The sequence below is a fragment of the Mustela nivalis genome, assembly GCF_964662115.1.
Source record: "Mustela nivalis genome assembly, chromosome: 15".
In the NCBI taxonomy this organism is placed as follows: domain Eukaryota; kingdom Metazoa; phylum Chordata; class Mammalia; order Carnivora; family Mustelidae; genus Mustela; species Mustela nivalis.
In genome coordinates this window covers 63,068,790-63,140,878 of record NC_139034.1, presented here as the reverse complement: position 1 = coordinate 63,140,878, position 72,089 = coordinate 63,068,790, and the positions used below count along the sequence as shown (strand labels likewise).

General features: G+C 34.1%; 2 pseudogenes across 2 annotated transcripts; both read right to left on the bottom strand.

Moving 5' to 3' along the window:
* Positions 1 to 26,048: 26,048 nt before the first annotated feature.
* Positions 26,049 to 27,371, bottom strand: LOC309849257 (eukaryotic translation initiation factor 4E pseudogene; annotated as a pseudogene). Its single transcript has one exon. The product of its transcript is annotated as a eukaryotic translation initiation factor 4E pseudogene (transcript).
* Positions 27,372 to 31,894: 4,523 nt separating this feature from the next.
* LOC309849208 (small ribosomal subunit protein eS6 pseudogene) lies at positions 31,895 to 38,056 on the bottom strand (annotated as a pseudogene). The gene is made up of 2 exons: positions 38,027 to 38,056; positions 31,895 to 32,580 (listed from the first exon to the last, which is right to left on the bottom strand). The product of its transcript is annotated as a small ribosomal subunit protein eS6 pseudogene (transcript).
* Positions 38,057 to 72,089: the final 34,033 nt, after the last annotated feature.

The window sequence follows — 72,089 nt, the reverse complement described above, 5'->3', positions numbered from 1 at the left end:
AGAATTCCTTATCATTTATGCTTCTTTTAGCTAACCCTGAATTGTTGAGACCAACCAACATTAAATTTTAGTCTTATTCGTTTCCAATTCTAAAAACTTTTCAGGCAGTATCATCTACTCCCTTTTCTTTTCAATTATCATCCAAATTATGTGTCTTCTGATTCTTTGTCTACCTCACAGCCATTTAATCCCATTTAATAAGTAGATATCCAAAATATCCAAAATAAATTTTCTCTTTGGGAATTTTTGTGTTTTTTTTAGTACAGTAGACTTTGTACAAGTCATTGTCACCCATGCATTACCCCAAATATACATAAACATGAGTTATTCCTAATCTCTCTCTCCTTCTCTCTTTACCTACTACATTTACCAATTGCCACACTATTCATCTCATAATTAGATTTTCAAATATGTTAATTTTTTATATCATAAACAAAATCTGTTTAGTAGTGTGTACTGTCTTCACTTCACTAGAACACTGCAACAGCCTCTAAATTCTTTTACTTTCTATTGGTATTTTCTTTATTAAAACAAATTTTAAGTTCTCCAGACAGAGCTACATATCACACTACATTCCTTTGAATCATTCCATTGCTTCCTTTTGAATTTAGAGGAGAACCCAGAATCCTTGTTTTTAACTCTGTCATATTTTCCTTCATAGTCTCCCATCTTTGACTATTACATAGTACTCCCATCTTTGAGTACTACAGTACTCTTACATTCTTTTGGCTTTTGAAAGATTTTCTAGCAGATGTTTTAATGTAGCATGTTCTTCCTTAGGTTCTAGGCTTTTGACATGTCATTTCTTCTTTGTGGAACCACTCCCCTACTTGTTACATCTGACTAACTCATACTCATTTCAAGTTTCAATATGAGTAAACCTTCCTTGGAGAGGATTTTTCTACAGTCTTTCTTTTTTAAATATTTTATTTATTTATTTGAAAAAGAGAGAGAGAGAGACCATGAGCAGGGGGAGTGACAGAGGGAGAAGCAGACTCCTGACTGAGCATGGAACCCAATGCCAGGTTCCATCCCAGGACACTAGGATCATGACCTGACCCAAAGGCAGATTCTTAATCAACTGAGCCACCCATGCATCACTTCCCTCAGTCTTGTTGATCCCCTGTAGACATACACTTCACATGTGAGTATGTCATCTTTATATTAAGCAAATATATTTTAACTCCTGATTTAAGCTTCTTTAATTAAGTGTGAACTATATGAGATCAGAAATCATGTCTGCCTGTTAACAGCCAAAAGGCCTGGTAGATAAGTTGAAATTTTGTTACAATTTGTGCAATCAATAAAAATAACTATGTAGGGGCGCCTGGGTGGCTCAGTGGGTTAAGCCGCTGCCTTCGGCTCAGGTCATGATCTCAGGGTCCTGGGATCGAGTCCCACATCGGGCTCTCTGCTCAGCAGGGAGCCTGCTTCCTCCTCTCTCTCTGCCTGCCTCTATGCCTACTTGTGATCTCTCTCTGTCAAATAAATAAATAAAATCTTTAAATAAAATAAAATATATAACTATGTATATTTAAGCACTTCTTGAAATATTATAAAATAGTTTTAGAAGTAGAGACATTTTTTAAGTAATAATAAATAATCATTTATTACTATCAATTTAGTGATATATATCTATCTTAATATATTTATATTAAGATCAAAGATCAGTCTCCTGATACAAGAAACCTTGTCAGTTTCATTCTTAAGCAGTAATAGAATGGTTTCTGTTTTTCATGTAATCAGTTTAAAGTACCATTAAATAAATCATCCCTTTCCTAAAGAGTTGATGGTCACAGAGGATATGGAAGTGTGTGTATGTCTGGTGTGTTTTAGCAGATGAATTTAGAGTCACAGAGCGCCTGTAAACTAACAGTACTCTTAAAACCAAATACACCCATTAATTAATTAATTAATTAATTAAATTTTTAAAAAGATTTTATTTATTTATTTGACAGAAAGAGATCACAAGTAGGCAGAGAGGAAAGAAGGGGGGGGGATTCAGGCTCCCTGCTGAGCAGAGAGCCCAAAGCGGGACTCGATCCTAGGACCCTGAGATCATGACCTGAGCTGAAGGCAGAGGCTTAACTCAATGAGCCACCCAGGCGCCCCACCCATTAATTTATTAAATGACTAATATCTAGTTTTAAGAGCTTATTACTGTATCCAGTGTTGTTTTGTGCATTTTAGATCTCCTAGTCACTCCTCTATATCCTGTGAGATGGTTACTAAGGTTTCCTATATTTTTATATTTTTCGTTTTTTATTTTATCATTGAGAAAACTGGAGTGTGGAGATGGAATATTAACCTTCCCATGGTTACATATAATAAATGGCATCTGGGCGCCTGGGTGGCTCAGTGGGTTAAGCTGCTGCCTTCGGCTCAGGTCATGATCTCAGGGTCCTGGGATCGAGTCCCGCATCGGGCTCCCTGCTCAGCAGGGAGCCTGCTTCCCTCTATCTCTCTCTCTCTCTGCCTGCCTCTCCATCTACTTGTGATCTCTCTCTGTCAAATAAATAAATAAAATCTTTAAAAAAAAATAAATAAATGGCATCTTTCAGGGATGGCAATAAATCTGTTGAATATTAAATCCCATGTTTTTAATTTGTTTATTTACTTTTATGATGCAAAGCAGCATTTTCAATATAAAGATTTTCAAGAGGAGGAAAATTTCTATTCTCTTAGGAAAAGCCAAGGTTTTAAAACTTATAACAGTCATTATAGGTGACGAATCATTGTAAAATTTGGCTAAATTGGACACTATTTCAAGTTTTAATACTGATAGCTGTTTCCCTATAGCAATTAAGGGCCAGAAGAATATGGATCTTTAAACACTGTAAATTCTTGAATACACTGAAAAACATGTCGTGAGAACCTCTTATTGAGATCTCAGAACAAGGAGATAATTATGATATAAAATTCTGATATCTAATAAATAGCTAATAAATAGGCACTAACAATATCAGTTAAATGACATTTAATGTGTATAATATCTCTGTAGGTAGCAGAACTTACTCTCTTCAAATTAGAGAAATGACTTGTACAACATTTAAGCAATGTAATCAAGATCACACATATGATAATATTTCTCAGATTTGATCCTGAGGGTGAAATACTCCAAAATTTAGTTCTTTTTCTTTACACTGGGCATCTTCACACAAAATTGATACAGATAATCACAAAAAAATTATTTTACCATCTAGCCTAAACGATATCAAGGAAATAACAAATCTAAGTAAATAGCAATTATGGTTGTCAGTAATTAATTATGTGACCTCTAGCAATTTATTTTTTTTTAATTTTTTTATTTTTTTTTTAGATTTTATTTATTTATTTGACAGAGAGAAATCACAAGTAGATGGAGAGGCAGGCAGAGAGAGAGAGAGAGGGAAGCAGGCTCCCTGCTGAGCAGAGAGCCCGATGCGGGCCTCGATCCCAGGACCCTGAGATCATGACCTGAGCCGAAGGCAGCGGCTTAACCCACTGAGCCACCCAGGCGCCCTAGCAATTTATTTTTTAGTCGCAATTTCCACATCTGAGAAAGGAGGAGTCTGGACTCTATTGGAAGTTCTCTTCTTGCTTGAATGCTCTAGTTTATAAGCCATCTATATCATTATGAGTGATTAATGACAATGGATATTTAGCTTATATACGATTGAAGAATAAATCCCACTTCCAGTTAAGGAACAATCCTTCTGTATATGTTTCTACTGCTGTCTATTCCTTGATTATCTTTATTTTTCTGATTTCATTATTTTCTGCTTTGCTCTCTTGTGCTACCAACTGCTGACAACTGCAGTGTCACTATCTTATTTTTTGACCTCCAGTTAGAAATCATTTCCCTCAAAACCCATTGTAATCTTTATATGGTAAGAACTTGACATTTTAATTTATTTAAATGTTGAATTCACTGTGTGTTGATAGAGGTCCAAAAGAACCTCTGTTAGAGCAATCAATCAACAAGTGAATGATGTTGCTGAGAGACCCACCATTCAATAAATTATAGCCATTTGTATTCCCTACATCTTTCATGGAGTTCAATATAGTTATTTTACTTAGAGAAACTATCTGTTAGTTTTATAACATTCATGGAGCTTAAAAGACTTTAAAGTAAGCATAGTCTTCACAGAGAATTGGTAAAATATATTTAATGACAGAAGAAAAATAATTTTACTTATCTTAATATACAACTAATTATTAACTACATCATATACATGACCAATCATTATTATTTTTTATGAAATGAATTAAAGTTAGATTGCATGGCACACACTTTTTATTTTAAAATCTCTATATTCAAACTCTACCTATATCTCACTATATAAACATAAAACTTTTAACTATTATTTACTGAAATAAAATAAAATCTTTCATTTTTGTTTACTTAATCATTTACAAGTTTGAATGAAAAGTAAAAACAGAATACATCTAAGCTTTGATTATAGATATTGAAAGCAGACATTTTTCTTTGTGTTTTCCTTACTTTCAATATGAACATGTAAGGTTCTTGTGAAATATCTGCACTGATTAAGAATGATAAAAATAAATGATTTAGTATTGCTTGTAAAAATTAGTGCTTTTCCTTTCTCCTCATTAATGGTATATGATGATGTGAGAGAACTTTATTTTATAAGCCTACCACAGTTTTACCTTTAAAAAAATCATAACTAAATTTCTTGGAGCTTTGTTTCTATGGAAATTTGCCTCTTTTGAAAATTCTGTCATACAACTATGTATCACATTTCATACAAAAATGGAAGAAGCTTAGTAATATTTTGTAGTATCAAGCACAAATAAGCTGAACACATTCTCACTCTAAACATCCAGTATTGGATAGACATGTGCATGCTACTTTCTGTAACCACCTTTTATTCTCAAATGTTACAAATGTACATTTGTAGAACACCCAAGAGTATTTCCAGTATTTTCTTAGATGCTAGTTTGTTTGTTTTTTTTTTTAAACAGCAACTAAATATAGAAAATATAATTAATTTGGCATATAAACATACAGATAAAGAGTAGATTAGTAATATCTTAGTCTTTGAATCCATTCTTTTTTACTGTGATAGATTAACTTCATTCAGAGGGGTCCTTATTTATGTTTAGCTTTAAGGTATTAGGAATAGACTCTTCTTTGGCTCATGTGTGCATGTTTGCGTGTGTGTGTGTGTGTGTGTGTGTGTGTGTGTGTGTGTGTGTGTATGTGTGTTTTAAAAAATGAAAAAGCATTCTTCTATCAATCCCTAATGCCATTAAAGAGATATAACATTCAGCCATCAGAGTCAACAGATCAGTCACTATAACAACATCTGGAATACAGTGTTAAAAATTCACTCATATGCACAATAAAACCTTTTTCTGGACTTTAATTTCAAGTAAGAGAAGTAGGAAAACATGGAAAAAGTTGTTAAACACAAAGAAAAGAACCTCATATATTATATAAAGGTAATATGTGGTATAGTGAAAAAATTAATCAAAAAGTGATATGGGGAGTATTGGGAGATAATTTTAAAAGGATTATCAGGAAGATCTCACTGGTTTTTAAGTATAGCCTGATAGCAGTGAAGACGAATATCATAGAAATCTTTAGCCAAAACATCAATACCAGAAAAAGGAAAGAACCAAGACAAAGAACCCCGGAAAGTTCAAGAAACAGCACAGCACGATTACATGAAGCAGAATAGATTGGGTAAGAAAAAGGGTGAAAAACTAAGATGAGATGGGGTGTTATGGCTGTTATGTAAGTCATTTCGGTATTTATTCTGAATGTACTGAATTGGGAAGCAGAGCAAGCATGGTCTGAAAAATTTTCAAATTATGTATCTTGAGGGCACCTGGGTGTCTCAGTAGGTTAAAAACGTCTACCTTCAGCTCAGGTCATAATTCCAGGATCCTGGGTTGGAATCCTACATCAGGCTCCCTGTTCTGCAGGGTCTTGCTTCTCCCTCTGCCTCTCTCTGTCTCTGTCTCTCTGTTTCTCATGCATAAATAAATTTTTAAAAATCTTTAAAAATTATGTATCTCAAAATAGGAATCAAGAATATTATGATGAAGATCAATAAGAAAGTCATTATATGTCAGGTGGTGGACAATTAACTGAGTCATAGTGATTTGGGTGGAGGGGGAAGTCAGAAGAGATCAGAGAAGGGTTAGAGTCTGGGTCATGAGAGATGGACACAAAGTCTTGGCAGCATCCAAAAACAGATATCATGGGCATAATATCATTTTGGCACAACCATAATGGGCTTTAGAGGGAGCGGGGAATAAACCAAGTGCTTGCAAATAAAAACTGAAATTAGTCCCTGAGTTATTGTGAAAGCAGTTTACAGTGATTCACACGTGAGCTGCCTAAAATACAACTTTGTTTATTCCAAATATCTTAGAACCTAATTTCAATTTGTTTTATTTTTAATAAAGAGAAGGTAGTAAACACTACTATTTAAAAGATCGTTTGATCCCTTTCAAAGCTCTTTATTGTTGATGTTAAGTCCCAGAAAAAAAGTTTAATAGACTCAAAATCTTATTTTGAAGGTAAGCTTATTTCAGAAATTTAGTACATTTGTTATTTCATCTCATTGTATTAAGATTATTTTGAAGTCATTCAAAAGTGGAATAAAGTAAATCATTTGTTGATTTTCACTGATTATAAATGATGTATTTACTCTTACGGATAAAAATTATCAACTTTCATTCTGATTAATATTTCTAAAGCTATTTATTTTATGTGGAAGTACTAAATAAATCATTCACAAAGGTGTTCCTGTTAAGTAAAAGCCTAGAAACCAAATAAATTTGCATAATATCTAATCTGTAGTAAAACAAATTGCTAAGAATTAGGATGCAAGCTCAAATAAATTATATACTGTGTTAAATATTACAATTAAAGAATCACTCAAGAAGTGATCCATTGGTTAAATTGTATGCACTTATAATAAGATAACACTTGACATTAAAACTCATGTATTACTGATTCCTAACTCTCTTAGAATTTATAAAAACATTATGATGAAGCTTAAACTTTTCTTATTTAAATATAAGCTCTCAAGTTAGTGTAATAATAATTCTAGAACTGATAAATATTTGAGGTTTTTTTTGCAATATTAAGTCATTAGTACAATGATTAACTATTCTGTCAATCATACTAGTAGTGATAGTGTGTCTATTTTGATTTTCTTTTTTAGGATTTTATACTTGGCTTTGGCCATTTCCTAAAGGCTATGTGATGTAAAAGTAAAAGGTAAGTCTCATTACCAAGAAATACTAATTTTCTTTGAAAAAATTGATGGTATTTTGATAGGGATTGCATTAAGTGTGTAGATTGCTTTAGGTAGCATAGACATTTTCACTGTATTTGTTCTTCCAATTCATGAGCATGGAATGTTTTTCTATTTCTTTGTGTCTTCCTCCATTTCTCTCATGAGTACTTTATAGTTTTCTGATTACAGATTCTTTGCCTCTTTGGTTAGGTTTATTCCTAGGTATGTTATGGTTTTGGGTGCAATTGTAAATGGGATTAACTCCTTAATCTCTCTTTCTTCTGCTTTGCTGTTGGTATATAGAAATGCAACTGAATTCTGAGCATTGATTTTATATCCTGACACTTTACTGAATTCCTGTATGAGTTCTAGCAGTTTTGGAGTGGAGTCTTTTGGGTTTTCCACATAAAGTATCATATCATATGCAAAGAATGAGGTTTGACTTCTTTGCTGATTTTTATGTTTTATTTATTTTTATGTCTGATTGCTGAGGCTAGGACTTCTAGTACTATGTTGAATAGCAGTGGTAATGGTGGCAGCAGCCCTGCAGTGTTCCTGACCAGAAAAAATGAAATAATCCTGAAATTTTATATGGAATCAGAAAAGACCCCAAATAGCCAGAGGAATGTTCAAAAAGAAAACCAATGTTGGGGGCGTCACAATTCCAGACTTCAAGCTCTATTATAAAGCTGTAATCATCAGGACAGTATGGTATTGGCACAAAAACAGACACATAGATCAGTGGAACAGAATAGAGAGCCCAGAAATGGACCCTCAACTCTATGGTCAACTAATCTTCGACAAAGCAGGAAAGAATGTCCAATGGAAAAAAGACAGTCTCGGGCGCCTGGGTGGCTCAGTGGGTTAAGCCACTACCTTCAGCTCAGGTCATGATCTCAGGGTCCTGGGGTCGAGTCCCACATCAGGCTCTCTGCTCAGCAGGGGGCCTGCTTCCCTTTCTCTCTCTCTGCCTGCCTCTCTGCCTGCTTGTGGTCTCTCTCTGTCAAATAAATAAATAAAATCTTTAAAAAAAAAAAAAAAGAAAAAAAGAAAAAAGACAGTCTCTTCAACAAAGGGTATTGGGAAAATTGGACAGGCACATGCAGAAGAACAAAACTGGACCATTTCGTTACACTACACTCAAAAATAGAAATTTCTTATTTTTTATTTCAATTTCAAAATACAATTAAGGAGAGATAAAAAGCTTCCAGGAAAAACAAAAACAGAAAGAATTTGCAAACTCCAAACCAGCTCTATAGGAAATATTGAAAGGGGTCCTTTAAGCAAAGATAGACCCTAAAAGTAGTAGATCAGAAGGAACAGAGTCAATATACAGTAAAAGTTGACTTTCAGGCAATACAATGGCACTAAATTCATAACTCTCAATAGTTACCCTGAATATTAATGGGCTAAATGCCCCAATCAAAATACACAGTGTATCAGAATGGATAAAAAAACAAAACCCATCAATATGCTGCCTACAAGAAACTCATTTTAGACCCGAAAACACCTCCAGATTTAAAGTGAGGGGGTGGAAAACAATTTACCATACTAATGGACTCAGAAGAAAGCTGGGGTGGCAGTCCTTCCATCAGATCAATTAGATTTTAAGCCAAAGACTATAATAAGAGATGAGGAAGGACACTATATCATACTCAAAGGGTCTATCCAACAAGAAGATCTAACAATTTTAAATATCTATGTCCCTAACATGGGAGCAGCCAACTATATAAACCAATTAATAACAAAATCAATGAAACACATCACCAATAATACAAAAATAGTAGGGGACTTTAAACCCCCCTCACTGAAATGGAAAGATCATCCAAGCAAAAGATCAACAAGGAAATAAAGACCTTAAATGACACACTGGACCAGATGAACATCACAGATATATTCAGAACATTCAATCCCAAAGCAACAGAATACACAATCTAGTGCACATGGAACATTCTCCAGAATAGATCACTTCCTGGGTCATAAATCAGGTCCAATTGGTATCAAAAGATTGGGATCATTCCCTGCATATTTTAGGCCACAATGCCCTGAAGTATTCACAAGAGGAAGTTTGGAAAGAACCCAAATACATGGAGACTAAAGAGCATCCTAAAGAATGAATGGGTTAATCAGGAGCTCTGTGATGCTCAGACACCCCTGAACCTTCTGTGACCCTGAAGGACCTGAGACCACTCTGTCCCCACATGGGCTTCCAGCTTAACCTCTGGAGCAACGTCCCTCAGTGGGGCTTTTAAAAGTTCTAAAAGAACTTTTAAAAAGTTCTGATTTTGTGCTCCATTGCTCTGCCACTTGCTGGGAGCTGTCTATCTTTCCGTCGCAGTCTATCTTTCCGTCGCTTTGGATTCGCTTGTCTGCAGGTCCTACCTTTCAGAAAGTGGTCAATTTTGTGTTTCTAGAATTGCTGCTCTTCTTCTCTTTGATCTCCTGTTGGAATTGTTGGGGTTTGGAATGGTTTGATAAGCTATCTAGCTGATCTCCTGCTACCTGATGTCATCTCAGCCCGCTACTTCTCAGCCATCTTGATTCCTCCCCTCTCTTCTCCTTCTTTTTAAATACTTTACTCCTTCTCTGAATTTTAAGCAATACTAAAAAGTTGAAAATAACTGAAATATTCAATGATAAAATGATTTGGAGTAGTTTATATACCTAACAATAGGTAATAGGTTGATTAAATTAGAGTTAGTTATAAAACAGTATCTAAATTGTAATGTTAGGGACGCCTGGGTGGCTCAGTTGGTTAAGCAGCTGCCTTCGGCTCAGGTTATGATCCCAGCATCCTGGGATCGAGTCCCACATCGGGCTCCTTGCTCGGCAGGGAGCCTGCTTCTCCCTCTGCCTCTGCCTGCCACTCTATCTGCCTGTGCTCACTCTCTCTGTCAAATAAATAAATAAAATCTTTAAAATAAATAAATAAATAAATAAATAAATAAATAAATAAATAAATAAATTGTAATGTTGTTGGGACCCCTGGGTGGCTCAGTGGGTCAAGCCTCTGCCTTCAGCTCAGGTCTTGATCTCAGTGTCCTGGGATCAAGCCCTGCATCAGGCTTTCTGCTCAGTGGTCAGCCTGCTACCTCCTTTCTCTCTGCCTGTTCCTCCACCTACTTGAGATCTCTGTCAAATAAAATTTTAATAAAATAAAATAAAATAAATTGTAATGTTATTTTTTAAAAAGATAACAATAATATATTATCTTTTTAAAAAGATAACAATAATATGTTGGAGGTATAGCCATTGAGCTATACCTCCAACAATAATATGTCTGAATGAGAGACACAACTGTGATTAATAGCAAGAACTTCATGGGCTTCCCTTTAAACACTGGCCTTTTTCTCACTAATTAACTTCAATCAAATTATTAAACTTTTTGTACCACAGTTTCCATTTGTAAAATTGGTGGAATGATGAATAATAATATATCTAAGCTTTAGAACATCACCTGTCCTAAAAATTTAGTAAGCACTAAGAATTTGCTATCATATGTAACAGTAAATATAAGCAAACATTTAGGCATAGAAAGAACTTTGAAGGGTTGCATGGGTGGCTCAGTCAGTTAAGTGTCTGCCTTTGGCTCAGGTCATGACCCCAGAGTCCTGGGATCAAGCCCCACATCTGACTCCTTGGTCAATGGGAGCCTCCTCTCCCTCTCCCTCTTCCATCTGCCTTCTACTTCTCCTGCTTATGCTCTCTCCCTCTCTCTGTCAAAAATAAATAAAATCTTTTTTAAAAAAAAGATTAATGTGGTATTCCCTAAATGAGTGGGATTTATGCCATCTTGCTTATTCCTTTAAAGTATTTAGAATAACAAATTTTTTATAACCAGAAAAGTAATGAAGTTCAGGAATAAGTCATTGATTATATACTAATAAGAATATGTGATATATATAGATAGATAAATAACACATGCACACACACACACACACACACACACACATAATGTAATATCACTTGGCTATAAAAGCAGAATGAAATCTGGCCATTTATAATGACATGGATGTACCAGAGAGATAATGTTAAGCAAAATAAGTCTATCAGAGAAAGACAAATACCATATGACTTCACTCATATGTGGAATTTAAAAAACAAAACAAATGAGCATGGGGGAGAAAAGAGGGAGAGAGAGAGAGAGAGACCAAGAAACAGACTCTTTACTATAGAGAACAAATTATCACCAGAGAGGAAGTGAGTGGGAGGATGGATGAAATAATTGATGAGTACATTTGTGATGAGCATCAGGTATTGTATGCAAGTATTGAATCACTATATTATACACCTGAAACTAACATTACACTGTATTTTATAACAGGCATTTAAATAAAAATGTGAAAATAAAAAAATTAAAGAATTTTATATATTTAATACACATATATATTAAACTTTATATTTTATATAACAATTAAATGTTTACTATTATTTAGTTTAAACTATGACACTTAAAGCTAAGTACAATAATACAAAAATAGCAAAAGTACTTAATTTTCACAACATAAAGTAAATGAGCACATTTCTAATACCATTCATTCTAAGACAGAATAATGTTATTTTTTATTGTCTATCAAACTAATTTCATATGGTTTACATGACTCTATTTAAGGTTTACTCATCGATATTTTAGAAATTTTCTTAAAACAATTTTTTCTTTATAATGTGCAAAATTAATAGTAAATCAATTGGAGAAACAAGGAAAAAACTATGAAAGGTCTCTTTATGTCAAGAAACTTAACAGCAGGGGCACCTGGGTGGCTCAGTGGGTTAAGTCTCTGCCTTCAGCTCAGGTCATGGTCTCAGGGTCCTGGGATCAAGCCCCACATCATGCTTTCTGCTCAGCCAGGAGCCTGCTTCACCCTCTCCTTCTGCCTGCCTCTCTGCCTACTTGTGATTTCTCTCTCTGTGTCAAATAAATAAATAAAATCTTTAAGAAAAGAGAAAAAAGAAGGAAACTTATAGCTTACCTTTATGTGTAATTAGACAATAGTATATTAGTCACCACAAAGAAGAGGAAAATGATAATATAGCCATAGTAAATTAATTAACATTTATTGAATTCATAAGTTATAATAACATATCTGTGGTTAAATTGATAGATGTGTACTGACAAAGAGGCTGGAGTTACATGGGAAATAAAGGGAATTTATTTGACTGTTTTATAGCTACAAGTTCATAGAAAGCAATCAGACTTTTTTCCCTCTCCATCATTCTCTCTTTATATTCCTAGCTTTGTAAGTTTCTAGGATAATAAAAATTAATTTGCACTGGATTGCTTACAATTAATCCACTCCAAAAGAATTGTCTATAAATTTTATGCCTGTCTTCTTTAAGAGAAAGTAACAAATAGAATTTTTCTACTTTGAAACACATCACTATATCTCCGTTTCAAGAATGCTTCAGTCTGCAATTACTTTATTCATTTCTTCATTCCTTCATAAAATGTCTTGTGCTTGATTATTCACTTGATTTTCAGACCCAGTATTTTTCTTAAAAAAAAATCACAAAAGCATATGACATTATCCACACTTTGAATAGCTCAGAGGTAGTTACCTAATTATAGTAATATTAGCAGGAGGAGTGTAGGGAGAGAAAACTCAAACTTTTGCAGCACCTACTATATGACAGGCATTCTGTTCAGATTTACAAATACTCTTTTATATATCTTTCATAAGTAAGTGATGGGTTACTATTCTAAATGTATAAATGTGGAAACTAAAAGAATAAAGGATAATAACCTTCCTCAAATCACAGATCTAGTAAGTTGCCACTCTGAGTTTTGATAGCACATTCACTTAATAGCAAAAATGAGCAAACTAAGAAAAACACCATGGTCACAGTATTTAATACATTCCTATTCTATTTTCTTTTTTTTTTTATTTATTTGAGCTTATGTAGAATAATTGACAAGTACTCTTTTAACCCATACATGATCTTTAACATCTTTTTCTAAGGAGCTTTGTAATTATTAGTGATAACCTTTAATGTGATAACTGATTAATGTATTATTTATATTTTTATCTACATATTACTAATTTTATGTAATCTGAGTCAGTATATTGTGAGATATTTCATCTTTCTTGTGCCTACTTACATTAACTAGAGTATAGGAATATATTCAGGGGGGAAAAAACAACAACAACAACAACACATGTTGAAAGTAATCCTAAGAAAGTAATAGGTGATTTAAAATGAGAAAATGTTAGCTTTTAAACAGCTTCTGTACCTATTTTAACATCATCAGCTCTATTATGAAGCTTAATAGAGCTTAATGATACAATACATTCAGTTGAGAAAGGAGGCATCAATTTTGAATTCATGAAGAAAGGTATTTAAATATGAATTTGTATCTAGTATCTTTAAATGAAAGTCTTCTGTAAGGGATGTTTCTTGGAAAACAACTAGGACTCATGGACTAGTGCTTTTGTAATCCTTCACCAGGTCATTTTTCAGTGGTACTGATCATGGGATGAGAGGCAGGGAAGTCAAGTCTTCTTTCAACTATCTGTTATCAATTCTATTTGAGAGGTAAGAATTTGAACCCCATGACAGAGAGAATATTACAGACGCTGGCATCTTCTATAACTAATCTTTCTGTCACCTTATTTTTAAAGTCCCTTAAAAGCAGAATAAAAGTTTTGTTTTTAATGAAATTCTCCTGTGAACAATTTCTATCATTTTTAGTTTGTATAAAATCCCATTATTTGACTTTTATTTTAAAGAATCTTTTGCCTGGCTATAGACTTCAAGCTGTTAAGTTTGTCATTGTTGTAGTTTTCCAACACTTTAGAGGTATAATTTCATTTTTCTCTTGATTTCTGTCATTTCTGCTATTAATCTAGTTGTCAGTGTTATTTTTCCTCTAATTAACTATTCCTTCAATTTTATCAGTGTTCTGGTATCATTTTCTTCATATTTTTTGTTCAGAATTCACTGAGCTTTAAAAATTAATGTTTTATTGTTTTCAATATTTTCAAGATATTTTCACATATTATTTTTTGTAATAATGCTTTTAAGTCATTCTCAGTTTCCTCAATCCTTAGGATTCCCATTATATTCACATTAAACTTTTGTTAACACTGTATTTCAAATAACTAGTCATTTTCTGCTCTTTAATTCTCTTATCTCTCTATACTTCAGTTTTAATATATCCTAATGACTGTCTTTAGTTTCACTAATCCTTTCTTCTATTATGACAAATCTGTTGTTAAATGAATACATTACTTTTTTTAAAAAATTACTTTTTTTAAAACTATAGTCAAGCTAATTAACTATCTTCTCACATATTTACCAATTTTTGTGTGTGAGGAAGAGCACCTGAAATCTACTCTATTATTAAATTTTTGGTATTCAGTACAGTACTATTAAATATGGTCTTCATGCTTTATGTCAGATCTATAAACATTCATTTTATATAATTGCAACTTTGTACTCTTTAATGAACATCTCCCCAGATCCCCTACCTCCTGTCACCTGATAACCACCATTATTACTTTTAGTTGTATTTTCTAGTCTAATTTTTCTGTTTGACTCTTTCATGTACATTTTCATTATCTTATGAGCTTCTCAATTCACTGTTGTTCCTTGAACATGTTTTTCAGTTTTTTTTTTTTTTAAGATTTTATTTATTTATTTGACAGACAGAGATCACAAGCAGGCAGAGAGGCAGGCTGAGAGAGATGGGGAAGCAAGCTCCCTGCTGAGCAGACAGCCCGACATGGGGCTCGATCCCAGGACCCTGGGATCACGACCTGAGCAGAAGGCAGAGGCTTTAACCCACTGAGCCACCCAGGTGCCCCTGTTTTTCAGTTTTTTGAAAGACTCTTTGATATATGCAATATTTACATGACCTTGGTTATTTTCATATATTGCTACTTTTTCCTTTTTTTTTTTTTTTGGTTATTCCTTTCTTTTTTTTTCCATCATTGGTCCTCTCTCTTGGCATCATAGTGTTTTCTTTTTAATTCAATTAGCCATCAGATTAGTTTCATACATCATTAGTTTCAGATGTAATATTTAGTAATTTATCTGTTGCTTATAATACCCAGTGCTCAGCACATCATGTGCCCTCCTTAATGCCCATCACCCAATTACCCCATTTCCCCATCTACCTCCCCTCCAGCAACCCTCAGATGGTTTCCTATAGTTAAGAGTCTCATGATTTTTCCTCCTGTTCTGATGACTTCTCATTCAGTTTTCCCTTTCTTCCCCTATGATCATCTACACTGTTTCCACTACACATTCCATATGTGAGTGAAACAGTATGATAATTGCCTTTCTCTGCTTGACTTATTTCACTCAACATAATACCTTCCAGCCAATCCATATAGATGCAAATGGTAAGTATTCCTCCTTTCTGATGGCTGAATAATATTCCATTGTATATGTATATACCACATCTTCTTTATCCATTCATCTGTTGATGGACCTCTCTGCTCTTTCCATGGTTTGCTGTTGTGGACATTGATGCTATGAACGTTGGGGTGCAGGTGCCCCTTTGGATGACTACATTTGTATCTTTGGAGTAAATGTGTAGTAGTGAAATTGCTGGGTCATAAGGTAGCTCTATTTTTCACTTCTTGAGGAATTTTTATACTGTTTTCCAAAGTGGCTATACCAACTGGCATTCCCACCAACAGTGTGAGACAGTTCCCCTTTCTCTGTATCCTCACCAACATTTCTTGTTTCCTGTCTTGCTAATTTCAGCTATTCTAACTGGTGTAAGTTGGTATCTCATTGTGGTTTTGATTTGTATTTCCCTGATGTCAACTGATATGGAAAATTTTTTCATTTGTCTCTTGGCCATTTGTATGCATTATTTGGAGAAATGTCTGTTCTTGTCTTCTGCCCATTTCCTAACTAGATTATTTGTGTTTTGGGTGTTGAGTTTGGAAAGATCTTTATAGATCTTGGATACTCCCTCTTTATCTGTTATGTCATTTGCAAAAATATTCTCCCATTCCATAGGTTGCTTTTAGTTTTGTTGACTATTTCCTTTGCTGTGCAGAAGTGTTTGTCTTGATGAAGCGCCAATAGTTCATTTTTGCTTTTGTTCCCTTGCTTCTGGAGACTTGTCTAGCAAGAAGTTGCTGCAGCTGAGGTTGAAGAAGTTGCTGCCTCTGTTCTCCTCTAGGATTTTGATAGACTCCTATCTGAAATTTAGGTCTTTCATCCATTTTGAGTTTATCTTTGTGTATGGTATAAAAAAATAATCCAGTTTCATTCTTCTACATGTGACTATATAATTTTTCCAACACTATTTATTGAAGAGACTCTCTCTCTCTTTTTTTTTTCCCCATTAGAAATCCTTTCCAGTTTTGTCGAAGATTAGTTGACCATAGCACAGGGGGTCCATTTCTTCATTCTCTATTCTATTTTATTGATCTATGTGTTTGTTTTTATACCAGTGCCATTCTTCTTGATGATTACAGCTTTGTAATATAGCTTGAAGTCTACTGTTGTGATGCTACCAGCTTTGGTTTTCTTTTTCAACCTTCCTCTATTTGATGTCTTTTCTAGTTCCATACAAATATTAGGATTATTTGTTCCAGCTTTGTGAAAAATGTTGATGTCATTTTTAAATGGATTGCATTGAATGTGTAGATTGCTCTGGGTAGCATAGACATTTTCATAATATTTATTATTTCAATACATGAACATGGAGTGTTTTTCCATTTCTAATCCATTTCTTCCTCAATTTTTTCCATAAGTGTTCTGTAGTTTTTGGAGTATAGATCCTTTATATCTTTGATTAGGTTTATTCCTAGGTATCTTATGGTTTTTGGAGCAATTGTAAATGGTATTGATTCTTAGATTTCTCGTTCCTCTGCCTCATTGTTAGTGTATAGAAATGCAACTGATTTGTGGCCATCGATTTTATATCCTGCTACTTTCCTGAATTCTTGTATGAGTTCTAGCAATTTGGGAGTGGAATCTTTTGGGTTTTCCACATAAAGTATCATGTCATCTGTGAATATGAGTTTGACTTCTCTGCCAATTTGAATGCCTTTTATTTCTTTTTGTTGTTTGATTGCTGAGGCTAGGACTTCTAGTACTATGTTGAACAGCAGTGTTGAGAGTGGGGATAACTTTTATCTTTCTGATTTTAGGAGAAAAGATCTCAGGATTTCCCCATTGAGAATGTTACTTGCTGTGGGCTTTTCAAAGATTACTTTTATGATATTGAGGTATGTTCCCTCTATCCCTACACTGTGGAGAGGTTTAATCAAGAGAGTATGCTGTTATTTTCAACCTTAAAAAAAAAAGAGAGAGAGAGAGTATGCTGTATTTTGCCAATGGTTTTCTGAATCAATTGAGAGGATCATATGGCTCTTGTCCTTCCTTTTATTAATGTGATGTATCCCATTGATTGATTTGCAGATGTTGAACTTCCCTTGTATCCCAGAAATAAATCCCACTTGGTTATGGTGAATAACCCTTTTAACGTACTGTTGGATCCTATTAGCCAATATCTTGGTGAGAATTTTGGCATCCAGTTCATCAGCGATATTGGTCTGTAGTACTTTTTTGAGGGAGTCTTTGTCTGACTTTGGGAATAAGGTAAATACTGGCCTCATAGAACAAGTTTCCAAGTTTTCCTTCTGTTTCTGTTTTTTGAAAGAGCTTCAGAAGATTAGGTCTTAGTTCTTCTTTAAATGTTGGGTAGAATTCCCCTAGGAACCCATTTGGCCTTAGAGTCTTGTTTATTGTGAGGTTTTTGATTGCTTCGTCAATTTCCTTTCTGGTTATGGGTCTGTTCAGGTTTTCTATTTCTTCTGGTTTCAGCTTGGTAGTTTATAAGGTACCAGGAATGCATCCATTTCTTCCAGATTGCTTAATTTGTTGGTATATAGTTGCTCATAATATGTTCTTAAAATTGTTTGTATATCTTTGGTGTTGGTCATGACCTCTTCTCTTTCACTCATGATTTTATTAATTTGGGTCCTCTCTCTCTCTGATAAGTCTGGCAAGGGATTTATTGATCTTATTATTCTTTCAAAGAACCAGCTTCAAATTTCATTGATCTGTTCTACTATTCTTTTGGTTTCTATTCCACTGATTTTCTCTCTATTCTTTATTATTTCTCATCTTAGGCTTGATTTAGGCTTTATTTGCTGTTCTTTCTCCAGCTCCTTTAGAGGTAAGGTTAGCTTGTGTATATGAGACTGCTAATTTTTTGAGAAAGGCTTGTATGTGCTATGCAATTCCCTCTTAGGACTGCCATTACTGTATCCAGAAGGTTTTGAACAGTTGTGTTTTCATTTGTTTCCATGAAAATCTTAAACTTTTCTTTATTTTCCTGGTTGACCCATTCATTCTTTAACAGATGCCCATTTACCTCCAAGTGCTTGAGTTCCTTCCAAATTTCCTCTTGTAATTGAGTTCACATTTCAAAGCATTGTGGCCTGAAAATATGCAGGGATTAATCCCAGTCTTTTGGTACTGGTTGAGACATGACTTTCCTGTCCTTAACCCCTTATCAAGGCATCGGGACTTTACAGGAGACACAAGTCAGGGCCTGGTTTGATCCACGACTCCAAACATGCTGTGACCTCCAACACCCTCCTCATCCCTTATTAAGTCTTATTATATATATAATATATAACATAATATATCATATAATATATCATATATATTACATTTCTTATTATATGCACTTCAGTTTAAAGTCTAATTTGTCTAGTATGAGGATTGTTACCCCAGCTCTTTTTTTGATGTCCATTGGTATGATAAATGATTACATCCCCTCACTTTCAATCTGGAGTTGTCTTTAGATCTTCTTGTGGTCTTTTGTAGACAGCATAGGTCTTGCTTTTTTATACTATCTGATACTTATGTCTCTTGACTGGGGCATTTAGCCCATTTACTATTGAATGATACAAATTTAGTGTCATTGTATTACCTATAAAGTCCCTGTCTCTGTAGATTGTCTCTGTTTCTTTCTGGGCTGTTCTACTTTTGGGTTCTCTTTTGCTTACAGGATCCCCTCTAGTATTTCTTGCAGGGCTGGTTTAGTGATCATAAATTCTTTTAGTTTCTATTTGTCTGCAAGCTCCTTATCTCTCCTTTCATTCTGAGTGACAGCTTTGCTGAATAAAGTATTCTTGGCTGCATATTTTCTCATTTAGTACCCTGAATATATCATGCCAGACATTTTTTTTTTCTTAAATCTCAGGCTTAATTCATAGGTGTTCAGAATGATTTGATAGTTATCGAGCTAAATTTCAGGGACCAGATGAAATGACATCCCCTATTCTTCCACCATCTTGCCTCCATCCATCCTAGTGAACTTTGATTGGCTGTTGTATTATTTGTATAAAAAGTTATTAATTCTCAGGCTTTAGTAGGATGATAGGATAATGGAAAATAATCACGAGATTTAACAAAAGTTTTATGCTCTGTTAAGTATGATTTGTGTTGGCCAATTTATTTTTTCTGCCTCTAGAAGTTTCTTTTCTTCTAGAGGTCAGCCCTTTCAGCTTCTCATTGGAAAGAAAGTTTCTGGAATTACCAGCAGTCTTGGAATCTGCCACCTATGAACTCTAAATTCTGCCTCCTCAGAACAGCAAGACTGCTGAAATCTGTGCTCAAGGTTTATTCTCTAAGATGTTGTTTTGACTATTTTTTCCACCTTATTTTCTTAGGTTTGTCTTATACCTCCCTAGTATAGGAGACAAGTCCTGAAATGAAATTTCACTTGAAATTTTAGTCACACTTCTGGAGGCCCCTTCAAGTCCTAATTGTCTTGGGAACTCGCAATTCCAACTTTTTTTTTTTTCAAACTCCTATCAGATTGTTGCAGGTCTTAGTTACCCCTTCTCATTTATCTATATTCTCTATTCTCTAAACTACACATCAGCAAAAGCCTTGATTAAAAATGTGAAGTAGGATGTGGAAGTCATTGTGGTACTCCAATGTTTTCTCTGGGTTCTTAGACCCTTAAGTCATAAGTGGCTTAGATTTTCTCTGAGACTCTCAGTTATTTCATATATTTAATCCAGATCTTAATCTGGATTAATCATTTGGGGTGGATTGCTCATCTAATATTAGCTCTTTTTTCATGGCTGAAAACATAATTTTCTTGAATCCAAATTTTTGTCACCTGAAACCTTTGAGGCTGCTGAAATATCTTCTTACCTCCTCAGAGTCACAGGGCAATTTATTTGCCTTCAGCCTAACCTGTAGCTGGGCAACATCATCTAACCCAAAGCCTATTTTATAATATGGTGTTGAAAATATCGTGTAATTTATTGACTCCTATACTGTAAATCAAAACCAGCATGGCTGTATGCGTACAAAATGATTGTAAGTGTGTGGGTTTTTACCCTCATATGGCTGACTGGGAGCTGTGGTTGTCTGCTGCTGCTTAGCATCATGAGAGAATATTTACCACATATTTCTAGCCCAGGAAAAGAGCAAAATTCAAAATCCAAAGTACAGTCTCCACCAAATGTGCATCACTTTTCAAGGATTGTAAATAAAAAAATTCATAAGTCAACTATTGTTAAAAATAATATAGTTAAAAATTAATATAGTTAAATAATATAGTTAAAAATTTTTAACTATTGTTAAAAATCAGGCATCATATGTGTGTGTATGAGTTATTAATATTTGATCCAGCACACGTCAGTTTTTCTCAGAAGGAAGTTTGTCAAATATGAGGTAGTTCTCCATAGGTAGAAACAGAACTCACTACAGCCACTTTTGAATAAGCACTGCAGATTTGCATCTTGAATTTCAACTAAATAATAGTGTTCATCTCTCAAGCTTACAAGATAAAATTATTTTGACACATAATGAACAGAATAAATGGTATTGGAGACTTTTTATTTCATACCACCAGCATTACAGAAACTTGGTTACAATTTGTCATCTACAATATCCTTTCAACAAATTAAGTACATCCTTCTTTCAGTTAGAAGTCATCTTTTTTTCATGAAAACACGTGGATAACAAATAATTCTAATTTAACAAATTATAAGCATATTATGCAATATCAGAATTCTGTAATAGTATTACTTTGACACATTTTTCATTAAAGGAAATATTTTTTATTTTCTATGTAAAGTATGATTAGGAAACATGCAAATATATTTTGTATCTTGGCCTCAAATGAAATAGAATTACAACACTGTTAAGGAGGAATTGAAATATGTTTATTTTCGTCCCAGATGTACAGTTGAAAATTATAAGAAGAAAATATATATGTTTGTGTTTCGGAAGAGATACACTCTGGTACTTCCATAATTGTCAAGCTCTTCTTAAAGAACTCTAAGGGGAAATTATGATTCTCATTCATATTGCCGAGATTTTATCACAGATTTTGTTTACATCTGTTAATATGCAGCTAGTGGTATTTAGCATTGAAGTTGCAGATCAGGAATGTAGAATTTCAGGGCTGGATCATTACCTTCACTGTTTTCAGATTTTAAGATTTACCTTGTACTGGTAGATCAGTGTGACCTTACCTTAACAAGTTCCTGAACCCTCTTCCACAATAGGTGTGTTTCCATTCTTTAAAATTATTTTTTAAAAACACAGTTACTGTTTATTGGCTACATATAATGTTCAGGACTTCTTTAAAGGCCTTCAAATCTGCTAACACACTTTCTCCTCAAAATAGCTCTAGAAAGTATTATTACCCTTTTTAGAGTTTTGTAGAGATTGAGCCACTGACAGTAAGGTTTGGGTCATATAGCTCATAAGTGATTAATCCATGATTCAAAATCAGACAGTCTGGCTTGAGGCCAGGGTCTTAACTAGGACATTTAAAAGCCTACTTAGATTATTTACTGAATTGTCTATTTAAACTATGTGTGAAATTGGCTATTTGCTTTGCTAGATGATAAACATCTCTGTTTTATGGTATACTAATTTAGATCCCTCAATGACAAGCAACAGAAGTGTACCCTATTAACAGAAGAAATTAGTGAATTTATTGAATGGATATATAATACCTCAAATAATTTAAGTGTGATTTGAAGAACACTATGTCAGAAATGGCAATAACTAGGGCATCAGTAGAATCTAATTAACAAGTATTAGTGGAGAATTTCTTTAGAGTATGCAGAGCTATCTATTTCCTGTTCTGTGTGGTTGTTCAACATTCAAATTTCAGTGAGAACTCACATGACTGAACTGTTTTGGGTTAAAAAGGAGCAGGAAGAAAGTTAATTGTACTAGCAAGATTGTGTCTGTGAGAAAAGTCTTATTTCCAAAGCAGTTTTGTGATGCTATTTCCAGAAAGATGAGTAATGGATACTGGGAAGGCAAAAGTACCTAGGATTCAATTCATAAAGCAAATGCTTCACCACAGAATATAAAGAACCATTTGATGATAGTTGTATGCTATACATAAGAAATTATCATCTAAAGTTATTCACTTGTTAGGCTAACCAGAGTGTGTTTCCCTTATTAGATAATTATTTCTTTTAATATACACAATTTAAAGTTGTATTTTTAATATTTTTATATCTTTTATAATCAGTAAACTATAGTAATAAAAATGACAACCATTAAAAATGTCTTCATTTGGGACGCCTGGGTGGCTCAGTTGGTTGAACAGCTGCCTTCGGCTCAGGTCATGATCCCAGCGTCCTGGGATCGAGTCCCACATCAGGCTCCTTGCTCCGCAGGGAGCCTGCTTCTCCCTCTGACTCTGCCTTCCACTCTGCCTGCCTATGCTCGCTCTCGCTCGCTCTCTCTCTGACAAATAAATAAATAAAAAATCTTAAAAAAAAAAATGTCTTCATTTACTGTTTATCTAACATTTTCACGGTGCCTGGGTGGCTCAGTCAGTTAAGCTCCTGACTCTCGGTTTTGGCTCAGATAGCAATCTTGTGGTCATGGGACTGAGTCCTGTATTGGGCTCTGCGCTAAGCTCAGAGTCTGCTTTATATTCTCTCTCTCTCTCTCCTTCTTGTGCTCTCTCTTTTTTCCAAATAAATAAATTAAATATTTTTAAAAAACAAAATTAGCAATATTTTCATTAGTCATATTACTTATGTTAGACACTGAAGTGAGATAATTTCTAAAAAGACACAGAAGACATTGTATTCTATTAAGAGCTTTTTAAAATATTTTTAATAATTTGTAACAGTTTGCAGTATGTTTTATAATTTCATGACTTGAAATTATAAAACAAAACAATTGATAGTTTGAGAAAAATTGATTTCCATGCAAGTGAAAAATTGTTTACTAATTATTTTAAAATTATATCAATTCACTGTACTCAAAAATAATGAGATTATGGGAATTTGAAATTTATATAAAACTCCCATGAGTAGCACATATTACTGCAATTTCAATTATTTTATGCATTATAATTGTGTAATTTATCATTCTATACAGGAAATTTTTGAGTCTGAAAGTGAGTGCTATTAATATTTACTCTTGGGTCACAGATCCTTTAGTGGCCCTAAAGAAGGTAAGATTTTTATAAGTCACAGGAAGAGATTTAAGATAGAGGACTGTGAAAGGCTAAATATCTGAAATTAAAGAGAACATTGGCATAGTCCAAGAATAGAGAACATTATCAAGGCTAAAAATAGTGATAGTAATAAAATTAGTCTTGGAGAATATAAAGAACCTAATGTAAGAAGCTAGTATATGAATCTGGAAGACTTAGATAGTTCTTCTGTCTCATTATCCATTTAGGAACTGTCATCGTTGTTAATATTCTTCATTTCGTTCTGTGTGTATCAGTCCACTAAGTAAAATTTCATAACCCTTTTGCATTGGACAGCTATATGTTTTTGATGCATATGATTTATATCAATTTAATATCTGTGTTGTCTATTAATGTTATATAATAGTCAGGAATCAGTGAGAAGCTAATTGGACCAAAATGTATCCTTGGTAGCAAGATTTTGAGACACCTTGATGAAAAAGTTTTAGAGTGTCTATACCTAAGTGTTAAGCAAAGATACTATTTACATATATGTTCTTCCCAGTACCTCTTCTCACAGCTTGCAATGGCTAAGGCTAGTTAGTTGTTAAGTCAGTATGAGAAAGGAAAACCCTGAAAGGTGTTTCATGAAAGGAGACAGTGACAACTCGAATTCATTTAAAAAAAAAACAATAATAAGTTCTCTTTAGAATTGAGTCCCTGAGATTAGTAAAGTTTCCTAGGAATCCAGTAGTCAGAGTAAAGGAGTAACAGGGGCTGCAGAGGAAAAGAAGCATGACTTAAAATAAAAATAATACTTTGGCATATATTTGAAAATTTAAATTTAAGATAAATCATAAAGAATCTTGTTCCACATTCAAAGAATTTTTTATGATTTTCTTTTTTTTTTTTTTTTATAAACCTATATTTTTATCCCCAGGGGTACAGGTCTGTGAATCACCAGGTTTACACACTTCACAGCACTCACCAAAGCACATACCCTCCCCAATGTCCATAATCCCACCCTCTTCTCCCAAAACCCCTCCCCCCAGCAACCCTCAGTTTGTTTTGTGAGATTAAGAGTCACTTATGGTTTGTCTCCCTCCCAATCCCATCTTGTTTCATTTATTCTTCTCCTACCCACTTAAGCCTCCATGTTGCATCACCACTTCCTCACATCAGGGAGATCATATGATAGTTGTCTTTCTCTGCTTGACTTACTTCGCTAAGCATGATTCGCTCTAGTTCCATCCTACCTAAAGATACAAATGTAGTGATCCAAAGAATTTTTTAAAATATCAGGAGACACCTGTCCATCTCTTGGAGCTTCAGTAGAATATTGACAGGATGAAAATCATACTTAAAAAATATTACTTTGGTAGCAGTATAATGGGCATATTGAATGGGGAAGCAGGGAGTTGAAGCCAGAATGAAGAATTAGAGGCTCATTCATAGATCGAATCATTTTAAACTGTTGTCTCTGAGTATGCAAAATGTTCAAATACTGGCACTTTCATATGATTAAACCTAATTGTATTTCTAGATGTAATGCAATACGGTAATAAAGTGATGTTTTGGAGACAGTAGAATAATAGAGATAGATGTAAAAAAAAATTGTCAATTTCAGGAATCTTGTTTCAGTAAACTAACAACATGACTCTAACTTCTTTTTGGAGCTTTCTAGGACATCTTTGAAGATAGTTTTGTTTACTGAGTACTAAGATAAGCCCAATATGCTCCTAGTATCTTTTGTAGAGGAGTTCATGGAATTATTATAATAACCTTAAGAGATAGGTATAATTGTCATACTCATTCAATAAGTTAGGAAACAGATGCACTGAGAATATTTCCAACTTGTCCAAGGTAACACAGTTAGTAAGAATAAAATGCAGGACCAGCATTTGAATCCCAGGTGAATCTATAGTTCATACTTTGAATAGCTAAAATATACTGTTTGTATTAAATTTCCAAAACATCTTTTCCACATACAGCACTAATTGCATGTCTATTTACAAGTAAAAACAATAATTAAAAATAGGACTTATATTCAATAAAATTGAAAAGTAGATGAAATCTGATTTTTTTTTAAAAGACAATTCACTGTACACATTTTATTTACAGTTTTGTACACTGTCTTAATATGAATGGGACCGCTTTTCTACTTGAGCCATTTTTTAACCAAAGCAAAATAACCTAAGTAATACAAAGTGTTAAAATACAGCATAAAGATACAAAAACAGACATACTAATTCTAATTAGGAATGTAATTATGATGTTACATTTTTTATAATCCACAATTATGTTTAGGAAATCACACAAACATAGATCACTGATTTGAATGAAATGCATAAATTTGTAGCAAAGCTTTGTAGTTACAAAAAAACAAAAAAATTACCAAAGAATGCACAAAATTAATGTTTATTCCACCTTTGTGTCATATTCCTGGATCCTTCACCAATGTTACATGAGGAAAAAAACAAAAGCAAAACAAATGAAAAACTGAAATCAGAATCACTAATGTTATCAAGTAGGGAAACAAATAAATTAAAATCTAGCAGCCATCAGCAAGAGTACAGCAAAGACAATGCTGTAAAAAGAAACAAAGAAAATTGCTAGAAAACTGTATGCATCATACTCTTTCAAACCAGCAAAATATGCTCCTGCATACAATGGAACATAAACAAAATTTTTTTCCTGTAAGGTATAGAAATGCAAGTTCTTTTTTGAATATTGTGGATAGGTAAAATGTGTTTGTAATGGTAATTCTACTAAGCTATTACAGAGTGGGCCAGGAACACACTTATGGATTCTGGGGATGATATGTACTGTAATTCTTTGATTGGGATAGTGGACACTCTAGCCAAAATTAAAAAAAAAAAAATATATGAACACAGAAGTACAAGACAAAGGCGAATGAGACTTCTCTTATATCTTAGCAACATTTAGATGGAAATCAAATTTAAATGCAGTCCACTCTGCTTTTGAAGAGGCTTTGGTTCAGCTCCCAAATCTCGATTGCTTGACGCAGTCTCCTATGAGAATACTCAGAAGGTGTCTTCTTAAACAACAAACCTATTTTTAGTGGTGGAGCCGCTCTTAGTAGCTGTGTCTGCATGGGACTGATAACCAATCACTATCTTTGGAGGAAGTCCTAACCTTTCCTTGTATACCCTCCCTATATGTGTAACAGCCTCTCTGTTTTCACATTCAGTAGTCCATATTGCTATCTTATCACCTTTAGCTCTAACATTAACAACAGCTCCACATACATCATCACTGTAGTCATCAAAAGATTCTCCAATAAGGCACAGCAGTGTCTCTAGCCAAAAGTGATCCAGGTCACTTCGTCTCTGCTGCTTGTTCAATGTAATTAGCCATCGTCCTCCTCGTTTGTTTTTCTCATCTTCCCACATAGGCTCAATACCATCCTTAAAAAGTGAGTAGTCACAGCCAGGCATTAAATTACTAGACAACTGGATGTGGTTGTACAGAGCCCAAAAGTCTTCAACAGTATCAAACTTAGAGATCAGCCGAAGGTTTGCTTGCCAAGTTTTGCTTTTATCATTTTTAAAAAACCAGAGTGCCCATCTGTTCTGTAAAGGATGTTTAATATAGTGTTCTGGGTTAGCAACCTCCTGATTAGATTCTGTTTTCTCTTCTTCTGTAGGCGGGGGATTAGGAGTAGGGGTGGTTTCCGGTTCCACAGTCGCCATCTTAGATCGATCTGCTGAAATCTGATTTTTATTCCTAGAAATTATTCTCAGCAAATATTATTCAAGATCACTAAATCTTATTAAAGTCTGTACCACATTCTTTCTCATTTCAGACTCTATCACTGTGATAAACACATAAATTAATTAAAGCTATATTTTTAATGTTCATAATGGCTTCCTTTGTTTCTTTATGGTGAATATTTGCTTTATAACTTGGCTTTGCTGGCCTAAATCTAAAGAAGTAATCAATTTAGAAACTTGAGAAAACATATCCACATGTCACATTGGAACAAAATTCACAAATCTTACAATAAAGATGACTGATATGTCCTTGTAAATTCTGCCCCCTAATATTGAACTTTCTCGATTGTAAAACAAGTCTTTGTAAGTATATAATAATAAAATTTGAGGGATAACAAAAGGAAAGAAAAAAATAGGGAAAAACATAAACAAAGTTTTCAGTTATTATAGAATTTAGCCATTCTAATGTCTTATGAAACAAATTAATAAAAATCAGGTATAATATATATGTGAAACAAATTTATAGCTAGAAAATTCATAAACATTTTTTAACTTGAAAACAAATTTCAAAAGTTAATCTTTAATCAGATATAGAAACAACAGGGTCTGTAAGAACATCAAGAAAAAAATTTCTCCTAGTAAAAACAGTATTACCACTTCTTTTTGAATGATTAAATTCATGTTTCAAAAGCTCCAGTTTATATGGATAATGTAAACATTTGAGACACACACACACACGAAATGACCTGCTAAACATCCTAACATCATGTTACTCTGTTCATTTTCTCTGTGTCCTGTGTTCATCTGCCTCTTATTTTCTCTTTAGTTATAGAATTTTCTTCTGTTCATTTAATTGTGCATCCATATACTGCTTCTTATGAATTTGTGCATTTTCTTAATTTAGCTTTTAGTTTTTTCCAATGTACCATGCCTCTGTAGCTTCCTTCAAATTATAGAAATTTGTCTCATAGTGGTTATATCTTTCATGTCCTTAGCTGAAGAAATAATATTTTGCAAGTCTCAGTGTTAGGGGGGAAAGAAAAGGAAATGAGATAATTTTTATTTACTTAGCTCCAAGCAATGATTAAATTAGATAAACTGAGAAGAAAGTCCCTATAACTTTAATAATTAATATCTTTCTTTAAACTGTGGAATGTATAATGTAATCATATATCCATAATAGAAAATTCAGTATTTCTTTACTGCTTTAGAATTTGTAAGACTGGGTGCTTGGGTGGGTCAGTTAGTTAAATTTCTGTCTTAGGTCTGCTCAGGTCATGGGACCCTGGGTCCTGGGATGGAGTCCAGCATGGGACTCCCTGCTGGGTGGGGAGCCTGCTTCTCCCTCTGCCTCTGCCCCTTCCCCCTGCTCATGTGCACTCTCTCTTTCTTTCTCACTTAACTCTCTCACTTGCTTTCAAATAAATAAGTAAATAATCTTAAAAAAAAAAAAAAAAGAATTTGTAAGGCTTTCACATGCAATTTTTCCTAACAGAGAAATGTGGACCACTCCTCTTCACCCAATGCTCCTTCCATTATTTTGCCTGTTACTTTCAAACAAGTGTCCATTGTCTAATGTATTGATTCTAATCTATTATATCCATTTACTTTTTTATATTATTCATTTGGTCTCTCTCTACCCCAACCCTGCCAAATGATTTAAGATTTTTGAGAACAAGTATGTTGTTTTGTTTAATGGTATGTCTGCAACATCCAGAAAATTGAATGGCACATAGCTGGAAATTAAAAAAATAATGGCTGAATACATATAAAATAAAATTATCCCAATCTTGATTTTATAAATGAATAAAAAATTAAGGATATAGATTTCTTCTAATGATACAGAGCTATTAGTATAGCAATAGTATTTGAACTCATTTCTCCTGCTTTTAAATCCAAAATCCTATCAATAAATATAATTGTCCATCTGTTGATAGTTTCCCATTTAAAGGCTTAAGATGTGTTTTTCAATGTGAAAGGAATGTCTAGTTAATGAAAACATTCAAAGGAAAAAGGGAAATGATTCTAAGGTGTATTTTCTGGGTTATTTTGTTTGTTTTACTTCTAGAGCAGATTCCATAGTAACTGAGAGCTCAAGAGTCATCTAAATAAATCATCCTAAATTAAAGTATATAGCATTTAAATACTGAAAAAGAGAAACCCTTGAAACTTTTTGAAGTGACAAGTGGAACATCATTTCCAGCAATAGGTTTCCTGTAAGTGCAAAGCCTTTCTGTTTTATAACTGCTAAATTGCAACAGAGGCTCTTATAATATAAAACTCAAATAGGAAAGTATTTGAGACAATGAACTGTAGTTTTAGTAGGAAACTTAGAGTGAATTGGATGTATTTTAAACACTTATAAACAATGAAAAGGGAGAATTATAGATGTAGTGCAATTTGCTGTGCAAAGTTTAAACAATATGACTAAATTATATGCAAAATGAGCATATTTTGAAAGGAAATAACAAATGCTGTTCTGAATGAGAGTACCCTGTTCATATTTTGGGAAAAATCTCTATAGTTTTTTAATAAAGTAGATCCTTTACCACCTGCTAAGTTAAACATTGCCATATTATTTTACTATAGATAGAAAAAATTTAAAAAGCAAAGCTAATATTCAACATCTTTTTTGAATATTTTCCATACTAATTTTAATTAAAATGTTTGTAATTACTACTATTGTGAACTATAGTTTAAAAATTACTTCTAAGTTTAGATCATACATTACCCATAAGAATGTGTGTTTTATATTATTATGAGTCTATGAATAAATAGAAATGTATTTTAGTCAAAATTCCAAATCTTGGATAGTAGAGAATATTAAAATATCATGATCAAATTTATTTTCTAAAACCACATTTTCATATTTCTTGGAATAATATTATGATGATTTCAAGTGATAATTATATAGTTGCATTAAAAGAAAAAAATTTTTTTTTGTTTTTTAATTACCTTAAAAAGACTTTTACTATTCTCAAGTTTAGCTGGCTGAACAAAATAAGTTATTTTGTGGATTAATCAGTAGAAAATGTGAAGTTTTAAACCACCTCTTTCTTGTGTTGTTTTTCCTATAGTTATAAAACTTAGAAAGTTGAAACATATTTTGTCTGGTGATAGATGTAGGAATGGAGGGAGCAGGGATATCATAAGAGGCAGAGATAATATTTTTGCCATTTGCAATTACATGCAAAGGGAAAAACAAATATTATTTTTATAATTTTTGTCAAACCATGCCTGGTTCTTTTTGTTCAGATAAAACCTAAAATATCAGCCTAAAATATGATTTTACTGGAGTGCATCTTCAGGACACAGCCACTTTTTTCTTCTATGTCATGTGTTTTAGGAAATAATAATAGCTAATATTTATTGAATGGTTACTATGTCTAAGGTATTTTCTTAAGCATTTCATATAGTTGAAAGAATTTAAACCACATAAGAACCATATTCAATGGAAATGATTTATTTCCCCAAGTTTCTCATGAGGGTAATAAATACCCTTCTCTTGATCACACTGATTGCATGGCAGAATGAAGTTAAGAATAATGTCAGGAATTTCAAAACCAAATGGTTAATGAACACCTACCCCAAGATATCTTGAAGCATTAAGATGAATATTTCTATTGTCAATGCTCTTTTGTAACTGCTCTTTAATATTTTATATGAATATAAATTTATTTCAAAATGTGGATTTCTCTGAGAAGCTTCAAACATTTTTTTAGTATTCTACTTTGATGCCAGCAATTTAATCATGATATCACATTTTGAAACATTATTATTATTTCTGGCACATTTAAAAATTATTTTCTATTTTATTCATTACTTTACTTACCAAATAACACCGGACTACATTGTCCTTGTACAAATTTAAACATTGAAAATAAGATTAATGTCCCCCTTGAACAGGTTCCCAAGCTCAAATAAACAGTTTTACATTTTTTATTTCAATGTTTTTCTTTCTTCCGATTCTCAAATTTTTATAGGCTTTATGAAAATATATATTAGTATTTATTTGTTCATATGTATGTTTATATATGATGGTGTACTCTAAATGTATCTAGAATTTAATTGTCCTATTTGTTGTTTTGCAACATTATAATAAATCATTTCTATCCCTTATATTTTGGTATAGTTTTTCATTGCTATGTCGTATTCAGTCGTATACAGTTTACTTTTTCAATCCCCAGCTGCCTCTTTTCTTTTTTATTTCCTCTGCCACAAACAACACTGCAGTGTTTTCTTATGCATCCATGCTTAAGCTTGGTGCACTCATGTAAGTTAAATGCTAAGAAGTGGCATTGCTGTCTTACAGGATTTTATATGATTGAGGATAAACTATACCCTCATATTACTGTGATAATTTTTATTCACATTATATATTAATAATAAATGTTTTCCAAACTTTTGAGTGTGATACTAATTACAGTTTGAAGGATATAAATTTTTCTTTGCTTTGTATATGTTTGCATTTTTTAATTGAATGACATGGGCTTTTTTTTTTTTCCTGTCTAATTTTATTTATTTGTTGCCTTTAGAAAATCATATTTTTTACTGAATTCAGGTTCAGAGGTAGAAACTCTCAGAGAGGAAAGCCTCTGTCTCTCAGCATTCTGTCCCTGGTGTTTTTCTTTGGCCTCTATCATTCTTCTGGCCAAAAGTTTAGCATACTCTGCAGCTTCTTCCTTATTTTTCTTAGTACTCTGTTTTTGCAGAGCATCATACCATCATTTTCATTGGTGGACAAGTGGAGTAACAAGATGCTGAATCTTGGACTTTGTTTCTAGGTTTCTTACTTTTCTGTTTAGGGCTTCCTCACAACATACCGTCAGACATCATCTTCTTAAGAGAGACTGAAAAATTTGTGGTTTCTGCTAGCTCTTTGGGACCCCAGGCTCTATCGGCACAATAGTATCGATGAGTCCAGGAATGTCCTTCTCCCCTTTTTTACAGTGACCAAGTTGAGAACACTGAGAATTAGCATCTCCATGGAAACCCTGAGAAGATATGTGCTTTCTTTCTCCAGTCCTTCATGGTCTGTAGCAGGCATGCCCCTTACTCAGCAGGAGGTGAACGTGGTCATGGATCAGGACACTCTGCTTCATGGGGAAGACTTGTTTTTTATTGCCACCAATGATTTGGACCACATAACCTTCCATTCTTCACCTACAGCCTTAGCAGCAACCTTCTGTGGCCATAGCTTCTAATTTTGTGTTCATAATCCACTTCAGTGAGTTTCTGGCAGCCAGTAGATGGAAAAGCTTTATCCTAAAGCCCCCCTGTTGCATCTGAGGTGCCATGAAAAAGAGACATGCATGGGCTTCTTTTTTAATATATTTTGAAACCAATATGCATTTCTACAAACCACTCATTCATATATTTTGCTTAACCTCCTTTGAAGATTTTGTTTCCTTTTTTTGTTTTGCGGAAATATTTGATATATTTGGTATAGAGATTTCATATATTTGTTGGACATACTTTCTTCTAGGTTTTCAGTTATATTTATTCTATTTGTATAATATCATTTGAAGTATAGAAGTATTGATTATTTGATTTGTTGGTTTTCTTTGGTCAAATTGATCATTTTTTTATGTTTTTATGAGAGCAGAGGTAAATAACATCTCTCATGTTTACAAATTCCTACTATTATTACTAGACCCCAGAACAAATAAAACACACAAAAAGTATTCTCATGAATAAAATAATGTATGCATTATCCTATCTTTTTATAGTTTACATTTTTTCAAACCTTTATTTTTTAATTAATTTGATTTTATTTTTGCAAACATTGTGAAATAAGATCATTTTCCCCAATTAGATATCTAGTCTTCTCATGTAATTTTATGAATAAAAAATCATTTCCCTACAGATTGATAATACCATTATACATAACTTCATTTGTCAAAGAAAAATTACACTGTACAAGTTAAACAGGCAAGGAATACTTAAAGAGGGAGGCTTATTTGGAAAAGGGGGTAAGGGAATAGGGAGAGAAATTGAATCCAACCTCCACTGAAACAAAAAGCAGAAGTTTTTAAGCACTCAGTTGAGCTAGTGGAAAAGAACTAGAGAAAGATTTGTCAATGTAATTAGGTCAATATGCTTGCTAATTGGTGCTTATTGAAATAAGGCTCTTATCCTCCCACAGAGACTGAGCAATAGGAGCTGTAGCTTTCTTGATGAATACACTTCAGAAGGATACCTCCCAAGTTCTTGAGAAAGGCATTCCTTGGTTGTGAAATTTGGAAGAAAAACAAAAGAGAAAAGAGAGAGAGAGATAGAAAAAACAACTGGGAAATGTTTACATCTCAAGGAGCAAAGAAAGTATTTACAATTTTAAGTTTTCTAACATAAACATTCTGAGAAAAAGTAGGTCAGGAGCCTAGAGTTGAGAAGAAATCTGTGTAGTCAAGTTGAAGAGAATGCTACAGTTATCCTGGTTACATTATATATTAAATCTCTTTCTGGACTTTATACTTTCACATTAATAAAAGTGTTCATTTTGGAACCACTTCTTATTTAATTGTAGTTGCTTGCTCATGTTTCACTATCCAGACATTAGAAATTTCTTTTTGTTGTCTTCTTTTTATCAAACTTCTCGATTTTTTTTTTCAATTTTCTTGTTGACACGAATTTAAATCCAACTTACCAGGTTCTGTGAAAGATTATGTTGAGCTACACATTGAGTGTAAAAGACACTGATACTTACCTATACAAATTCCATTCTTCTTTCAACCTTGCTAAAAACCCACCATTTTGTTCAGTGCAATAATATATTCAGCTAAAAAGAAAAGGCAAAACATTTGTCAGTGTCAGATAAATGGTAGCCAGTGATTAGTAAATGAAATTCCACTGAAAATATCTGGGATAATTTTCTTTCTTTTTTTTTTTAAAGATTTTATTTATTTACTTGACAGACAGAGATCACAAATAGGCAGAGAGGCAGGCAGAGAGAGAGAGGAGGAAGCAGGCTCCCTGCTGAGCAGAGAGCCCAATGCGGGGCTCGATCCCATGACTGAGATCATGACCTGAGCTGAAGGCAGAGGCTTAACCCACTGAGCCACTCAGATGCCCCTGGGATAATTTTCTTGATGTGGGTTCTACTGCTTCCTCATCATTACTTCTTCTTCTTCGTTTTTTCTTTCCTTTTTTTTTTTTTTTTTTTTTTTTTGCTAGGAAGGCAGGAGAGAGAAGTTGTTGGAATGAACATCAACAACCAGAATGGAACCATCCAATGATTCACACCAATACAACTATGCCATGTTCCCAGCTGATAACCTAAAACTACTTACACTCTAATCAAAATCAAACCCTTCCATAATGGCCCTAGGTTCTAGCCACTTTCATCTGCATTAGGACATCCATGAAAAAAGCACTCTTTTCGCTACAACATTATAAGGTTAGTTTTTACTAAAAACTATATATATTTTCCCCCGGGTATAGTTGTAATTATTTGATTTCCTTTGAGCAAAACATACTTCAAAAGATAAAATAATTATGTAATATTTAAAAGCATCAATTAGGGCACCTGGGTGGCTCAGTGGGTTAAGCCGCTGCCTTCGGCTCAGGTCATGATCTCAGGGTCTGGGATCGAGTCCCTCATCAGGCTCTCTGCTCAGCAGGGAGCCTGCTACCCTCTCTCTCTCTCTCTCTCTCTCTCTCTGCCTGCCTCTCCGACTACCTTGATTTTTCTCTGTCAAATAAATAAATAAAAATCTTTAATTAAAAAAAAAATAAAAAAAAATAAAAGCATCAATTATTTCCCCATTCCTGCCTAATTCAAATCAACCTTTCTAACTTTTCTAACTCAACCACATTACAAACACTGTGTAATATATAAAAATATCAATTAATACTACTAAAACCAAAAGTCAATTCTTAATCTTTACTTTTTGCATAGTATCTCAGAAACATTTGACACAGTCCCTCAATCTGTCCTTTTCATTTCTTTTTCAGGTCATTATCCTCTTAATTTTCCTTTCAATTCAGTGGATACTTTTTAAAAAATACTTGTATTAGTTCTTCTTTTCTGTATAAACATATATTGCTAGACTGTTTCAGGGCTCCATTCTTAATCCTTCCTTCTTCTGCATGTATTCCCTTGGAGTTAAATTTCTGTACAGACTTTAAATGACATCTATATAATCATGATCTCCATCCATCCAAACTTTGCTTAATAGAATGTCAAAATGAACTCTTGACCTACCCTGCCATAACCCAGCATCCTATCTCAGTTGATGACAACTCTGTCCTTCAAAGTGATTATGAAACAATTTGGAGTTACTGATATTTCTAACCTACATTTACATAACCAACAACCAGTCCTCAAAAAGATTGTTTATTTTCAAAATATGCTTAAGCGAAGATTAATACAAGAGAAAGATAGAAGGAAACTGGGACAGATCTTTTCATGGAGCAGCTTTAATAATCCACATAGGCTTTGTCCAAAAATTTTGAATGAATAAAATAAACTCTGATTTTGTTATGTTACTGTGAACACATATATATCATATACCATCAAATTTAATCCTAAGTGATACAGAGAATTATTTTTTGTATAATATTCAGTACATTCTTCCATGAACTTCTTATATATCTCCCTGTGTCCTTTAGTAATATATTCAAACTTTTCTTTATTATGTTCTAGTACAAATCTTATAAAATTATCCCTGCAAATTTTGTAGATGTTGTCGTGATTGCTAAAACATATAGATTTTCTCCTATAATTTTTTGTTAGACTTTAAGTTATTAATAGTATACTAGTAATGTCCTAGTGATTGTTTTGCTTTGGCTTGGTCTTTCAGGGTAATACTGAGTGGAAGTCATGATAGTAGTAGTATTTATATAAATTAACTTCAAAAATATTAAGTCTGTTACAAATTATGATGCTTCCCTTATTAAGACTTCATTAAATTAAGGTTTTTTGACTAACTAGTTATATGTTTTATTTTCTTTAATTAATCCAGCCTACTTTGAATAAGCTTTCTGTATTTTAAGATAATCATAACTTATCTTCTTTAACTGTTGGTATGGTAAATGCACATTCCTACCATTCTCTGAGTGTCTTTTGTTCCCAGTAGGACCTCAAGCACTAAAGACTCATGGAGAATTTAGGTATGCTTATGTTATCTTGGGTTGATGTCTTCTTTTTTTACCCAACCATATTGTCATGTAAGCCTAGTGTGTAAGCATTCTGGTACTCTTCCTACTCATGTATTCTACTCTTCCCTTAAGAGTGGAACAGTGTAAGGAAATCTATGGTGGCTTGGACTAGAACTTAATCTCATCCCAATGCACTCTTTGGAAATACTATTTTCTATAAGCAAATGTCCTCATTGAAAACTAAAAATTTAGAAAATTAGGAACAGATTAAGAATTTTGTCTGAATTCCTTCTTGTTATAATATATTCATGTAATATCCATGTAATTATAGTCACATTTTGAAGACTGCTGATTCTAGACTAGTGCTAATGGTAGACTAAATTACAACATTAGATTGTTCTTGTTTTCTAGCCTACATTTAGGGATTAGCCTGCACAATATTCCATTATCTGCCTCATCCTTACTATGTCATTCTGGATCCATCATTCCAACATTTTCATGCTGGGTACCAAACATATGAGACCATCCTGTCTTATAAGTCTGAATATAAAAGTAACAGTGCATGTTTGAGTATATGTGTGTCTCATGACTAAAAGAAATGTTTTTGTTTTTACTACGAAATCCTAGTAGAATTTTAATGATTTTACTATTAATAAATTGGAAAATTAAGATTTTGTTCTCAATTTAATAAATTAGTCTTTAATATTTACATTAGGCAATATTTAAAAATCTTTACACTTTCTACTCAGCTATAATAAGCATATGTATTTTTTACTTCAATGAGAAATTCAAGGATTTACTAATACAACCTTGCTGAGCTATTTTCTCATTGGTGCATGGTGCCTCTTACAAAGCCAGTGGTCTTTTTTTTTAATTTTTAATTTTTATTAACATATAATGTATTATTAGCCCCAGGGGTACAGGTCTGTGAGTCTCCAGGTTTACACACTTCATAGCACTTACCTTTCCCAATGTTCATAATCCCAACACCCTCTCCCTATCCCATTCCCCTGGCAATCCTCAGTTTGTTTTGTGAGATTAAGAGTCTCTTATGGTTTATCTCCCTCCCAATTCCATCTGGTTTCATTTATTCTTTTCCTACCCCCCAACCCCCCCCCACTTTGCCTCTCAACTTCCTCATATCAGGGAGACCATATGATAATTGTCTTTCTCTGATTGACTTATTTTGCTAAGCATAATACCCTATAGTTCCATCCATGTTGTCGAAAATGGCAAATTTCAATTTTGATGACTGCATAGTATTCCAGTGTGTGTGTGTGTGTGTGTGTGTGTGTGTGTGTTTGTGTGACCTATTCTTTATCCATCCATCTGTTGATGGACATCTAGGTTCTTTTCCTAGTTTGGCTATTGTGGACATTGCTGCTATAAATATTCAAGTACACAGGCCCCTTTGGATCACTACATTTGTATCTTTAGGGTAAAAACCCAGTAGTGCAATTGGTGGGTCATAGGGTAAGGCTGTTTTCAGCTTTTTGAGGAACCTCCATGCTGTTTTCCAGAGTGGTTGCAGCAGCTTGCATTCCCACCAACAGTGTAGGAGGATCCTTTCCCCGCATGCTCGCCAGCATCTGTCATTTCCTGACTTATAATAGCAATTCTGACTGGTGTGAGGTGATACCTCATGGTGGTTTTGATTTGTTTTCCCTGATGCTGAGTGATATGAAGCACTTTTTCATGTGCTTGTTGGCTATGTGGATGTCTTCTTTGCAGAAATTTCTTTTCATGTCTCTGCCCATTTCTTGATTGGATTATTTGTTCTTTGGGTATTGAGTTTGATAAGCTCTTTATATATAGATTTAAGATACTAGCCCTTTATTGGTATGTCCTTTGCAAATATCTTCTCCCATTCTGTCAGTTGTCTTTTGGTTTTGTTAACTTTTTCCTTTGCTGTGCAAAAGCTTTTGATCTTGATGAAGTCCCAATAGTTCATTTTTGCCCTTGCTTCCCTTACCTTTGGTGATGTTCCTAAAAAGAGGTTGCTGTGGCTCTTATAGCATCCTATATTGAAGGGAAATAAGTCATTCTTGAAAGTCCTAATAATTTACTATTGTGAAAACTTAGTTGTGATAAAACCCTAGGTTTGATCCCAACTTTGGCATGAATTAATGCAGTTGTGATATCCTTGGGTCACATAAATCCACTGAGCCTGTTTTTTTGTTAAGATAAAAAGTGTTTTATGGTTTTTATTTCACTTGATTTTTGTGAGAATCAAATGATGCCAATACAAATGATTTTTTTTTTCCTTACTTGAAACTAAAATTCAGCTTGATCAGTATAAATATCCCTAGTATGTCCTATTATTTCAGCTAGGAATTCAGGGATATGCAACACACACACACACACACACACACACACACACACACACACACACTTCTTTGAATTATGATTACTTTCAAACTTTGATAGCAGGGTCCATCCTAATTACAAGCATCAAACAGAGAGATTATTGGAAACTAGTAGTTTCCAATATGATTCTCTTCAAAAAAGAACAATGACCCTTTTTCTTCTGTACTAATGTTGAAGATTCCCTGATATCTGTGTTCATATTTGGGGATGGGGTGAGAATAGAGTAGGGGAAGGCTCATCTTATACTCAAATCTGCTTAACACATACTATTTTATATCTGATCCCCAAATTATTTTACTTTTGTGTTTTTTATATTTACACGCAGTCTTTTATTAATGACTGTTTCTAGTTCTAAAATTGTTAACTCTAAATAACGCTTCCACTATATGCATATCTACACAATGTGAACACAACCGTTATGCCACATGGGAGAGGCCCTGGCATTAAACCTGGTCCTTCATCTCATAACCTCTCTCCACCTTAGTTAATTACTCCCAATAATTCATTGTTATTTTTCCTATACTCATCTTTGCAAGATTATCTCAAGTATCAGAGACATTTTAATAATTTAAAACTTAAAGAGAGAAATAATTCAAAATTATTCCTTTTAGGAGTCTGCTTTTATACGATGCAAGTCTATTAGCACCTCCCCTACAACTTTGATCTCTATCAACCAAATGGTGAAGGGATGGGGCAATATTTACAAGGCAAAAATGCCCCTGCTCCATGTATTTTTGAAGAGAATTTAAATAAATTGTCAGCTACCTATTTATTTTTCTTCTCTGGAGTTATTTAGAACTTTGAACAACAGAAATATGGAAGCCTTTGTTTATAACCTGCTTTTTTCCCCGAAAAGGCATATAAATAAATTAGAAAAAAAATCAGTAAGGATAAAAAATAGATTAGATGTATGGTGCATTAAAGAAAAATAAGAAAAACCAGAGGTAATGTTAGTATGCAAATACAACAGTCATAAAACATTCTACACATTTGCTAAAATGAACCACAAATTTGATTGTAAAATTCTTGACTGCCAAAGCTAAGATCCACATAGAGATTTAGAATGTCCCTATGGGCTAACAACAAACAGTTCCTCAAGAGAAGTACCAGTCTCCTGATACTAAGACAGAAATAAATGTCTCCTGTGGGCCCCATAATGAAAGAATCTTAGAAGAGGTAGAGATATTAGTGTGCAGCTGGTCCAAGAGCCTATTCAGTTCCTGGACTCATTGTGCTCTGGCCATTCTAAAACATATCTCTATTTGAATGTGTTCATTGACAGAAAGCTCAGCACTAATAAGGTATTTCATTATTTAGCAGATAATTTCTAGTTTTTAAAAATGTATTTCTTTTGTTTAGCCTCCTCCTATGTATAATCCTTTCATCATAATTTTAATTCTCTGGAGCAAAGTAGAACAAGAGTACTCTATATTCTGGTTTTAAATAATTTAAGAATAGCTGCCACTGCTCCCTTACTCATGCATACATTCATTAAAAATATGTATTGTGTTTCTAAAATTTACTCTATGAAAAGTTTGGTGGATATAATTGTGAACATTGAAAAACATGGCTTTTACTTCAACTAGGTATACAAAAGAAAAAGAAAATTTTTTTTTACAAAATCTCTTCCTTGGGCTGGCTATCACAGGTCTACCTTTTGAAGCACTCTTTGTCCCTCACTGCCATGCTCTGTGCCTTGGCAACTGACTTGATTGGAACATATAAATGGATCCCTTGCCTTAGGGATTCTGGATGGTGGGGGCTTATACAGTGGTGGACAATAAAAAGAGAGGATTGAGGTCAATTATTGATTCCTTCAGTCAACTCCCTGTGAGAACACCATCAGCTGGCTTCATCCATCAACCAAAGGTCATAGCTTCTGCAAAGCAGCTTTGTTTCCAGTGTTTCATAACCTATCTGTTTGCCTAGAATCCCCCACTCTTCGTAGTTCAGTGGTACTCAACGTCCCTGGTGGTTTCCCTGTACTTTGAGCAGCTTTTAGAATTTAGAAAAAATTCTCCTAAAATTACTTATTTATTTTATTTGTTTTGTCCTAGGACAGGGACAAATTACAATACCAGCAATAATGCCTGGCATGTAGTGAAGACATATAGGAGGTGCTGAATAAAGAGTTTAGGGGGAAAAAAAAAACACAAAAAACCTGAAACCTGAAAGTACAGATTTCTAAGTCTTTCCCTCCCCCTTCTCTTCCCCCTTCTTTTCCTCCTTCTCCTTGTCTTCTTTTTCCTCCTCCCTTTGCTCTCTTTCTCTCTACACACACACATAACCACACACATATATGCATTACACTGAGAAACTTTGTGATGCTTAGAATGCCAATATTTGTGATTTATATATTAACAGGCAATTATTTATGTGCTTCTTCATTGAACAAATGTCCTTTTTATTTATATTAATACATTATAAAGAAAGCTTCAAAAGTTTAAAATTAAAGTAACAGAACTAGTTCATATAGTCATAAATATAATCATCTTTAAATCCTGGTTTCAATTTTTCTGGGAATACTTCAATTTGTCAAGGTTAGGCTTAAAGTGTGATGTCTAAATTCTGTAATATATATGTACTAAAAACACAGTAATGGTTCTTTCATTGTTTTCAGGTGGGTGCATTTTGTAATTAATTGTCTAAAATACTTATTTTTATTAACTTTCATAAAGATAGCCATACATGAAAATAGGAAAAGTTACTGATGAAGATTCTTCAGTTTTTCTCCCCAAATATTCAAGTTACATTTTAGTTGCCTAATCTTAACAGGTAAAGTGATTGTAATAAATAATCAGCAAATCAATTTCTTGATAGAATATTTATATTTGATGAAAACATGTTCATTCAGTGAATTAAATCATATTATAAAACATCTAATGGAAATATTTCTGTTTCCTGTAATTGTAGATACCTGATTTGTCATGATGTATACTATATGTTTGGTGTATTCACTGAGTTTGGTACATATTAAGAACTTGATAAATATTTTATAATCTATTGATTAAGGAAGGATACATTTGTTAAATGATTGTCATGCATTATGGGGGTTATTAAAAACATGAACTGTTCCTTGAAATAAGTGGAGACTTTCTTGTATACTATAATTTTGCCTACCATCTTATTAATTTGGAAATGCACAACACATGGGCAACAACACATGTATACTTTTGAGTGAGTAGTAAGAGTGCAAAACAAAACAAAATTACACTCAGAAATTGATAATTTTGTTGAAGAGAAAAATAAGAGAGAATACCAGTGTTGTTTTCTGTAAGAAAGTTGGAGGTACATCAGGAATTATGGATGTAAACTTATGAAAAAAATGGAAAGTTTTACCAGATTCAAAACATTTAATTGTGGCTACCCTCTATTTTCCCATAGAAAATTTAGTTACCATCTAGTTCACAGCAGAAACAAATGACTAGACAAGCAACAGCTTCCTCAGCCTCCTCTGCAGTTTCCCAAGATGGTTTAAGCACAAATATGGAGGAGGGCATAGCAGTATTCTTATAAAATAAAGCAGGCTACAACTTTGGAGAATGGCAAATGGAATCTTGGGAGATAAGACCATAGCCTAGTCTTGTCTCAAGTCTTGATCAAATGTGTTCAAAGGCCACAACTTTTTGCACTTTATGTGATTTTTTTCTCAAGAATATATGATAGCCCACTTGTATTCTTGCTTGCTTAATCCACTTGGGTAGGGGTTTTCTAATATTTGTAATCAGAAGCATTATAGTTTATATTTGTGATGACTTTATTATAAACTTTAATAAAATAAAAATTAACACATTTTTAACAGTTAGGTTTACATGATCACTTTTGAGCCCCTGAGGTTAATTCTACTCAAACATTATAGCTTCTATAAAAGGAGAATGACTTGTGTTAAGGATAACTGGGGTCTGTATAACTTTATTAGCCAAATCCATATTGCTGGTAAGTCATATGTCTTGATAAATACTGCTTTCTTAAATGCCAGTATGGCTGGAATCTGACCACACAACAGTGTGGATTAGAACCAGCCATAGATTTTGTCCCTTTGCATTTGGAATTTGTCTTGGTGCTTTAGTGATTTCCCTATCACTCAGATTAAATAGCTTCATATTTTCTTCAAATTTAACTTGTCTTGGAGTGTGGGGACAAAGTAATATAATTTACGTCTCTTAAGAAATGTAAGCATGATTTTTAGGTAGAGAATTTTTAATATAAGTTGCTTATGAGAGACTTGGCATGTCAGGATTTATTTAAATCTAATCTGCTAAAATTCTCACCTCCATATCTCAACTGGCACTGACTTCACATTTCATGATACTTTCCTTCATCTGGAAGAGCCCAATGTGGCCTGGCTCCATATACCAGTTGAAAAAGTGTGTTAGGTACTAATAGTACATGAGTACTTAACGTTATTTAGTTAATTCTTGAAAACCATCCATGCTCTAAAACTACCTACATAAATCAATATGTAATATGTGATCCAAGAACTGTGTAGAAAAAGGAGTTATTTTGGGAGCAGAAAAGCCTTTCCTCAGTATCTTGAAATAATACTAATTTGAAAAAATCTATTATGATAGCTCATGAGATCAACCCTTTTACATAGGAAACTGCTTTTGAAGTGGGTGAAATATATTTTCTAACTTTGGGTAGAACTAAAAATTTAAGAATCTGAAGAAAGCTATTTTATGAACAGTTATTTTATGACACAGATTTGATTCTGGATGAGAAGTGAATGAATGTAGAGGAGATAAGTTCACTCATGAAGAGTAATTTCTGGAAGTATTTGGGTAGAGTTGAGCTACTTTTTTCAGTGAAGTGACCACTTCACTAAAAGATTGAGCCAGAGAGGATATACAGACTCTTTTTTTATGAAGTAAGATGGTATGTTGAGATTAATATCATCCTATAGCATTCTTGTTATAAAGATAACTATATAATTGAACTTATTAAAACACTAAATAAATTAAAAAGTCACAATCATAGCAGACATTTATTCCCTGTTTTAATAAAATATTTACTTATGCTTTTCTTTTTCACTTTGGGGTCTTACTATGAGGGAGTAGAGCAAGTCTATTTGATAGACACGCTCAAACTTCCTTCTTAAAAGCAATCTTGTTATGGAGGGTTTTAATAAGTGATACCACCTAGGGGTGCCTGAGTGGCTCAGTGGGTTAAGCCTCTGCCTTCAGCCCAGATCATGATCTCAGGGTCCTGGGATCAAGCAGGGTCCTGGATAAGCAGGGAGCCTGCCTCTCTCTCTCTCTCTCCTCCTCTCTGCCTACTTGTGATCTCTCTCTCTCTCTGTCAACAAACAAACAAACAAACAAACAAACAAAAAACAACTTAAAAAAAAAAAAGTGACACTGCCTATTCATAGAAAATTACTTAACTTCCTTCCTAACTATAATTTACTCTCAAGCATAAGAGCCCTGATTTTTTTTTCTTTTTCCTGTAGGTTAGTAAATAAATTAAAATATCTTTTTTTCTTTCATTTTCTCATTTTTCCCTTTAGGACACCAGGTTTTTTATGATAATATTTGGAAAGAAAAAATTGAGGCTTTTTGTAGAAAATATATAAATTCTTACAAAGAGAAAAATAGTAGCCTAAACTACAACAGCTTATAGAGTCTTTAGGATGGCTGAACAAACCTATTTAAAGTTGTGTTTTAAGGAATGCTTCCCAGAACCATGTCACAAAGTTTTGTCACAAAAATATTACTCTCTCTTCTATGATCAGAAAGCCCCTAGATGATATTCCCACCAAGTGCCATAGTACGAAGCTAAGATATATAAGGTGGCCAGTTCCTGGTTAAAAATTAGGTGTGGTTTTTCTGGCCTGACCATAGGCAATTACAGAGGCTTCACCTGCGGGTCCTGTGAAAAAGCTGAGTGGTTCACACTAGGCTTGGTGCACAGCCCCAACCCCAACCCCAACCTCTATAAAACTGTTAAGAGTCTTTTGTCTGGGGTCCCTTCACAGAAAAACAGCCCATGAATGCTCTGATCCATCTGACCCTCGACCTGTGCAGGATTCCACAGGGCAAAATGGAAAAGAGGGAGCCAGCACTTTCTCTAGCTTCAGACTCTTGCTTATATTATCTCAGTAAGTGATAAAGAGACTTAATTCTCATTTTTGGCTTGTGGATCTAATTGGTTCCTCTGGCACCTGATAGCTCAGCTTGCTCTTTCACAGCTCAGCTGAGCTCCTGACAATATGGAAATCACCAAAATTGGAACCTGTTAGTGCAGAACTGTGTCATACTAGTTACATTCTGTTATCAGCAGAATCACTGACTCAAATCTAGCCTCTCAGCTCTCATAAAACAGAAGTCTGAACACTGAGACATCTACTAATGCTGACGCTGAAACCCCTAAAACCTGAACACCGCTGGTGGATTGAAACAAAAGCCACAGCAGACGTCTGGCCTCTGCATCACGTTCACTTTCCAGATCTTGTAACTACGTCTGATTGGCTAAGCCTCCAATGCACCAGACTCCTAATTCCAAAATAGTCTTGGAAATGTAGTTTATACATTAAATTGCAGGGTAAAACATTAGGAAGAGAATGGAATAGATATAACAAAACCTATCCAGCACAAATTGTTGCCGATAACATCATCACAAAAACATTTTTCACATTTAATCTTCAAAATAATATTGCTTGACTGAAAAAACGATTTCCAAAGTAATGAAATTGCACTCAATGTTTCACCCTGAGTGAATATTATTCCTCACTTACTTAATTCAATCAAAATCCTATCTACACATATAATGTACTATAGATAATTTACGTTATAGAACATACTAATGGAATGAGGTGATAGCTCTTGCCATGAAAGTCTTTCAACTTTCACTTCATTTTTGAGAATAGTCTCATTCAACTTAAAAATCCAAGTTGAAAAAAAAATAGTTGTTTCTTTAAAAATGTTCTACTCTATTCTGGTCTATGTTCCTTGGGGGTGAATTCAATAATAATTTTTATCATTTCTTTTTATGTGATATATCTTCCTTACTGTGCTCATAGTTATTTTGAAAATGTTTTCTTTATATTTTCTTTATATCTGTGACGTGTTCAAAAGTGGTTTTCTATAGATTTATCATACTGGCTGTCTTTTCACTATAGTTCTTGGACCTGAGGATTGAATTTACAAAACTTTGTGCACTGCACCCCTAACCCCCCCCCCCAAAGAAAAACAAAACACATTAACCAAAAACAGTATTTCTTTTCTTTCCATCTAGGAGTGTAATTACACTTAGGCTTACTATAACTCCACATTGAGGCTCTGCTTATTTTTATAAATTTTTTTTTTCTTTGTGGGATTCCATTGGTACACCTATTTTCAGGTTGGGTAATATTACAAACCTGTCTTCAATGTCAAGGATTTTTTTTTTTAAGATTTTATTTATTTATCAGAGAGAGAGAGGGAGAGAGAGCGAGCACAGGCAGACAGAATGGCAGGCAGAGGCAGAGGGAGAAGCAAGCTTCCTGCCAAGCAAGGAGCCCAATGTGGGACTTGATCCCAGGATGCTGGGATCATGACCCGAGCTGAAGAACTGAGCCACCCAGGCATCCCAAAGTCAAGGATCTTTTTATTGTTACAAAGTATATAGTAATATTTTTAAAAATTTCAGCTTCTATAGATATTTTTTCAGTTTGCATATTTATATTTGAATCTTTTGTAGAGTTTATATGCTGCTGAAATTCTCTAACTTTTCATTCATTGTATCCATCTTCATTTGAATCATGCAAAAATACTTTTAACAATCATTTTAGAGTATTTTAATTAATTGCTAATTCCAATATAAATACTTTTTTTAAAATTTTTTCTACTTCCATTGATTGTTTTCCTCTTTTTATTATGGGTCATATTTCCCACTTTGTGGAAATCACATTTTTAGTCATGTATATTTTCATGATATATAGGTAAGAATTCTGGATTCTGTTATCTTTGTTGAAAAGTGTTAGGCTTATTCAGACAGGTAGCGAAATTTCTGGTACATCAACTTAATGCTGCAAGGTCTTTCTTTTGGGCATTATCCAATAGTATAACCATTTTGATTTCGCCTTTAGGCCTAGGATGCACCTCCTTAAAGTTAGATTGTCTGGAGTTTCAATAATAAGTCCAAGGTGTTTATCAAAGTCCTCCAAATTGGCAGTAATTGAAATTCAGACTCTCTTTCTCAAACTTTCCGCAGCTATTAAATTTATACATATCACTTTTAGCCTGCAAGTTGTTAATTTCTGCTATATTCCGTAAAGTCTCACTTTGTAAATGTATGATTTGAAAACCAGCAAATTTGAATTGAGTTTGACATGTTTTCATTTCCGAGTGGCTTCCTCTTTTCTGGCACCTTCCCTGTGTTTCTCAGCAGTTTTGTCAGCTCGGATTCCAACTTCTGAATCTTTCATCTGATGAAGCTGCATCTTTGTCTTGTACTCTTATCTCCTGTGTTCCTTATGAACTAAGGAGATCTCTGAAGTAATATGCCAGTTAACCATGGAGTACCCCTAGTTTTCTCTGCTCATTTGAAATGATATAACCTCTCTAATTTTCTGCCTGATTTTTTTTGCTTTCCTATGCCCTCAAATTTTTGTTTAATTTAACCTGAAGTTTATAAGGGTTGTCAGGAAGAGAGATAGTTTGATATAATTTGGGTTTTTTTTTCTTTATTTATAAAAGAGAACAATTTTTTAAAAACCTTCTAATAACATTGGAAATATCTCATTAATTATATTTGTCAATGTTTCAGCTACTATATAGTTTATATTATCATAAAAAAATAAAGATGATAGAATGTTGATATGAATGAAATATAGGAAAGTCTAGGGCACCTCTTTCAATGATAAATCTTCAGATTTCTGAAACCTACAAAAGAATATCATTTTTCTTCTACCTCTAAAGATATAAACTATGCTCTGATTTGTACAAAAATAAATACTCATTTTGCTCACTTAAAATATATATGCAAATGATTTTCTTTTTTTTTCTTTTTTTTTTTTAAAGATTTTATTTATTTATTTGACAGAGAACACAAGTAGGCAGAGAGGCAGGCAAAGAGAGAGAGAAGCAGGCTCTGCACTGAGCAGAGAGCCCGATGCGGGGCTTGACCCCAGGACCCCGGGATCATGACCCGGGCCGAAGGCAGAGGCTTTAACCCGCTGAGCCACCCAGGCGCCCCATGATTTTCATTTTTAATGAATAGTGTGTTTTGTTTTCAAAAGGAATCATTCTAGTATGATTAAAATGTTAGTTTATAAAATATAACATAAATTTAAATTTTTTTGGAGGCAGCAAGACAAAGAGATAAACATTTGTTAAATGTTAAATTGTTTGCCAATTATTATATCTCTCTGGTGTTTGTTTTCATCTAAAAAATGGAAATTTTCTTAAGATTATTGTGAGACAGCACTAGGATATTAAGTGCCTTTTTATTGCATGTCACCGAGTATATCCTTCATAAATAATTTTAGCCTTTTCCTAATTAAGTCAGAATAATTTATAGAAATATACAAAATCATATTGCATGACTAAAACTGTATGAGTTTATGTGTGTTTAAAAATAACCATTTTATAATTCTTGCTTGAAATTTTTTTAAACCATATTTTCCATTAATTAACATGGCACTGTTTGACCCTTGGTAGTTCTTTGAATTATTACTTTGTTTTCAGAATAAGAATTTGTACATGACTAATGCAATAAACAAGCTGACTTCAGCCAGATTTTTAAAAAATTGCTCACTTAGGAATCTTTTGTTTATCGGGTGCCTGGGTGGCTCAATGGGTTTAAGCCTCTGCCTTCAGCTTTGGTCATGATCCCAGAGTCCTAGGATCGAACCCGGCATTGGGCCCTCTGCTGAGCAGGGAACATGCTTCCTTCTCTCTCTCTCTGCCTGACTCTCTGCCTGCTTGTGATCTCTGTCAAATAAATAAATAAATTCTTTAAAAAAAAAAAGAATTTTTTGTTTATCATTATAACATTCCTTATGAAAAATACATTAACATTTTAACTGGCAGTTAAGAAATAAATATTCTCTCTATTGCTTTAATTCATCTCAAAGTTTTTGATCCATTTCACCATCTATAAATATTTAAATTTCTTGTGACCTCTTTCTTCCAATAATTTATTGTTTATACATGATAACTGTTCTATTATCTATCATTGTGAAACAGATATGCATACTTTTTTTCGAGGTAACTGAGTCAGCTTGTACTAATCAATAAGCATCATATTAATCATTGCCAAAAAAGAACAGTATTAAATCCAAGAGCAGTGTAATTTATTTGAAAGAGCCTAGAAATATGAATTAACTAGCACTGATTGTTTCTGCCAATTCAATCGAAGAATATTAAATTTATCAAAAATTTTTATAAGATGTAAAGAAACTTTTATGTTTGGTGACATTAAGTGATTTGCTCAATTACCTAATGGAAGTTGTGCAACCAGGTTTTAAATCCAAACCTGTCTATGAAATCTGTTATTAAAAGAAAATCTTTTAAAAGGTATATAATAAAAAACAAACAAACAGAAAAAACCTCCTTTAAGCTCATGCATCCCATTCATCTAGCTGTTGCCCAAAGTTCCTAAGCAAAGACTACTGAGAAGGTCCAACTCATTCTCTGTTGTTCTATCCTCCACTTCCATTTTTTAATCTACCATAAAAAGGTTTACAGTCATACTTCTCTAGGATTACTGATCTCTCCAGTTCTAATTATTAGACCATATTTAACAGCTAAGATACTTTTATCTGTTACAGAAAAAAAAAACAACCAATTAACCAAACAAACAAAAAACATTACTTACTTCTGTTTATACTAACATTTTTGTGATTTTTAAAAATTTTTATTTTCTAATCCCTCTCCACACTTCCCATGCCTACTTAACAAGGAGTTTGGAACCAAATAGCTGCTGTTGTAAGTGAAGTAACACAATAGAGGTAGAGGGAGGGAGGGAGGGAGGTAGGTAGGTCAGAGGTAGGCCCTGTCAATATTTTGGCTTGTTCCTCCAATCGAATGCTGGTTGCCACAATTCCAGATAAAATATCCATATTCAACTCCAGAACAGATCACATTAAGTTTGTATGTTATCCCTTTATTCAAGTATGCAAAACCTCTCTCATGAAAACTCCCCAAACAATTTTCTTTTATATATCATTGACCACAGCTGGGTTATATGGTCATTCATTGCTTCACTGGAGAACAGGATTCTAATTTTGCCCTATATCCTCAAACTAAGATTCTCTTAGCAAAGAAGAAGGTGGGCAAATGTTATTAGGTAGATAGTTAAGACTCTTCTCTACAATAAAATTATTTTTAGACTTTATCTTATTAATATCTGTTTACATTATTGAAAGTCTCTCATTTTATGTGCTATGATCCCAGATTCTCCTTCCTTCCACTTCTCTGGTTGTTCTTTATAATTTGCATTGTGTTCTTATTTCTTTTTCAAATTTAATGTATTTCCTCTTCAAAAATTCAATCTTAGATTCTCTCCTAATTAATCACAGGAGTTTCAATGGTTCCATTTTCGTATGCTCAATTTCTAATATTTGTATTTCCAGTTCACTCTCTTCCATTCATTACCTCCCTTAGACTCTGGAAAGAACATCTGCTGACATGGGCCCCAGGCTAAAGAGGCCCACCCCTCCCTCTTTCTCTCTTTCTTTCTCTCTCTCTCTCTCTCTCTCTCTCACACACACACACACACACACACACACACACAAAAGCACACAGAATCAAGAATAAAGAATAAAATATTTCTTTCCATTCATTGCTAAGTCATGGAAACAACTGCTGACTGCTTAAGAATGCTGTGGAAAGAGCTAGGGTACACCACTGCCACTATCAGAGACAGATTCTGCTTCAGAGTTCAGGGAGAATTTAATTGGCAGAAGTGAAAAGATATTTAATTTACCTTTTCAAGTCTTTCCACTTAGACTGCATGAATTCAGTGATACTTGAATAATAAAGTATTGTTTTCCAATAGTGTGAAGTATCAATTTCCTTGTTTCTCCTTCTTTTCACATCCTGGTTCCAGTGGCATTCTGTTAACATGACATTTACAACCATTGACCATGATGACTGAAAAGGGTTTTAGAATATTAAATAATACTATCAGTATAGCTAGATACCTAGTTAAATTCATACAGCATATTTGAAGATTGATACCAATACATTTTTTGACAAGTGGGTAATATTGAATACTAGAATTATGAATAATTACATATTCAATAAATATATAATATAATACAATCATATTTTTCAAATAAATAACTAAAATTTTAATGTTATTTAATCTACTTAAAATGATTATCTTTGGAATTATGTTCATGGCTCTAAGAGAGATGATAATGAAAAATGAGTTTTTCAGCAGCAACCAAATTTGACTAAAAGTCCAGAATCTCTTTCTTTATCTAGCAATATGTAGTTTATATTTGTCACTTTGAGACACAGAATCAACAAATAGTTGTTACAGTTTTTACAACAAACTGAAGATTACATAGGATATTTTCTGACGTCTATATTTTGAATATCTTTCTGACCACATTATTATCTTAACTTGTAGCTATTCTCAAACACTCAATGAGAATACTGATTAATTATTGTTGATGCAATAGCATTTACTTTAAATAAGATGCTACTAAATTAAATAATTCAGAGAAATAATGTTGCCCTTCATAATTATATATATATATATATACACATATACATATATATACTTGTACATATATTTTCAGGTATGGGTGGATAGGAACAAATAGATGAAGTTGGTGAAAGGGTACAAACTTCTAGTTATATGATAAGTAATTTGAGGACTCATGTACAGTAAGATGACTATAATTAACAACTCTGTATTGTATATATGAAAGTTGCTAAGAGAGTAGATCTTAAATGTTCTTATCACATACATATATGTGTATTGCTGGATGTGTTAAGTAGCCTTACTGTGCTCATCATTTTGTAGTATATATGCACATTAAATTGTCACACTATGCTTCTTAAGCTTATACAATGTTATATGTTTATTATATCTTAATAAGGTAGGAAAAAATTCCTTTGCCTTCACAGGTTTGCAAGCTTTTGACTATGTAACCAAAGATTACAACATATTCCTCCTATTTTTCTGTTGTGAAGATATGGTTGCCAAGGCAGGAGGATATTTGTAAATTTTTAGTTAGCATGTTATATTTAGACCTCTGTTTGGATTTTTGCTTCAGATGAAAGTACAGAGAAACACATTTCCTAAAGAATGTCCCTCTGACAAAACATAAACATAAAAGTGAGTTTATGTTCTTCCTTTCCAAACTTGCTTTTCCTTTTATGTATCTTAACTCAGTGAATGGGAACATGATTCACCTAGTTGACTGAGACTGAAACACTGGATTCATTTGAGTGGTGCACCATTTATCATGCCTTCTCAATGATTCAAAGACATTGCTCCAACAGTTTTCCCTTCTCACTCTCCTACATCTTAATTTTTTTTTATTATCCACTTTATCACTCCCATCGGTACAAAAGCGTGGTTCTTTTTCATATTCTACTGGAAAGAAGCCTTTCTCCTGACTGCACTTCCTTGTTTTAGGTATCACTCCATTACTTTGCTCCCTATTGCAATAAATCTTCTTGAAAGAATCATTTATCTTTCCTGACATGAATTCTTCTCTTCCCAACACCTCTTAACCTTATCAACATTTACTTGTTCTTGGTTTTTGCTTCTCTACTGTTACTTTCAAATATATTGTTGATTTCTATCTATTATGTTGATTGCATTTATTTTTATTTCCTTGATAAAATATAATTCCCATGCTATCAGGGATACTTTCTCTGGATATGTTGTCTAGTGATCATCAGCATGGTCTATAAAGTTGACCAGCACAAGTATGAACTCAGTAGATATTTGTGGAAGGAATTGATAAAGAATTCTTGACTATTACCTTTCCCTCAGCATCAACCTATATGTAATAGCCAATAAATGCTTTATATATTCTTGATTCAATCCACTCTATTTTTTTACTTTTATGTCAATCTACTATTACTTCAAAATAAAAAGTTTATTTAAAAACTATTTCTTCTTTATGGCAAATCCTAACTAACCCCTTTCTAAGAGCCTTTTCCATTTCACAATCATAATTAAAAGTTCTTTTTTCTATCTTCCAGGACATCTCACTTATATTCCTGGATCTCTGTGAATGCTATTTACTGTTGATGTTTTGCCTTTCTTCACTTTTCAATTCCCACCACATCTCGCTATTTGACAAATGAGGAAAAACTGGACTATACTTAATAGTTAAAGTAGGACTTGATTTTTATCTTACTGATAGAAATGGAATAAATATACCCTCTTCGGTAATATATTAGTCCTGGTAATGTAGTAAAATTTTCTCAACCTGAATAGACATTCATGAAACCATTCTTGGTCATTTTTAAAGGCACAACAATCAAAAACATGAAAGTTATTCAAGTGTAAATCTTGATTTAGTTTTAAAAATGTGTGGAGAAGCAAACTATCTTTGGAAAACAGTAGAAATCTGAAAAGATAAACTCTTGGGGATACCATGGAATTTCCTTCAGTAGATTTGATCGTAGCTTTCCTCTGGTAGTTTTAAACCAAGCTTGGGCTGTTTTAACTTAGCATATGTATGTAGATAGATAGATAGATAGATGGATGAATAGATAGATAGATAGATATAAACAAATAAAAATTAATATTATTAATAAATTTCAATCAGTATAGTAGAATGTTTAAAATCTCAAATCTTCATGTCCAAATCAGAAATTCTGCACCCTCCTCGTGGTAGACTTTTAACTTGGGGAACTTGAACTTGGGAGAGATACAAACTGATCTTGTATCTTTTATGTCCTCACTCTTTTTAGAATAGTTACTTCAGGGTTGGATAAAGGAAAGACAGAGAGGGAAGGCACAGTTGTCTTATATACTTACACTGTGTTTACCCTGGAGATGTTTCCCTATTATGCCCTGGTTTGGTCAAGTAATATCAGCCCCTTCACTAAATCAACTTAACATAGCATATTCTTCTCAAGTGGGGTCTGGCTTAGTAGTTTTTCGAATAATTTTAATAGTTCTTTGCATGGAATAAAAAGAAATGAGTATTCCACTTGCTGCAAACTATAAGGATAGAGTAGAAGTTACATTTGTCTTTTCTCTAAGGATAATGGGCTGAATTCCTTTCTAAGCCTATTTTCATAAATTCATCCCTTGGGCTAACAATGGGTTTATATTCCCCCTTGTTTTGTGTGAAACATATGAATCTGTCCAGAGGAATTTCTACTATTCCAGTGAAAGCATTAGAATGGACTGACAGAAATGACAGTGAATATCTACACAACATTCCCATTATGAGACTATCTAAAACACCATCTCTCTCTCTCCAGGGGCCTTCTAGTATAGAAAGAAGGTAGAAGTGAAATCATGTTCCACGGATTAGGCTGCCTGTGACAAGTCAGAAGAAATTGAAATATATGAAATATAGATTTAAAATACTTGTATATATGCTTGAGAAATAAAAAATGAACTAAAATATTAGAATAAATAGTGTAAAAATGGCAAAATGATTAAAACTTTTTAGAAAACCAAAATGTAATTTTAAAATTACAAACCTCTTGAACAACTTGAACAGAATATTAAACAAAGATTAAGGGGAATTAGTAAACTGAAAAATGGATATGCAAATTAATATGAAATTTAATACAAAATTTCAAGGAGAGCAAAAATTTGAAACAGACACTAAAGAGAATTGATGATAGAATGAGATATGTCATAGTATTTTAAAGATTTTATTTATTTATTTGACAGACAGAGATCACAAGTAGGCAGAGAAGCAGGCAGCTGGGGGAGGGGGAAGCAGGCTCCCTGCAGAGCAGAGAGCCTGATGCGGGGCTTGATCCTAGGACCCTGGGACCATGACCTGAGCTGAAGGCAGAGGCTTTAACCCACTGAGCCATCCAGGCACCCCGTCATAATATTTTAATTCAGATTTCCAAATAATGGGAAGAAAGTGTGTAGAGAAACAGAATATCTAAATAATATATAAAAATATAAATATAAACATATATTTACTAAGAAAGAGATATCAGCCATCACTTAAATATTTTCTGATAACAAAAAATTGTTTCACACCAACATAACCAAGCAAAAGGAAACAGGAATACACAGTATCCCTGATTGATTAAGCATAAACTCCTATAGATAATACCCAGAACAAGAAAAGGCCAGGGAGATATATTACATCATTCTACCATCCTGCTGCTACATAAGGAAAAGGGAAGTCTACAGAAGGTGTAAAACACACGCCAAGTTCTTTCAGTTTTCATATGGTGATGGAGTCTTAAAGAGAAGGATTAGTTATTATTTCTTCAGGCAACAGAAAAACTTAAGAATATAGAAAAATGTGTATCTATTTATATCTTACATGTATCTAATATATAAAATGTTTTTACATACATACATATATATGCAGACAAATAAAATACTTGTTCTGTAACAATAATTTGCTAAAAACATGAAGGTCTAAAGACCAAATAAATTAATCCAAAGTACTTACATGCTTTGAAGTCTCAAACTATTCACTGTCCCTCTTTTTGAAACTATAACCATTTGCAGGAGCACACAGTCTTCCTATTTCCTTTCATAATTACTAAAGTACTTAAGTACTATTCTAAAACTGAGCTTGACCCCAAAGGCAAATTGACCAATTTGCTCTTTTCCTTTTTCCAAGTTTACATCATGGAAAATGCCTCTCAGTGGGGATTTTGTACTGAAAAGCAAACACATACATATGTATGACTAATTTGATGAAGAGGCAGAAATCATCACAAAAGCTATTGTTATTAGATTGAGAAAATAGAGTTTAAAGGAGAATTTCTTCACATGTACCTTTTAAAAGTGCATGTTTGGTTTTTTTGGTTGTTGCTTAATTTTATTATTGTTGTTTTATTACCTACGAGTGCAGATCTAGGAAAATAAAGAGCAAGACCTGATTTGATTTTGCCATATATATTGATAAAACAATCTGTTCAGTTTAATCCTCAAAGTTATTAAAGATGTGGAAAAAAAAAGGCACTTTCTTTTGAAAAGATGAACATTTACAAAAAGACATCATGTTAGGAATACTATCCAATGCCTTGGACTGTGCAGAGCAGAAAGATTTCCCGTTGGTTACAAGTTTCCTGAAGGGCATAATCCCCTCTGCCTAAAAGTGTGTTTCGAAGTAACTAAAGACGTTATATCCTTAGAAAAAGTTAAACTCAACCTCCCAAACTAAGTATCATCTTTCATATTAACATTTTTTTTGCTAACCCTAGCATCTCAATGATTTAGGTTAACAGGAACTTCTGAATTACACACACACACACACACACACACACACACACACACACACACAAAAAAGGAAAGAGAGAAGAAAGTATTATCTCACAGCATTCAAGGTCATCATGCTGTACAGGATACCTGGAGTTAGAAATCCAGACTATTGGGTTTTGCGTTAGCAAGGTATTATGCTTCCCTACGTTGTTTTGTTTTTGTTTTTGTTTTTGTTTTATCCCCTCTTGGGCACAAGGGCTTACAGGTGTGAATCCATAAACTTTATCTTTTTAAGGAAGGTTTTCTTTTCTTTTTCCTTCAAGGCATGGGAATGAAAAGTATCACCTCTAATATACTTAATAGTGAAAATTTTAATGAGCTTTTTTATACCTTCACTAACTTTCAGAAAAGCTTTTCTCAAAGGCACTGAAACTCAAGGTGAATTTAATTTTTCATCTGTGTAATAAAATAATAATAGTACTAAATGCCACAGAAAGTTATTACTTAATATTAGGCAACCAGACATTTTTTTTTTTTTAATTTATTTTAGAGAGAGAGAGAGTGCACACACAAACAAGGGAGGGCCAGAGGAAGAGGGAGAGAGAGAATCCTAAGCCAACTCCGCGCTTGGAGCATGGAGCCTGACTCAGGGCTCAATTCCACAATTCTGAAATCATGATCCTGAGATCATGATCTGAGCTGGAACCAAGAGTCAGAGACAACTCACTGAGCCACCAAAGTGCCCCCAAACATTTTTTAGTATAAATTACTTTTATCTATACATGAAATTTTATTTCTGTTATTTTCAAATAATCTGAAAAGCATCGGGATATAACATTGTGACAATGAACAATGAATTTTCAACATACCCTAATTACTATGCATACTAATACAGTCCTTTTCCCTGTATTTTTAGCTGCTATATATAGCCGTAAGGTGATGGAGATGCTTATGTACATATTAAAGTGCATACTTTCTAGGTAAGTGCTTCAATTCAATGTAAAGTTATTTTTACAAAATTTATTAAATTATTTTAGATTTTATTTTTAAAATATGCATAACTTACATAGAGGCAGCAAAGTGATAATCCTTTTGGTTTTTAGTTTTTTGACAATCATAGCAATTTTTTCTTTCTTTCTTTCTTTCTTTTTCTTTTACTTTTTTTTTTTTTTTTTTTTTTGGTCCTGGCTTTCCACTCCCAGTCTCTTCTCCACTATTTAGCATACCAATTCATCTTGACAAAGAACACCCTCTGTCTATTTTCCATTCTCATATAATTGTTTGCAAACATATGTGTGTATTTATTTGCATGCTCAGAAGATTATTTTTACTGCAATATAATTATTACACATGCATTTGCTTCCTTCACTCAATAATAACTTTTGCAAATACTCCTGGTACATTTCAAATTTATTATTTTTGATTGGATAATATTTATTGATCAAAATGTAAGATAGTTTCATAAGTTTTTCCATTTACAGCCATTCACTTTGCTTGGAACTTGTTGCTACTATAAATAATGTGGCAATAAACATCCTTTGGTAGATTATTTTTTTTTAAAGATTTTATTTATTTATTTGACAGAGAGAAATCACAAGTAGATGGAGAGGCAGGCAGAGAGAGAGGAAGGGAAGCAGGCTCCCCGCTGAGCAGAGAGCCCGATGCGGGACTCGATCCCAGGACCCTGAGATCATGACCTGAGCCGAAGGCAGCGGCTTAACCCACTGAGCCACCCAGGCGCCCCTGGTAGATTATTTTTTATGTTCTTATGATTGTGTTTATAAGAAATAAATTTCCACTAATGGGTATTGGATTAAAACGTTATCTAACCTTACCCTAAAAATATTACTTGTTTCTATTTTATAATTCAGATGTGCCCATACTTAGATTTATGCATAAACTGTTCCTATTAGTTTATTAATAAAAAATTCATTATTTAATTGTCATAGCTTGGAGATCAGAAGTATTTTTGAAATATATGAGTTAATTCCATGATAACTTCAGTATTAAATTGATTAATACAACCACTTTTAAACTGCATATTTTTAATTTCCCTTAAAATTCCATATCATTTCTGAAAGGACTTGCACATCACCTATTCTGAATCAGTATTATACCAGATCTTCAAAAAAAGAAAAGAATTTCAATGACTCATTTTCAGTAGTAATTATTCCAAATGCTAAAATGATTTAATTCAGTGAAACCCACATCTATCTTGCCATAATTAAATACAGCTGCTTTGGCTCTCGCTTCAATAAGGATTCATTTTTTAAAATATAATGACCCTTCTTATACAGAATACAAGTTATTAGGTCACCTGCCAGCAGTCTTCTCTCAAGCTATCTAATTATCATTCCTTTAAGCTTTATTCATATCTTATATTTCCAGATTTAGATCATTAATTTTTCTCCCTTATGCATACATTGCATATTTTTCTACATTCTTTTTGGCCTTCAGACTTTCTGCAAAAGTTAGAATCTAGCCAAGTATTACATAAGGTATTTTTGTGTTTCTGAATTTTCTAGTTCAAATACTCAAAATTAAAATTTCTCCATTAACCTGAAGAAAATTCATCATTTTTAGTAAGCATGTACCTTATTTCTACCAATTATTGCTATATTCAGTGGAATAGGTAGAAAAGGTTCCTTCCCATAAGCCAATGCTATTGGGTCTAGAAATGTCTATGTAATTAAGGGAGGACAAATTATAAAGGTCTCCACCTCTCTCTCAGCATCATAGTGCTTCAGAGATACCTTATATGACTCTGTCCCTCTTCCATACACTCGCTTCAGATCTGCATATGTTTCACTGTTGCAATTACCATGGTTATATTCATTACTTCTTGACAGTTGCCACTGGATGTTTACAAATATATATTCATCTTCAGTCATTTGACTCCGCAAAATTCCTATTATAATAGAATACTTAAACACAGTAATCATTAGTAAAGCTCCTATCATATATCCAGTCATCCAAATCTAATACGTTACAGTTAACACAATTGTTGATATTCACTCAAAAACTTTTTACCATGACAACTACTCCTGACCTTCTGAATAAGTTTTTGTTTATCTATCTTATGGCCTAGATCTTACTTGACTCTTATTTTCTGCCTTCATATGCCAACTGTTAATACTCCTTCTCTAATTTCTTTTTATTTTAATTTTACTTTTTGAAAATTAATTAATTAATTTATTTATTTTCAGCATAACAGTATTCATTGTTTTTGCACCATACCCAGTGCTCCATGCAATTCCTTGCCCTCTCTAATACCCACCACCTGGTTCCCCCAACCTCCCACCCCCCTGCCACTTCAAACCCCTCAGATTGTTTTTCAGAGTCCATAGTCTCTCATGGTTCACCTCCCCTTCCAATTTCCCCCAACTCCCTTCTCTCTAACTTCCCTTGTCCTCCATGCTATTTGTTATGCTCCACAAATAAGTGAAACCATATGATAATTGACTCTCTTTGCTTGGCTTATTTCACTCAGCATAATCTCTTCCAGTCCCGTCCATGTTGCTACAAAAGTTGGGTATTCATCCTTTCTGATGGAGGCATAATACTCCATAGTGTATATGGACCACATCTTCCTTATCCATTCATCTGTTGAAGGGCATCTTGGTTCTTTCCACAGTTTGGCGACCGTGGCCATTGCTGCTATAAACATTGGGGTACAGATGGCCCTTCTTTTCACGACATCTGTATCTTTGGGTAAATACCCAGTAGTGCAATTGCAGGGTCATAGGGAAGCTCTATTTTTAATTTCTTGAGGAATCTCCATACTGTTCTCCAAAGTGGCTGCACCAACTTGCATTCCCACCAACAGTGTAAGAGGGTTCCCCTTTCTCCACATCCCCTCCAATCTTGCTAATTTTGGCCATTCTAACTGGTGTAGGGTGGTATCTCAATGTGGTTTTAATTTGAATCTCCCTGATGGCTAGTGATGATGAACATTTTTTTATGTGTCTGATAGCCATTTGTATGTCTTCATTGGAGAAGTGTCTGTTCATATCTTCTGCCCATTTTTTTATATGAATGTCTGTTTGTGTGTGTTGAGTTTGAGGAGTTCTTTATAGATCCTGGATATCAACCTTTTGCCTGTACTGTCATTTGCAAATATCTTTTTCCATTCTGTGGATTGCCTCTTTGTTTTCTTGACTGTTTCCTTTGCTTTGCAGAAGCTTTTGATTTTGATGAAGTCCCAAAAGTTTATTTTCGCTTTTGTTTCCTTTGCCTTTGGAGACATATCTTGAAAGAATGATGCTGGGAAAACTGGACAGCTATATGTAGAAGAATGAAACTCGACCATTCTCTTACACCGTACACAAAGATAAACTCAAAATGAATAAAAGACCTTAGCGTGAGACAGGAATCCATCAGAATCCTAGAGGAAAACATAGGCAGTAATCTCTTCGATATCAGCCACAGCAACTTCCTTCTCTAATTTCTAATTTTAATATTCTAGTTCTAATATTTCTTCTTTAATTCAAATATGTATTATCTATTACTGACAATATTGAAATAATCTATTACTATTTGGAGGTTAATTTTACCCCTTTAAAATTTACCCATCTTTCACATTTCAGACAGCATGAGAAAATCAAATGTTATGCTATTATTAGTTGGTTAAAACCCTTATATGTCTTTCCATACCCTATCAAAGAAAAGCATCCATCTTGCAATGGCACATTAGAACTTCAAAAAAATTACATCATCTTCTATAATAAATTTCCCAGTTTTCAACTCAGCAATACCAACCTGCTTATGTCCTTGTGTAAATGTCACTGTTATGATACTAAATCCTAGCTCATTCTAGGTTTCTGTCTTACACATCTCTTTTCCGTATTAATCAATATTTACTGATACTGCAATACCCATCTTAAAAATCACCTTGAGAAGATGTCTCTGAGCCCTCTCTACTTACATGATCCTTCTTGTGCTTTTGTAGCATTCAGAACTTGACTTTTTCTTAGATCTATTATAATAAAGTACAATATTTTCTTTAAGGTCCTCAAAGACTGGATCTTGTTTTCTTTTCTTCTTATCCCCAACAGTTGTATTATTGACTTTCATAGAATAAATACTCAAAAAATGTTCATCAAAATAAAATATTTAAAAATAGTTACTGAACCTACTTCCTAAATGGTAGGGGTCCAATTTGTAAGCTCCTACCACAGACTTCAATAACAATGTAAGTTCATATAATCTTGGACAATTATAAAAATAAAAGTACTTGAAGATCTAGAAATTGAACAAAAGCAGGCAGATTCTGGAGGGGAGTCAATACTGGGAAGAAGAGTAAAGCATGGGATGAAGAGATCACATTTTTTGGATTTATCCTAAGGGAAGGCTGTATGGTTGGAGGCACAGGTGGTGGTTTGAACTTTGATGCAGAACTCCATAGACTTCCCAGCCTGAAGTACCAGATGGCAGAAATCGGTGTAATCTTAATTGTGGGAATTTAATAGGGAAGGAATCTCAAATGTTGCTTCTGCTCCATGCTTTCTTCGCTCTGCTTCTGAACTCCAGTTACAAGTAAAGTAGAACTTTTTAATTACACTATGTAAATGTCCTATGTTATTTTCTGGGTTTTCCAACATCTTTTCCCCTTTTTCAGCTTGTGTGCTTTTCAGTGTCCTATTCTTCCATTTTTTAGTGGCCTTTTTAGCTGTGTCCAACCTGTTAAATTTGTTTTTTTAACTTTCAGTGTTAATTATTGTATATTTCACTTCAAGAATTCTCATGATATTTTTATAGAGCTGCTTTTTCCCTTAAAAAATATTATATCTCACTATTTTCACAAATATATTAATCACATTGTAATTTTTTTTTTAAAGATTTTATTTATTTATTTGACAGAGAGAGATCACAAGTAGGCAGAGAGACAGGCAGAGAGAGAGAGGAGGAAGCAGGCTCCCTGCTGAGCAGAGAACCCAACATGGGACTCGATCCCAGGACCCTGAGATCATGACCTGAGCCGAAGGCAGTGGCTTAACCCACTGAGCCACCCAGGCGCCCCACATTGTAATTTTTAATCCATGTTGGTAACTCAAGAGTCTAGACATTTATAAGTTAATTTCATTTGTTACTGTTTTTCAATTGGTCTGGTTTACTAATCTGCCTATTTTTTTTAGAAACTATCTGAAAGAGTATATGAAAATTGTCAAAGAAGTCATATTTAATCATCAGGAAGATAATTAAATCATGTTCAATGTACCTCAGTCCAAATGCTAGTTTTTAGAATTTGTCAACTTTCTTTCCCATTTGCTCTTAACTGGGTGAATTAGCCTGTGAGAGACTTAACTGAGAGAACGGAATGTTGATCCTTCTTAATAATTCCGAAAGTCTAAATTTTTTCTCCTCACAACCAAGAATTCTGATGGTTTCATAAAATTATTCGACATTTTAACAGCAGTTGTTTCTGTTCGTATAGTGTAGGAATCTGGAAACACATCAACAACTAAAGTGTTGTAAAATGTCAAGCTCATTTCTCACTGGGAATTTAGCCCTTCCAGTCTGAGTGTCTTGATGGTCCTAAAATCCAATTTTCTTCTTTCCTTCCCTGTTACCTACTAAAATCTCACAGGTATTCCTTCGTTTTCTGCTGGGATTCTCAGTCTTTCTCCCCCTACTGCATATCAGCAAATGTCTTGATGGAAAAGTAGAAATAAGTGCCACATTCACTACAATGATTTTTTCTTCTCCCTGGGATCCTGGTCTCTCATAGCTAATTTCATGGTTCTCTGATACCTTCAAACTAATTTTTTTTAACCCATTATACTAGTCTTTGATGAGAGTTTTGATCTTCTGCAAATTGGACCTTTGTTTCCAATTTGCAGAACATCAAAAGAAAGAGGTAGCACTATTTTTTTTTATAAGTGGGAAATAGATTGCAAATTGAAGTTACAATATGCATAATCAATTACTGATTTTATAATTTCTTCTTTGCTAAAATTATTGTGTATTTTCCTACCCATTTTTAATATGAAAAATTGTGTTCTATAACCCTAAGACAATTATTACCTGATTTTGTATCCTGTTTAATTACTTACATTTACCACATTTTGATCATATACTAGCATGTGATTTTTTTATTTCATTATTTTTATATTGTTATTTGTCAGAGATTGACAGAGAGAGGAGGCAAGGGAGCTCACAAGCAGGGGTAGCGGCAGGCAGAGGGAAAGGGAAAAGCAGGTTTCCTTCTGAGCAAGGAACCTAATGTGGGATTGATCCTGGGACCTTGGGATCATGACTTGAGCCAAAGGCTGACACTTAACTAAGTGACCCAGGCATCCCTAGGATATGGTATTTTTTGACTATATTTCTTATGCTGTACTTTTCATCCCTGAGTTATTTATTTCATAATTGGAAGTTTGTACCTCTTAATCCTCTTCACCTATTTCAACTATCTCTCTACCCCCTTCCCACCTTTTGGTGAACATCCCTTTGTTCTGTATACTTGTGAATCTGTTTCCATTTTGTATGTTCATTTGGTTTGGGTTTTTTTGTTTTTGTTTTTTATTATTCCAGGTATAAACAAAATCATATGGTATTTGTCTGACTAATTTCAGTAAACATAAGACCTTCTAGGTCCATCTATCTTCTCATGAATAACAAGATAGTTTTTCCATGGCTGAATATACTCTGTAGCTGTATATTATATCTATACAATATCTTCTTTATCCGCTAGTATGATGATGGACACTTAGGTTGTTTCCATACTTTGGCTGTAATGAATAATGCTTCAGAAAACATGGGAGTTCAAATATCTCTTCCATACTGTGGGTATGTGATCAAAGTTGGATTGCTGGATCGTATGATAGCTCAATTTTTAATTTTTTGAAGAGCCTCCATATAGTTTTCCATGGTAGTTACACTGATTTACATTTCCACCAACAGTTCCCTTTTCTCCACATCCTCAGAAATACTTGTTATTTCTTGTCTTTTAGATGCTAGCCATTCTGACTGGTATAAGGTAATATCCTATTGTGGTTTTGATTTGTATTTCCCTAATGATTACTGATGGACATTTTTTCATGTGTCTATTGATCATCCCTATGTCTTCTTTGGAAAAATGTCTATTCACATCCTCTGTTCATTTTTAAATAAGATTTTTGATAGTGTGTTTTTTTAGTTCTATTTTGGATATTAACCCCCTATTGGATATATTACTTGAAAACATCTTCTTTTATTCCATAAGTTCCCTTAACTTTTGTTGAGTTTCCTTCATCATGCAAAAGCTTTTTAGTTTGATGTAGTTCCAATTGTTTATTTTTGCTTTTGTTTCTCTTGCCTGATGAGATAGATTTGAAAAAAATAGTGCTAAGGCCAATGTTTCAGAAATTACTGCCTAAGTTTTCTTTTGGAATTTATTGTTTCACCTTTACATTTAGGTGTTTAATCTATTTTAAGTTTATTTTTGTGTATGATATAAGAAAGTGGTCCAGTTTTATTGTTTTGCATGAGGCTGTCCAGTTTTCCCAGCACCATTTATTGAAGAGACTGTATTTTTACGTATATTCTTCCCTTTTTGGGCAGGGGGTAAATTAATTGACCATGTAAATATGGGTTTATTTCAGGGCTCCCTGTATTGTTTTATTGATCTCTCTGTCTATTTTGTGCCAGTATTATACTGTTTTGATTACTATAGCTTTTAGTGTAGTTTGAAACCTGGGATTGTGAAAGCTCCAACTTTGTTCCTTTTTCAAGATTACTTTGGCATGCTATTTCTATTTCCTGAAGTGTAATGGATTAAAAATGAATAGACTATTAGAAGATAAGCCAATTATCCTTTTATTATATCAAAATTCTCTCCATTTAATTTTGAATGACTAGAGTAAAAACAAATTGTTTAATGCTCCCATGCACAATATGTCTATTAATATTTAAAATATTGATGCTGTATTTTTTGTGAAAGCTGCATTTTTTTCCATAGGTAGAATGGAAGATAAAGAACAAAGTATTCTTTTCCTATTTCCCAAAAACAGTTAAGAATCACACAAATATATTATTCATTTTACATAATCTTTGTAACACGATGTGTTAGTACTATTAATACTCCCATTTTAGAGAAAGAAATGAAGACATAGAAAGGTTAAATAAATGTCAATTCCCCAAGATGACACATAACTGACAAAAGTTAAATTTTAATCCATACCACGACCCATTTTCAAATCATTAACCATAATATCATAGCAATGTACAAACTTACAGCTGCATGCACACACATATATAGAGTTGTGAAACTAGATAGATGTACACTTAAGATATAATATGTGCATAAAGCTATTCTTGTTTAATTAAAAATGTGAATTTTATCAATGTACTATAAAAAATTCTGTAATCACAGATACATTTTTTTCTTTTTTTTCACTTTTTTTTTTTTTAACTTTTTATTTTTTATAAACATATATTTTTATCCCCAGGGGTACAGGTCTGTGAATCACCAGGTTTACACACTTCACAGCACTCACCAAAGCACATACCCTCCCCAATGTCCATAATCCCACCCCCTTCTCCCAAACACCCTCCCCCCAGCAACCCTCAGTTTGTTTTGTGAGATTAAGAGTCACTTATGGTTTGTCTCCCTCCCAATCCCATCTTGTTTCATTTATTCTTCTCCTACCCACTTAAGCCTCCCTGTTGCATTACCACTTCCTCATATCAGGGAGATCATATGATAGTTGTCTTTCTCTGCTTGACTTATTTCGCTAAGCATGATACGCTCTAGTTCCATCCATGTTGTCGCAAATGGCAAGATTTCATTTCTTTTGATGGCTGCATAGTATTCCATTGTGTATATATACCACATCTTCTTGATCCGTTCATCTGTGGATGGACATCTAGGTTCTTTCCATAGTTTGGCTATTGTGGACATTGCTGCTATAAACATTCGGGTGCATGTGCCCCTTTGGACCACTACATTTGTATCTTTAGGGTAAATACCCAATAGTGCAATTGCTGGGTCATAGGGCAGTTCTATTTTCAACATTCTGAGGAACCTCCATGCTGTTTTCCAGAGTGGCTGCACCAGCTTGCATTCCCACCAACAGTGTAGGAGGGTTCCCCTTTCTCCACATCCTCGCCAGCATCTGTCATTTCCTGACTTGTTGATTTTAGCCATTCTGACTGGTGTGAGGTGATATCTCATTGTGGTTTTGATTTGTATTTCCCTGATGCCGAGTGATATGGAACACTTTTTCATGTGTCTGTTGGCCATCTGGATGTCTTCTTTGCAGAAATGTCTGTTCATGTCCTCTGCCCATTTCTTGATTGGATTATTTGTTCTTTGGGTGTTGAGTTTGCTAAGTTCTTTATAGATTCTGGACACTAGTCCTTTATCTGATATGTCGTTTGCAAATATCTTCTCCCATTCTGTCAGTTGTCTTTTGATTTTGTTAACTGTTTCCTTTGCTGTGCAAAAGCTTTTGATCTTGATGAAATCCCAATAGTTCATTTTTTCCCTTGCTTCCCTTGCCTTTTGCGTTGTTCCTAGGAAGATGTTGCTGCGGCAGAGGTCGAAGAGGTTGCTGCCTGTGTTCTCCTCAAGGATTTTGATGGATTCCTTTCGCACATTGAGGTCCTTCATCCATTTTGAGTCTATTTTTGTGTGTGGTGTAAGGAAATGGTCCAATTTCATTTTTCTGCATGTGGCTGTCCAATTTTCCCAGCACCATTTATTGAAGAGGCTGTCTTTTTTCCATTGGACATTCTTTCCTGCTTTGTCGAAGATGAATTGACCATAGATTTGAGGGTCTATTTCTGGGCTCTCTATTCTGTTCCATTGATCTATGTGTCTGTTTTTGTGCCAGTACCATGCTGTCTTGATGATGACAGCTTTGTAATAGAGCTTGAAGTCCGGAATTGTGATGCCACCAACGTTGGCTTTCTTTTTCAATATCCCTTTGGCTATTCGAGGTCTTTTCTGGTTCCATATAAATTTTAGCATTATTTGTTCCATTTCTTTGAAAAAGATGGTTGGTACTTTGATAGGAATTGCATTAAATGTGTAGATTGCTTTAGGTAGCATAGACATTTTCACAATATTTATTCTTCCAATCCAGGAGCATGGAACATTTTTCCATTTCTTTGTGTCTTCCTCAATTTCTTTCATGAGTACTTTATAGTTTTCTGAGTATAGATTCTGTGTCTCTTTGGTTAGGTTTATTCCTAGGTATCTAATGGTTTTGGATGCAATTGTAAATGGGATTGACTCCTTAATATCTCTTTCTTCTGTCTTGCTGTTGGTGTAGAGAAATGCAACTGATTTCTGTGCATTGATTTTATATCCTGACACTTTACTGAATTCCTGTATAAGTTCTAGCAGTTTTGGAGTGGAGTCTTTTGGGTTTTCCACATATAGTATCATATCATCTGCGAAGAGTGATAATTTGACTTCTTCTTTGCTGATTTGGATGCCTTTAATTTCCTTTTGTTGTCTGATTGCTGAGGCTAGGACCTCTAGTACTATGTTGAATAGCAATGGTGATAATGGACATCCCTGCCGTGTTCCTGACCTTAGTGGAAAAGCTTTCAGTTTTTCTCCATTGAGAATGATATTTGCGGTGGGTTTTTCATAGATGGCTTTGATGATATTGAGGTATGTGCCCTCTATCCCTACACTTTGAAGAGTTTTGATCAGAAAGGGATGCTGTACTTTGTCAAATGCTTTTTCAGCATCTATTGAAAGTATCATATGGTTCTTGTTCTTTCTTTTATTGATGTGTTGTATCACATTGACTGATTTGCGGATGTTGAACCAACCTTGCAGCCCTGGAATAAATCCCACTTGGTCGTGGTGAATAATCTTTTTAATGTACTGTTGAATCCTATTGGCTAGTATTTTGTTGAGTATTTTCGCATCTGTGTTCATCAAGGATATCGGTCTATAGCTCTCTTTTTTGGTGGGATCCTTGTCTGGTTTTGGGATCAAGGTGATGCTGGCCTCATAAAATGAGTTTGGAAGTTTTCCTTCCATTTCTATTTTTTGGAACAGTTTCAGGAGAATAGGAATTAGTTCTTCTTTAAATGTTTGGTAGAATTCCCCCGGGAAGCCATCTGGCCCTGGGCTTTTGTTTGTTTGGAGATTTTTAATGACTGTTTCAATCTCCTTACTGGTTATGGGTCTGTTCAGGCTTTCTATTTCTTCCTGGTTCAGTTGTGGTAGTTTATATGTTTCTAGGAATGCATCCATTTCTTCCAGATTGTCAAATTTATTGCCGTAGAGTTGCTCATAGTATGTTCTTATAATAGTTTGTATTTCTTTGGTGTTAGTTGTGATCTCTCCTCTTTCATTCATGATTTTATTTACTTGGGTCCTTTCTCTTTTCTTTTTGATAAGTCGGGCCAGGGGTTTATCAATTTTATTAATTCTTTCAAAGAACCAGCTCCTAGTTTTGTTGATTTGTTCTATTGTTTTTTTGGTTTCTATTTCATTGATTTCTGCTCTGATCTTTATGATTTCTCTTCTCCTGCTGGGCTTAGGGTTTCTTTCTTGTTCTTTCTCCAGCTCCTTTAGGTGTAGGGTTAGGTTGTGTACCTGAGACCTTTCTTGTTTCTTGAGAAAGGCTTGTACCGCTATATATTTTCCTCTCAGGACTGCCTTTATTGTGTCCCACAGATTTTGAACCGTTGTATTTTCATTATCATTTGTTTCCATGATTTTTTTCAATTCTTCTTTAATTTCCCGGTTGACCCATTCATTCTTTAGAAGGATACTGTTTAGTCTCCATGTATTTGGGTTCTTTCCAAACTTCCTTTTGTGGTTGAGTTCTAGCTTTAGAGCATTGTGGTCTGAAAATATGCAGGGAATGATCCCAATCTTTTGATACCGGTTGAGTCCTGATTTAGGACCAAGGATGTGATCTATTCTGGAGAATGTTCCATGTGCACTAGAGAAGAATGTGTATTCTGTTGCTTTGGGATGAAATGTTCTGAATATATCTATGATGTCCATCTGGTCCAGTGTGGACCAGATGGCCTTTATTTCCTTGCTGATCTTTTGCTTGGATGACCTGTCCATTTCAGTGAGGGGAGTGTTAAAGTCCCCTACTATTATTGTATTGTTGTTGATGTGTTTCTTTGATTTTGTTATTAATTGGTTTATATAGTTGGCTGCTCCCACGTTGGGGGCATAGATATTTAAAATTGTTAAATCTTCTTGTTGGACAGACCCTTTGAGTATGATATAGTGTCCTTCCTCATCTCTTATTATAGTCTTTGGCTTAAAATCTAATTGATCTGATATAAGGATTGCCACTCCTGCTTTCTTCTGATGTCCATTAGCATGGTAAATTCTTTTCCACCCCCTCACTTTAAATCTGGAGGTGTCTTCGGGCTTAAAATGAGTTTCTTGGAGGCAACATATAGATGGGTTTTGTTTTTTTATCCATTCTGATACACTGTGTCTTTTGACAGAGGCATTTAGCCCATTCACATTCAGGGTAACTATTGAGAGATATGAATTTAGTGCCATTGTATTGCCTGTAAGGTGACTGTTATTGTATATGGTCTCTGTTCCTTCCTGATCTACCACTTGTAGGCTCTCTCTTTGCTTAGAGGACCCCTTTCAATATTTCCTGTAGAGCTGGTTTGGTATTTGCAAATTCTTTCAGTTGTTGTTTGTCCTGGAAGCTTTTAATCTCTCCGTCTATTTTCAATGATAGCCTAGCTGGATATAGTATTCTGGGATGCATGTTTTTCTCGTTTAGTGCTCTAAAAATATCATGCCAGCTCTTTCTGGCCTGCCAGGTCTCTGTGGATAAGTCAGCTGCCAATCTAATATTTTTACCATTGTATGTTACAGACTTCTTTTCCCGGGCTGCTTTCAGGATTTTCTCTTTGTCACTGAGACTTGTAAATTTTACTATTAGGTGACGGGGTGTGGGCCTATTCTTATTGATTTTGAGGGGCGTTCTCTGAACCTCCCGAATTTTGATGCTCGTTCCCTTTGCCATATTGGGGAAATTCTCCCCAATAATTCTCTCCAGTATACCTTCTGCTCCCCTCTCTCTTTCTTCTTCTTCTGGAATCCCAATTATTCTAATGTTGTTTCGTCTTATGGTGTCACTTAATTCTCGAATTCTCCCCTCGTGGTCCAGTAGCTGTTTGTCCCTCTTTTGCTCAGCTTCTTTATTCTCTGTCATTTGGTCTTCTATATCACTAATTCTTTCTTCTGCCTCATTTATCCTAGCAGTTAGAGCCTCCATTTTTGATTGCACCTCATTAATAGCTTTTTTGATTTCAACTTGGTTAGATTTTAGTTCTTTTATTTCTCCAGAAAGGGCTTTTATATCTCTCGAGAGGGTTTCTCTAATATCTTCCATGCCTTTTTCGAGCCCGGCTAGAACCTTGAGAATTGTCATTCTGAACTCTAGATCTGACATATTACCGATGTCTGTATTGATTAGGTCCCTAGCCTTCGGTACTGCCTCTTGTTCTTTTTTTTTTGCGTTGAATTTTTACGTCTTGTCATTTTGGCCAGATAAGAATAAATGAAGGGGCAAGTAAAATACTAAAAGGGTGGCAAGAACCCCAGGAAAATATGCTTTAACCAAATTAGAAGAGATCCAAAATCGTGAGTGGGGAGAAAGGGGATAAAAAGAGGTTCAAAAAGAAAGAAAGAAAAAAAAAGAAAAAAGAAAAGAAAAAAAAAGAAAAGAAAAAAAAATTTTTTTTTAAAAAGAAAACACCTGAGAAAAATGTAAAAAAGAAAAAATATATATATTAGATAAACTAGTAAAAAATCGTTAAAAAAGAAAAAGGTAACAGTTAAAAAAAATTTATCTGAAGGCGAGAAGAAAAAGAAAGAAAAAAAAAATGAAAAAGAAAAAATTAAATTAACTGCAAGACTAAAAAAAATCACAGGGAAAAAGCCATGAGTTCCGTGCTTGGCTTTCTCCTCCTCTGGAATTCTGCTGCTCTCCTTGGTATTGAAACCACACTCCTTGGTAGGTGAACTTGGTCTCGGCTGGATTTCTTGTTGATCTTCTCGGGGAGGGGCCTGTTGTAGTGATTCTCAAGTGTCTTTGCCCCAGGCGGAATTACACCTCCCTTACCCGGGGCCGGCCGGGGTGAGTAATCCGCTCCGGTTTGCTTTCAGGAGCTTTTGTTCCCTGAGCGCTTTCCGTAGAGTTCCGGAGGACGGGAATACAAATGGCGGCCTCCTGGTCTCCGGCCCGGAGGAGCCGAGAGCCCAGGGCCCCACTCCTCAGTGCGCCCTCAGAGAACAGCTCCCAGTTACTCCCGTCTGCCTGACCTCCGGCCGCGCTCCGAGCTCACCGAGCCTGCGATCGGTTCAAGGTAACACCGAGCTGCGAGCTTACTGTCGGCTCTGTTTCTGTAGCCGGCTTTCCCGTTCCAATACCCGCAAGCTCTGCGACACTCAGACACCCCCGATCCTTCTGTGACCCTGCGGGACCTGAGGCCACGCTGACCCCGCGTGGGCTTCGCCCCGGTTTAGCCTCTGGAGCGATGTCCCTCAGCGGAACAGACTTTTAAAAGTCCTGATTTTGTGCGCGGTTGCTCCGCCGCTTGCCGGGAGCCGGCCCCTTCCCCTGGGGTCTATCTTCCCGTCGCTTTGGATTCACTTCTCCGCCGGTCCTACCTTTCAGAAAGTGGTTGTTTTTCTGTTTCCAGAATTGCTGTTCTTCTTCTCTTCGATCTGCCGATGGATTTTCAGGTGTTTGCAATCTTTAGATAAGCTATCTAGCTGATCTCCGGCTAGCTGAAGCAGTCTCAGCCTGCTACTTCTCCGCCATCTTGACTCCTCCCCCCAGATACATTTTTTTTCTATTGAAAATCTTTATGCCATGGAAGTGAGGAAAATGCCTTCATGGATTTAGCAATACTTAAAAATCTGTAATCATGCTTTTCAAATATTTTTATGTTAATTTGAATATCTCTTTTTTTAAGGTTTTTTTTTTTTAC